The sequence below is a fragment of the Micromesistius poutassou genome (assembly GCF_964030765.1).
Source record: "Micromesistius poutassou genome assembly, chromosome: 22".
NCBI classification, from domain to species: Eukaryota; Metazoa; Chordata; class Actinopteri; order Gadiformes; family Gadidae; genus Micromesistius; species Micromesistius poutassou.
In genome coordinates this window covers 6,760,412-6,831,765 of record NC_140292.1, presented here as the reverse complement: position 1 = coordinate 6,831,765, position 71,354 = coordinate 6,760,412, and the positions used below count along the sequence as shown (strand labels likewise).

At 44.8% G+C, this 71,354-nt stretch overlaps 6 protein-coding genes and 1 pseudogene across 7 annotated transcripts; 1 reads left to right on the top strand and 6 right to left on the bottom strand.

Annotated features, from left to right (window-relative positions):
* Window positions 1-1,182: 1,182 nt before the first annotated feature.
* On the bottom strand, window positions 1,183-12,805 carry atp6v0a2a (ATPase H+ transporting V0 subunit a2a; the record flags this gene model as incomplete). Its single annotated transcript, XM_084486491.1, has 20 exons — window positions 1,183-1,285; window positions 1,692-1,863; window positions 5,081-5,198; window positions 5,330-5,455; window positions 5,541-5,660; window positions 6,148-6,358; window positions 6,785-6,903; window positions 7,004-7,094; window positions 7,182-7,339; window positions 7,420-7,559; window positions 7,969-8,119; window positions 8,212-8,424; window positions 8,741-8,834; window positions 9,082-9,164; window positions 9,465-9,591; window positions 9,724-9,824; window positions 10,363-10,500; window positions 11,830-11,927; window positions 12,310-12,388; window positions 12,695-12,805. The coding sequence occupies 20 exons, from the start codon at window positions 12,803-12,805 to the stop codon at window positions 1,183-1,185; spliced, it is 2,553 nt and encodes an 850-aa protein (XP_084342617.1).
* LOC311367465 (SCAN domain-containing protein 3-like) lies at window positions 2,770-3,492 on the bottom strand (annotated as a pseudogene). The gene has a single exon. The product of its transcript is annotated as an SCAN domain-containing protein 3-like (transcript).
* A 996-nt stretch (window positions 12,806-13,801) lies between the features above and the next one.
* Window positions 13,802-16,130, bottom strand: nfkbil1 (nuclear factor of kappa light polypeptide gene enhancer in B-cells inhibitor-like 1). Its single transcript, XM_084486511.1, has 4 exons — window positions 15,769-16,130; window positions 15,563-15,675; window positions 15,165-15,276; window positions 13,802-14,923 (listed from the first exon to the last, which is right to left on the bottom strand). Exons 1-4 carry the CDS (start codon window positions 16,040-16,042, stop codon window positions 14,319-14,321), a joined length of 1,104 nt encoding a protein of 367 aa, XP_084342637.1. The 5' UTR covers window positions 16,043-16,130; the 3' UTR covers window positions 13,802-14,318.
* Window positions 16,131-20,437: 4,307 nt separating this feature from the next.
* LOC311367316 (apelin receptor B-like) lies at window positions 20,438-22,711 on the bottom strand. The gene has a single exon (XM_084486140.1). The coding sequence runs from the start codon at window positions 22,493-22,495 to the stop codon at window positions 21,428-21,430; it is 1,068 nt and encodes a 355-aa protein (XP_084342266.1). The 5' UTR covers window positions 22,496-22,711; the 3' UTR covers window positions 20,438-21,427.
* A 12,069-nt stretch (window positions 22,712-34,780) lies between these two features.
* LOC311367286 (TBC1 domain family member 10A-like) lies at window positions 34,781-47,258 on the bottom strand. The gene is made up of 9 exons (XM_084486100.1): window positions 46,689-47,258; window positions 43,964-44,063; window positions 42,579-42,686; window positions 41,050-41,156; window positions 40,572-40,686; window positions 39,510-39,575; window positions 38,575-38,764; window positions 37,496-37,650; window positions 34,781-36,845 (listed from the first exon to the last, which is right to left on the bottom strand). The coding sequence occupies exons 1-9, from the start codon at window positions 46,865-46,867 to the stop codon at window positions 36,423-36,425; spliced, it is 1,443 nt and encodes a 480-aa protein (XP_084342226.1). The 5' UTR covers window positions 46,868-47,258; the 3' UTR covers window positions 34,781-36,422.
* A 540-nt stretch (window positions 47,259-47,798) lies between these two features.
* Window positions 47,799-56,750, bottom strand: LOC311367863 (protein phosphatase PTC7 homolog). The gene is made up of 6 exons (XM_084486710.1): window positions 56,294-56,750; window positions 54,779-54,958; window positions 52,058-52,256; window positions 51,164-51,287; window positions 50,653-50,782; window positions 47,799-50,488 (listed from the first exon to the last, which is right to left on the bottom strand). Exons 1-6 carry the CDS (start codon window positions 56,493-56,495, stop codon window positions 50,430-50,432), a joined length of 894 nt encoding a protein of 297 aa, XP_084342836.1. The 5' UTR covers window positions 56,496-56,750; the 3' UTR covers window positions 47,799-50,429.
* A 465-nt stretch (window positions 56,751-57,215) lies between these two features.
* On the top strand, window positions 57,216-60,868 carry LOC311367441 (uncharacterized protein). The gene is made up of 2 exons (XM_084486289.1): window positions 57,216-57,335; window positions 57,967-60,868. The coding sequence occupies exon 2, from the start codon at window positions 57,971-57,973 to the stop codon at window positions 59,474-59,476; it is 1,506 nt and encodes a 501-aa protein (XP_084342415.1). The 5' UTR covers window positions 57,216-57,335; window positions 57,967-57,970; the 3' UTR covers window positions 59,477-60,868.
* Window positions 60,869-71,354: the final 10,486 nt, after the last annotated feature.

Below are 71,354 nucleotides of genomic sequence, written 5' to 3'. Positions count from 1 at the left end.
GTCCACTGTTTAAATTAAAATTGTCAACACGCTTAGCTTTTCAACTATGGAGGAAACTTATTTTGGAGTAAATAAATGCTTGTTTAATGCAGGTTTCATGTACCTTGTTAAGGCAACTTATATTGTGCTGTGCATGCAGTATAATACAAATTGGTTTTGGTTGTATTCCATTTTCTAAATATATTTTCCAAAATGCCCCAACAACTGCTCAGAACAGAAATCATACAATCAAGAAAGATAAAATAACTTATTTTATAATTTTGCGCTAATGCTTTATTTGCTGGCATATATCTCAAAAGTAACACATTAAAATGGTTAAAATATGATTATTCTCATACAGGAAACACAACTTAAATAAATATACCAAATGAGTAGTGTGATAATCAAAAAATGGCCTTCGGGCCGTTTCCTCACAAGCATTACCAGGGGCTTTAAAATATGCTTAAAACCTATAAATAAGTTATCAGTAATAAGTAGCTAACAGTTAAAAGTATTTTCATTTGGCATCATCACAGTCAGTGAAGACTTTTTTTTGTACAATCATCTCTGCATTTAAAAAGTGCTCTATGACAATATGCTTTCACAAAACGTTACGTTGTAATACGTTGACATATTGACCAGTGTAGCTGATGGCTCCCTACAGCTGGTCAGTGTAGGGAACCCAGCAGGGATCTCTGTGAATAACACCAATCCGTTTGGCACTAAAAATGCTTGGTGTGATCTTCTGTGCATTTTGTTTTTTACATTCTTATTTTTTCACTTCACATTACAATGGATTATTATTCACCTTAAAAGACAATGTCATAAATTATACAAACAGCACGATGAGAATAGAGAATAGCAGGTTTTCAACTTGCAAAATAGCCTGAAAATGTGTTGCCTCTAGTTATGTCCCATTTCCAAAAACTAAAATAGAAAACCAATGTAACAGATTGAGACGCGTGAAGCCCCCTGTGCGGACCGGGGGTTCTGCTGAAGATAGTGGCGTTAACGTAAGCCAGGTAGTGCAGCCGGGATGTCAGGGAGGTGTCATGGTAATAAAAAGCTGCTACGACAGTGGGTTTCAGTCCATAGTAAATGTTGTCATTATCACAGTGGGAATTGTTCCAGCGTTCGGCGTGGTGCCGGGACACCGGTCGTCCCCGCCGCTCTCATAGAGGACATCGACCGTGTTTGGTTTGCCTACAGCAGGCCGTCTTGTTCAAAAATGGACGGCATGAGGGAGAAGTCAAACGGAATGAACTTGACACCCGTACCGTGGTAAAACTTGTTCTGGAACTCAACCCTGGGAAGGAAAAGGCATCGTAAGAACATTTCTGAAACATTTGGAAAACAATCATTTGATTTGATTGTCTATTTTGTGTATCTAGAGCAGAAACTGTATCCCCCAGGGATTAATAAAGTCTAGGTCCAGTGACAGTCCTTACCCTACCCACTGAATCTGGATATAAAACAACCCATGGATAAATAAAATCAAAAACCAGATCACAGACAACATATATATATATATATATAAAGAATGAGTGTAAATGCATGAGTGGAATGAGTGACTGATTGAGTGTGTGACTGAGTGAGAGTGTGTGACTGATTGAGTGTGTGACTGAGTGAGCAAGTGTGTGACTGATTGAGGGGGTGACTGAGTGAGCGGGTGAATGAGTGTGTGACTGAGTGAGCGGGCGAGTGAGACCCACCAGTGGAGGCGCAGGGCGTGCAGGAAGGCAGAGAGGCCCTCCATCACCAGGAGGATGGACACGGTGAGCGTGGCGAAGAGCCCAAACACCGGCACTAGTGCTATCACGCCCAGCTTGGAGGTGAACCTCAGGCCCAGGCGCATCACCATGCCCCACAGGACCTCCGACAGCTCTGAAACAGGGAGTCCAAATGGGTTCTCCAGAGTGACTTACAGTGGATTCTGATCATTAAGGAGCAGGGTGCCGACAGGTAGACTTCAGACACTTGGGATCAAACCCAGAACCTTTCAGCTGGGAGTCAAACTTATACTTATTTGATTGTCACACACTCTGTGAGTGTCTTCTCTGTCTTGTCCTGATGTTTCATGTGAGGACCACAATGTAAATAAGTCCTGGACTTTATTGTGTTTTAATCCTCAATTGTATTTTATGTCTTTTAATAAGGCACTTTGATACAATTTAAATAAATCGAATCAAAACACTCTAACCACTAGACCAGGGGTATTCAACTAAAATTCAAATAGGTCCAGTTAGAGAAAATGTCCTCAAGCAAAGGTCCGGAACATCATAATGTCTAACTTGCGTTATGATTCAGTGTGATATATATTGAAGTAGCCTAGTAGTTGTATCAACGTCTGCATGTAATCAACAACTGACTGTCAGATCAATATAGGAAGAACAATTCAAAAACATTTTGACAATATTTATTGTCACTTTTATACAATTATACAGATAATACTGAAGATATGTATTATTTAAGGAGGTTCAACTGACTCGACTGAAACTAATCTCTTCAAGGAAAAGAAGGGCTGCATTTAAAATCAAAATGGTGAAAATAAATATAATAATAATCTTAAAATAAAGATAAAATATATACTTACATACATTTTTGAAAAATAAAATTAAGTATAGCAGCAGCTTGAGTTTCCCCTTTTTCTTTGTGAATGTTTTAACAGTCTCAACCAATTTCAAAAACATATCTCAACACATCTTAACAATTGAACAGTTTTAGCTTCTCTTTCTTTTCCTCTTTTATCCAACCCCCCCACTTTCTGTTGTTCAGTGAGAGAACTGAGCTCTAGAGAAAAGCTGCCTCGCAGCTGTATGTGGAGCCAAACATGGTCAATGTGTACAGGGCTACTTTCCTCAGACCTGGGAAAGCTGTCTCGGAGACCATTTGGAGCCAGAAAGTGGCAGGGTCAATTATTCCAAACTGCTCTTTCAGCGCCACATCTGCTTGGAGATCAATCAGTTGCATCTGGAGAGGCCCAGCATTTTTCCATTTGAAGTGCTGTGTGACTTCCTTTGAGAACCCACTGACATCTGTGATTAGAAATGGGTTCTGAATGAACAAGGTGAGCTGCTGTCCAAAGGGGAAGCTGTCAAAACATTTGGAGAAGTTTACAATCAGCTTATCGACAAAGTCACCAAAATAAGACAATCTCTCCGTCCCTGAACCTGTTCCTGCACTGCTGGGAAGTGTGCACAGTCTCCCTGCAGGTCTTCCTTGAACACCTCAAGTTTCCTCTGAAAGGAGCGGACAGCTGTCATCAGTTCACAAATTGTACTGTCCTTGCCCTGTAGCTTCAAATTAAGTTCATTCGTGTGAAGTGATATCAACCAAAAAGGCCACATTATCCATCCTTTTCTCATCTTTTAAAAAGAGAGAAAACTCTGTTGCCTTCTGACTTCTCAGCTCTTCCAAGAAAGCTGCTACTTCCCTTCTGATGGACCAAAAGCGCTCTAACACCCTGCCTTTGCTAAGCCATCTCACGTTGTTGTGCAGCATCAGCGTTTGCATCAACTTCACTGAGGAATTCCCTGAGCATGCAATGCCGATAGGAAGAGGATGCCCTGAGAAGATTTATCATCTTCATCATTGTGTTCATCACTTCAGCATGCTCATCTGACAGGGTGGAGCACAGGACAGATTGATGTATTATACAGTGGTAAGAGATGAGCTCAGAATTGTCCTCTTTCATTCTTGCCACAGCTCATTTCTCTCTCCCTATCATGGCAGGGGCTCCATCTGTGGTTATTGAAACTACTTGTTTCGGCTCTATTCCTCGCTTTGCTAACATCTCCTTAATGGCCAGGTAGATGTCCTCTCCTCTTGTACTGGTCTTAAGGGGACACCTAACACATCTTCACAGAACTCTTTCTTTTCTTGGTTGAAGAACCTTACATAAATTAACAGCTGAGCATTGTCAGACACATCAGTGGACTCATCTACAGCTAAGCCTACACATGGTACCTTATGAATGGCTTCATCCAGCTGGGCTAGCACATCCTGGGTTAACATTTCACTTTTCTTTGTGGCTGATGATGCTGACATGGGTATTTGCTTTATTTTGTCACAAAGCTCTTCTTTCCGTTTCCCCTCAAGTAAGGTTTCAGCTACTGCACTCATGCACTCCTTGACAACCCCTCCATCAGTAAATGGCTTTTTGTGTTGACCCAAAATCCAAGTGACTCTGAGGGAACATTCATTAGCACGTTGTTGGGCAGTGAATGAATGGGTCAGGATCCGAGTGGATTGTTCATATTGGGCTCTGAGACTGCTTATTTTCTGTGACCGCAGTTCAGACTTGAGTGGGTATGTTTGGTGAAAAACTTTGTGCTTTGTCTCATAGTGGCGTTTCACGTTGGCACTTTTTATGAGTGCCACTGTCTCTGAGCATATGAGACAGACTGGTTTTGTGTTTCTAGTGGGAAGAATGAACATGAATGAGTCTGTCCATTCTGGGTTGAAAGCTCTGTTTTCGCTGTCCACTTTTCTCTTCTTAGAGAGCGCCATGTGTAGTTATTTTTCTGTCTCTTTTCTGTCTTGCTGTCTTTCTCACTCTTCTCCCGCTGTCTTTCTCACTCTTCTCCCGCTGTCTTTCTCACTCTTCTCCCGCTGTCTTATCTGCCTTCTCCCGCTGTATTACTCACTCTTATCTGACTTCTTTCTCTGTAATTCTCACAATTCTCTCGCATGATCACTCACTGTCTCACTGTCTGTGAGCCAGGCAGCCTGCGCCGGGAATGCACAGATTCGATTGGCTGAGTAGCATCACGTGGGATGGCTTAACTCGAATGCAATTGGTCAGTGGATTTCCTGATTCGCTAAACCAGTACCGTAAAGTCTAGAAACGCTGCACCGGTCAAAATAGAAGCGCCCCGTCAAAATTTAAAATACTTGAATAATTTATTGACTATAGGTCCGGGTCCGTATAGGACGGCGTCTGGGTGTGGACCCGGACCGCGGTCCGCCTGTTAGTGACCCCCGCACTAGACTGTCCACACACACAAAACCAAGAAGAAAAAAGAAGGCCAGACCGACTAAGAGATGAAACTGAACATAGTGGAGCTGTAACTGTGCAGCCCCCACTAGTCGCTGTACTTACGAGCATGGGCCAAGCTCAGAGCCCAGAGACGCAGGTATGAGGCAGTGTTGGAAATGCAGCCCAGGCAGTACTCTATGGTATGGATGGACTGGTGGAGAATCACGTCAGCAAAGTCAAACTAGAAGACAAAAGTAGAAACAAGAAGTCAGTGAAGACATTAGAAGCCCAACACCACAGACACAGACTCTTAACTCTCAAGACATCCGAGTCGTGTTGCCAGCTGGCCGGTAGAAGTCTGCTAGTGCTGACCTGTTTGGGCGCAGCGGCGGCGGCCTCTCTGCTAGTCAGCTCCTCTATTCCCTCCTCTTCGTCTTCGTCATACTGCGGCGTCGGGGCGCCGTCTTCCTCGCTTGCACGTCTCACCCTCTCATAACCCTGGGATGGGAGGGGGGGGGAGCCATGTCATCGGTGTTCACACGTGGGCTCAGCAAATCAGCGGTTGTACACAGCATAAGCTCACCCTGTGTCTCCTCAGGCCTTTCCCACCGCGGTACAGCCAGTAGAAGAAGAGCGGTTTCCCTAGCAACAGCACGGGAACCGACATCACGGCAACGCACACCAGGAAGACCTGTAGCCCTTTCTATAGGAGACACACAAACGCTCACTTTGAACTAAACGCACAGATTACGTCCCTTCCCTCCCCCTTCATATGATTCTCTACCATCGAAATGATAACGCGGTGTGCATTAATGTGATTGACAGGAAAGACAAATTCCTAAAAATCGTCTCATACAGAGTCCAAACATATTCTCACAGCACTTTCCCAAATTTCTGACGCTTGACTGTTGTTTTTCTTTATTTTAATATTATTGTGTTTCTTACGTATTTCTTAAAGGTCCCATGACATGCCATCTATCCATCACACATCTAGGTGGACACGCCCACCTGTGATGTCATAACAGACAGATTTTCAAAACTGCTTGTAACGGCTAATCACACTCACACCTGGTGGCATGTCACGGGACCTTTAAATTACAGCTCTTACAATCGTACCTGCAGCACCGTTGACAAACACACCACAGCACTACTCTGTCGTCGGGGGGACCCTTCGACCGATCGATGCCTACCTGTCCCGGGTAGAGGGGGCTGACGTCGGCGTCCTGCATGAGGAACATGTTGATGAAGTGGATGAGGATGCTGGGAGCCAGGCGAGAGTCCGGGGCCCCGAAGGCCAGCCACTTGTAGAGGATCATGAACACCAGGTAGCCAAAGAGACACAGCAGGAAGAGCAGCTCAGGGAGGAACACCAGGTACACATTGTAGCGCTGCCGGAAGTGTCTGCAGGACGGACACAAGAGATAGAGGAGGTCAGTGTCTATAGAACAGACCCCAGAGATAGAGGACATAAGCATCTACAGGACAGAGACCAGAGATAGAGGAGATGAGCGACTACAGGACGGACACAAGAGCTAGAGGAGACACCAGAGATAGAGGAGGTAAGTGTCTACAGGAGGGACACATGAGATAGAGGAGATACTGTAAGTGTCTTGGGACAGACACCAGAGATGGAGGACATAAGCATCTACAGGACAGAGACCAGAGATAGAGGGGATGAGCGACTACAGGACGGACACAAGAGCTAGAGGAGACACCAGAGATAGAGGAGGTTAGTGTCTACAGGAGGGACACACAAGATAGAGGAGATACTGTAAGTGTCTTGGGACAGACACCAGAGATGGAGGAGATAAGCGTCTTCACACTCACAAGTGGTTGAAAACACTGAGCACCACTCCAAAGGTCATGTGCACGACCCCGATTATGACGGACATCTTCATCTTGTAGGAGTTCAGGAAGGACAAACGATTCACCGCCATGTTCCAAATCTGGTCAAGTATTGTGAAGAAGAAACGTATACATATATCAAAGACAGTTGGTAACAGTGAGTGAACGTTACGTGACAGGACGGGAGCTGATGGGACTCACGGGGTCAATGCCAAACGGGTAGGGCCCGATAAACACGCCGCTGATGTTGGGATCCAGAGTGAGCAGACTGTTGGACTGAAGGCTTTCGTTCCTGCAACACGTCGGAAAAAAACATTCAGAGATGGCATCGACATTAACATTTGTGTCTGGGTGCTCCTCTCGTGTGTCAGTCACTCACGTCCACTGGTGGCTGGCGAACATGGCCTTAATGCTCCACCCCGAGCCGAAGATGTTGAGGGACTTGGAGAAGCAGTCGTTGTAGATGAGGCCGGTGTACACCGAGAACAACCCCATCAGGAGAATGATGTAGCGGCCCGCAAAGAACGTGTTCCAGATCTGTCGAGGGTGTTATGCATGATTAAATCTCACGATTGGGGAAACATTTTTTGTGAATGGGATCTCCGGTGGGTTCCTACTTCATTATCGGAGCGTTTCTTCTTCTGGTTCTTCTCTGTCAGCACCATCCACAGGGCGAAGAGGGTCATGACCAGCCCGTGGCCGAGGTCCCCGAACATCACCGCGAACAGGAAGGGGAAGGTGATGATGGTGTACGGAGCTGCCAAGCAGAGACATGGATTAGGGATACACGTTCTGCTCTGCTCGTCTGAAATCAAGGCAGATTGGTCAGAGTTGTGGGGCTGTTGACAAAGAGAATAATTTAAATCCCTTTCAGCTAGTTTGACTGTCAATCAAATGTGTCAAGTATGTGGCCCCTTGGACAGTGATCACTGAGAACAGAGATATGTAGGGCAGTCACACCATAATGTATATATAAATTATGTATACACAGTCAACATAATCTGTTGATAAATTATGTCATCTATCTGTAAATTATGTACACAGTAACACCATAATCCATCCACAATCACAGGCCAGTTATAGATAACTGATTCTTTATCAACAGCAGGTCGTTTAATAACATCAATACAGATAATAAATTCCTGCGCTCCTGTGTGTGTGTTTACCTGGGCTGGCCTCTCTGTAGTCCCCCACGCCGTAGGCCTCCACGATGCTCTGGAACCCACAGGTGAATTTATTGGTCCTGAGCATGGTGGGGGGCGTGTCATTGCTCGGGATGCGGTTGACGAACGACGGCACCGTGGCCTCACCTTTCCTCTGGAAACCCACAAAAAAAAATACACATCAATTTCACATGATCTGATAAAGTGGGGGTGTGAGTGAGCATCAGTGGATGCTTTCACGCTCACCGAGCCTTCCTCCAGCGCCCCCCGCAGGTTGGCCAGGTCACTGACGGGACACCACACCTCTGCGATCAGACACTTGTTGGTGACGTCGAAGCTGCACAGGTTGAGGATGTGGTAGATGGCCTTCATCTTCTTCACCTGCACCACCCAGGAGAAGGCCGACTCCGAGGACTTCTGCAGAACCTGCCTCAGGTAGTCCTCGGTGCGATGCAGCACCTGCACACAACCGTTTATTTAGGATCTATATTATTGACTAGACTTTACCCTGTTTATTATGATCCTATACTATGACAAAGTTATTAACCTTTTTTATTATGAATCTATACTATGAAATAGTATTTACTAGTATTTAACCTTTTTTATTATGAATCTATACTATGACATAGTATTTACTAGTATTCCACCTTTTTATTCAGAATCTATAAAATTACATAGTATTGACTAGTGTTGCCAGGCTCAGGGATACATAAAGAACACATATGGGATCGAAACCCAGAGCCCTTCACCCCCTTTTGGTTTGTGGAAGTCCTACATTGTTGAGATCTTGGATGCGTGTCCTAAGGCTGTCCATCACGTCCGCCCTCTCCTCATCATTCTCCGGGTGGGGGTACAGATGACAGTGGTAGCTGAGGGGGGAAGAAGACTACGTATTGAAAAAAAACTCCATCATGTGTATTGCATCATGTTGTTACACGTTATAAATACATTTTTCATGTACTACATAATTTTTTACATCTACAACATAATGTTTAACATCTACCACATCATGTCTTTATATATAATAAATACATGTTTCATGTGTACTACATCATGTTTGGCTTTGGCAATGCATCAAAGAAGAATCTGTTTATTTCTTTAAAAAGGTAGACTCACCAATCACAGATCTTCTGAACCTTCTGCCCAATCTGGTCGCCCCAGAAGGAGATAAGAAACACGACACTTTTGTTGATCTCACCCTAAAATAAAAATAGTGTAACGTTGTAAAATGAGGTGCTGTTGTAACTACTCCAGACCCACTTCTCTAATAGGAGGGTTTGACTCATGTGACCAATGTAGGCCAGGCACCCGCCGTGTTCCACTTTAGACGTGTCAGGAGGAGCGGCTGTAGACTGTACGGCAGGACAATACATCAGATTAAGCCTCTTAAACAAATGCAAGGAATCACATTATGGAGACGGTCGGCTTAATTATACTAAAACCCTGTGGGTAACAGATAAAGACATCAAATGAGCAGTGTTCTGCACCGTTGAACTCACAGTGTCCAGGTCAGCCAGACTCTCGTCCACCTCTGTGTAGCTCAGGATGGTGTAGCCTTTACACACTCTCCACAGCATTCGCTCAAACGCCTCCACCTTCCCTCTATGGATCAGACCCGACACAAACCTACAAGCCATGGAGAGGTTTACAATTTAGATACAATTTACAATTAAACGCCATTCATTAATACGACACACCAGCCATTAGGCTGAGAGCCTTTGTGTGAAAGATGTATATGTGGACGATGATAAAGATCACCCCAGCTTGGCCCCCAGTCTCTGCATGCCGGTGCAGCCGGTCCCTGCTGGGTCAGTCTCCAGCGTGGGGAACTCTTCATACTGCGGCCCCAGGGCCTCGTGCTGAAGGCAAAGGAATGACGCTTTTATTTTGAAATTAAAAACCAATTTGTACAAATACATTTTTTCACATTTCTTCTAATACATGTTGTAGATTGACTACTTTTTGTTAATGGAAAATGTTTGATAAAAAAAACGAGATTGGAAAGAAATACAAATTTATGTAAATCAGTAGGGTTATGCAAAGAGTGATCCGGGAGAATGCAAATTAGGTTTAAAGAAAAACAATTTGTAACTTGCAAGAAAGTATCCTTGCTAAGGGATATCGAAGGCTTCAGAATGGCAATCTTGTTATAATCCCCCATATATAATTCATTGCACATTTGAATAATATGATAGAATAATAATGTAGAAAGAAATAATTTATAGCTTGTTCTACCCATATGGTTTACATACACGTAAACCATTGGTGAACAAAAGTTTACAAATGAGCTTGAATGCTAAATTCTGGACAAGGACCAATGGCGAGAAATGAAGTATATAGAATAGTGTATCAACTAAGTGCATTCACAGGAGGAATGAGTCCCCCATTATCACTCACCCTGGAGCGGCTGTGGATGAAGGTGCGTGTGATCTTCAACATGTGTGTGTACTCCGTCAGCTCCAGGCGGTTCCTCTGCAGCTTCTCCTTGTTCCGCGCCACCTCACTCAGCTCCATCTCCAACCTCTGGAGCTGCTCCTACAGGGGACATCACACAGTGACATCACACAGTGACCACTAAAGACGACATCATAGTGATATCCACAGGTTACATCATACAGTGACCACTAGAGGTTACACCATACAGTGAGCACTAGAGGTTACACCATACAGTGACCACTAGAGGTTATACCATACAGTGACCACTAGAGGTTACACCATACAGTGAGCACTAGAGGTTACACCATACAGTGACCACTAGAGGTTACACCATACAGTGACCACTAGAGGTTACACCATACAGTGACCACTAGAGGTTACACTAACAGTGACCACTAGAGGTTACACCATACAGTGACCACTAGAGGTTACACTAACAGTGACCACTAGAGGTTACACCATACAGTGACCACTAGAGGTTACACCATACAGTGACCACTAGAGGTTACACTAACAGTGACCACTAGAGGTTACACCATACAGTGACCACTAGAGGTTACACTAACAGTGAGCACTAGAGGTTACACTAACAGTGACCACTAGAGGTTACACTAACAGTGACCACTAGAGGTTACACCATACAGTGAGCACTAGAGGTTACACTAACAGTGAGCACTAGAGGTTACACCATACAGTGAACACTAGAGGTTACACTAACAGTGAGCACTAGAGGTTACACCATACAGTGAACACTAGAGGTTACACCATACAGTGACCACTAGAGGTTACACCATACAGTGAACACTAGAGGTTACACTAACAGTGACCACTAGAGGTTACACCATACAGTGACCACTAGAGGTTACACCATACAGTGAACACTAGAGGTTACACTAACAGTGACCACTAGAGGTTACACCATACAGTGACCACTAGAGGTTACACCATACAGTGACCACTAGAGGTTACACTAACAGTGACCACTAGAGGTTACACCATACAGTGACCACTAGAGGTTACACCATACAGTGACCACTAGAGGTTACACTAACAGTGAGCACTAGAGGTTACACCATACAGTGAACACTAGAGGTTACACCATACAGTGACCACTAGAGGTTACACTAACAGTGAGCACTAGAGGTTACACCATACAGTGACCACTAGAGGTTGCACCATACAGTGACCACTAGAGGTTACACCATACAGTGAGCACTAGAGGTTACACTAACAGTGACCACTAGAGGTTACACCATACAGTGAACACTAGAGGTTACACTAACAGTGACCACTAGAGGTTACACCATACAGTGAACACTAGAGGTTACACTAACAGTGAGCACTAGAGGTTACACCATACAGTGACAACCACACAGGACTTGGTGCTGTAGCCTACTATGATCTCCAGGGGTTGTTCAAGTAGCCTACCATGATCTCCAGCACTTGCTTAGGTGGAGGGGCGGCTGGACTCGCTTCCTCTTCTGGAACAGCAATATTAGCTTTACGAATCTCCCTCAAAAGGTATCCTGTCCAATGGAAAGATAAGGTGATGTTTATTATTATAACAAATGGATTGACATATCTGATGAGGTACTATAGCATGCATGCGTATAGTCTACACGTATATTCATACCACACATGTATTTTTATAACTGGATTTTATAGGCAACAAATGAGCTGTTATGTTTGGACATTTGTTTTACTTTCCTCAAAAGGTATCCTGTCCAATGGAAAGATAAGGTGATGTTTATTATTATAACAAATGGATTGAAATATCTGATGAGGTAATATAGCCTACATGTATATTCATACCACACATGTATTTTTTATAACAACTGGATTTTATAGGCAACAAATGAGCTGTTATGTTTGGACATTTGTTTTACTTGATCCATCCTCTCATCTTACCCAGGATTCTCTCCATCTCCTCGCACCTTTTAATTTCACTGACGAAGCGGCGCTGGAAGGAGCTGACGCTGGGATTCAACTGAAAGAATAGTCGATATTATAAATAAAACATGAATAGATTATTCAGGTGGGGACAGCAAACCATAGCATTATTTGACACGTTAGCAGCATTTTTATTTAAATGTAGCATGCCCATTTATCTCCGATTGGAGGACGAACTTTTACTTCGTTCATTATTTCGCTGCATCCGCAAATTAACACGTGCGCCCTGTCACAGACAGTCAGGTGTTCGCTGCCGTTAAAGCTCATGATGCTATTGTAGGAACCACCCAGTTGAACGGGCTTTATTCGTTTTTGGTATTATTTCTACAGTTCAGGTACTTACATCACGAAACTCCACGAGTCCCATCTCGCCGAGTTCACTTATGCAGTCGTATTCAGAGCCAGACTGCAGAAACAATTGGGCCAAGCACATCTCCTCACTTCTGAACACCATCTTATCTGCAGACAACCAACCACCTCCACTCCCGGGCCTTAAAGTGGAGCTCTTCTGCTCCGAAGACGAACGCTTTGTTGTCACAAATACAAACAACTAGCTACATAATAACCTTACCGCGAATTCAAGTGTTTACACGTGAATCAATTAAATTGCCCGCGGATTAACTAACGTCCATTTAACAAATTAAACCAAAGCTGTCTCGCGCGCAGTCTAAACCTCGCTCCCATACAGCCCATATGGGTTTACCATCCGTTTAATGTCTGCTGAATATAGTGAAAACAAAGAGCGAATCCTCCCTGATGCACCTTCTCCATCGACCGAGTTCCGAGAAAGGCGTCATCATAAAGCCTACCTAGAGCACCTGTCTCCGGGACGGTAGGCCTACACCGCAGCCTGAATGAACCTCAGTAGTATAACAAACGAATGGCAAAAGCACAATACGCTATATAAGAAAGGTGTAACGCGGAACTACAAAAAGGAGTATCGCAGAACAATAAATGTGGATAATTTGAAGACAGGCTGCGGCCTTCACTCGCTCTCCGCCGGCGGCAGAATGGACACAGATTGCGTCTCCGGGTTGCCAGATTTTTCCATTGTCTCTAAGTGTAGACGTGTGAGACAAGTGTGACTCTTGTGAATAATAGCCTACAAGCGACATATTTTTTATAAGTATATAGTCAACAGCACAATCCATTTTAATAACCTAAGAGACATTTAAAGGTAGGCCTATATTGAAATAAATAGGAGTTGCCTTTTGTGTCCTGTGACATTAATCAATTTACACGTAACAAATCAATGCAAATCGGAATACATATCAAGAAAATTCTTTACAACGGTTATTATTCAACAGTAACCTTTATTGAAAAACGTAGGCCTACTGTTGCCATGCAATTTCGTTAGCGCTACACCCACATAAACAAACCACATCATGTAGTGTGCGGACGATATAAAGAGGGATATTAAAAAATCTGGCAACCTGCGCATCGCTTTTTCAGTCATTATCAACAACTGGACTAGCGGCGTTTTTTTAAGGCGATTCATTACTTACAATCCAGCTGTATCAAAAAAAACATGTTTGCAATAGTATCTAAACCATTTATTCTTATAGTATATGCATTCACAATTAGAAGACATTGGTATTTTATGGTAAAAATCAGTTATTACAAATACGACACGTTGTGCAGAATGCATTTCAATGCATTGAAACGGTCCGGCTGAAGGAAATATCTACACAAATGAACATTTAAAAACCAATTCATGTTAACTTTATGTTCAATTTTCATTTTTTTATTCATTTTATATCACAATACTTTAAATAACATGGAACAGAGGTAGTCTTTTTTAATTCAAGATTGAAAGAATCATGACAACCAGTCAAAAATAACTGCCACGTTCCAAATGCTCGATGACCATTTTGTCTTGTCTTTAGGGACACAGGTGAATCTTCGGTCTCCCTCCTCTATGTTACGATCTTATCTGACCTCCTTTCCTTTCCTTTCCTCGTTTCCCCCTAGTCCCTCAGAGTCTGCGCCAGTCTGTTGAGCTCCTGCGAGAGTGCCGTGACCGTGTCCAGGATCCTCTTCCTGTCCGTCTCCTGCAGCCGCGAGCCGCACCGCTGGGCAAACCTGTCCGGGTGCCACAGTGTCTGCTGTCGCTTCAGCAGCTTCCGGAAGGTGGGCAGGTCCGTGCGGTCGGCTCCGGTCAGCATCACCTCCAGCATGTCCGCCACCGTGCCGCGGGGGGCCGGCCAGGGGATGTCCCCGTAGCCCAACTTGGCGCTGGGGGTCGGGGCGGTGGCGCTGGCCCCGGCCCCGCTCTTGAAGGTCGCCTCGCATTTCTTGTCGTAGCGGCGCTTCTTGGCCAGGCGGGTCTCCTCCTCCTTGCGCTTGGCCCGGGCCAGGTACTCCTCGTGCTCCTTCTGCAGCTTCTCGTGCAGCTCCTTGTAGGCTTGCTCCTCTTCCTCCTTCTCCTTGGCGCTCTTCCCCCTCTTGCGGCTGGAGCCTGAAGCGGCCAGCCTCTGAGCCTCTGCGTTCTTTTTCTCGAAATACTCGTTCCTGATTTGGTCGGCCCAGTCTCCGAAGTCCTCCTCTTCGTCGTCGAGGGGCAGGTTGTCGGCTGCAAGGCAACGGCGGTTAATCAGTGATAAAATGGATTATTCCATTTTACTCAGTTATGAATGGATTATTCAGTATGTATTCAGTGATAGAGGTATCATTCCAGTCCATCCAGTCATAAATGTATGTATTATTCAAGGTTTAATCTGTTATACATGGATAATTCAGGGTTTATTCGTTTATAAATGGATCATTAATTGGAGTTATATCTAATAACAGTACAAAGTAAAAGTTAAAAGTACCCTCATATACGCCGAAGCTTTCAAAGAAGTCATTTTCACATTCTCCAAAGAGCTTCTCTCTCCACTCCTTCTCTGGGTCAGCCACAGGCTGTTGGCTCTTGCTGGGCCTTGGCTTATAAGAAACACTCATACATGTCAACATTTTTATCTGAACATCAAACATTTATCACGATTTATTCCAGAAAGCTTTTTATAAATGTGGAACATTTCTGTTTAGTTGTGCGTCCTAGTCCTAATGAAAACAAAGATATACAACACACTGTTGGGCCAACTATCCAGGTTTAGTGAATCTTTGGCGAATCATTTAATTTCGATCAAACAACATACTACAGCACATCTACAACAAGTTTTGACTTTGGTACCATTATGATACTATTAAAACGCTTGAGTAGACCAACCTGGTCATCTTTCATCCACTGCAACAAGTCTTCAGGTGTGACGCCAGCAGAGTTCGGTGTCTGCATCGCTTCAGGGCAGCTGTTCCGCAGAGGGATGACAAGGTCCTCATAAGCTGAGGAGACAAACACAAGACACAGGGTTAGAGAGAGGTCTGTCTGGTGCCCTGCAGACCTCAGGATCAAAGGATATCACCAGGGGCTTTCACCTGTTCGTCCATGTTTAAGCGCTCTGTTGGCCGCTATATGCAATACTGTGTCGCCTTTACGGTCCTTACGAAGGACTTCAGCCCCATGCTTCAGTAGGAGCCGCAGCACCGCGTCGTCCCCCCGCGAACAAGACACATGCAACGGTGTTCTTTCCTTTTTGCCTTGAGAGAAATTAACATCGACGTCTTTATGCTTCCGCAAATATGACTTCAACTTCAATAAACTACCCGCCTCGACGTATTTCAAAACTCGTTTTTGTGTATGGGATAACATTATGCGTTTGACGTTTTGTCTGACTAGCTATGATAACAGAAACAAATAAAAATGCATATGAATTCTTCAGGAACTACACAGTCGCACCACAAACAACATCACTCATTTGGTGCGTCCCCGTTATGCTTCCGCTTGGAAAGGATTGAGAGACAAAGGTTCCGCTGCAGCACCAAGCTGAACCCGCCAGCAGGTGTCAGTATTTTCTTGTTAGAAATAACATTGGACTAAAGCGTTCGTTGTTCGTTGGTCTCATTAGTGGTTGTAGGCCACTTAAGTTGTAATCTAATTGGAGCTACGCATGTATCATTAAGGAGTCCGTGTTCAACCTGGCAGTCGGACAGATAAGAATGTAAAATGTAAGGAAAAGGTTTTAGAAAACTTAATTTGCCAAATTATTAAACATTATTAACAAAAGTACTTTGTTCCAGTCACATTGAAGAAGAAGGTTGAGGTGAATCTGTGTGAGTTTTGCAGTACAGTGGTTGTCTTTACACGTTTACACGTTTGTTTCCAGAATTTCAATAAACACTCAGTATTCAGAAGGTCTTCCTCTGCTTAGATGATCTGCCTTGAGGGTCTTTTCAACATACCACCTGTCAGGAAGAAGCAATGTAAAGAGGTGATCTGTGTGTGCGTGTGTGTGTGTGTGTGTGTCTGAATGACTTATGTGTGTTGCCTGTCAAGCCAGAGAAAATGGGGGAGCTAGCAGAACACACTGTGGCTGCCCCATAGAACCCCTTCAGATTTCTTATTCATCACCAGTGTCACCAAACAATATGTTTCACATTGATTCTCTGTATGAAGTGCAATTAATGGTGAGTCCATGTCACTTTCCACTTTAGTTATTGCTTAAAAACAACAATTTATTCAGTGAACAGGATCACTTTCACTCACAAGCCTGTTTGTCCAGCCAGCTCTACCTGTGACGCATAATGAGAAGCAGCTGATACTCAGAGCTGGCCGGGCGCGAGTGGATGACAGGGGCGTCCATTTAGCCCTGGGAGGCGAGGGTGGATGGGTGGGGGGGACCCAGGCTGCCTCACAATGGAGAGGATAGAGGAGGGCATGAAGAGAGGCCTTGTGCCCTCAGAGACCCCCCAGCCCAGCCCCAACTGAAGAAGATCCGGAGACGGCCAATGGAGCCGCGGCCACTTCCACTGCCTCTTCCGGAAACAACGTGTTCCCACTAACGATGTGTGTCTCCCCTGATGAAACGTGACTCGTCTTCACTAACGATACGTGTCTTCACTAATGAAATGTGTCTCACCTAATGATACGTGTCTCACCTAATGATTGGGTCTCACCTGATGATCGGGTCTCGCCTAACGATACCTGTCTCACCTAACAATACCTGTCTTACCAAACGATTCTTGTCTCACCTAACGATACCTGTCTCACCAAACGATACGTCTCACCTAATGATATGTGTCTCACCTAACGATATGTCTCACCTAATGATACATGTCTCCACTAACGATAAGTGCCTCCACTAACATTAAGTTTGAAACCCAAATATCCCCAGTCCACCTGTAGGATCCTTGAGCAACACAGACTCCTACAAATAGTTGATCTGCTTGTAAAGTAATGTTGGGCTTGCAGCATCTCAGCACACTGCTGCGTCTCCCAAGATGACATATTGACCCCCCCCCCCCGCCCCAAGACACATGCTTCTGAAAGACAGGATTTCCCTGGACAGGAACCAACCCCTACCCCATCCAGGCCTTGGCTCTTCCTGCCTGGCCTGCTGACTCCTATCCTGTCCACCACCATCACTCTCATCATCATCATCATCATCATCATCAACCTTGGTTTGCGGGGGTGGGGGGACAGGCTTGCAGGAAGCCCAGAGGTCGTGCAAGACGGTGCAGGGTTCACCCCCTCCCCCGGCTCCACTGCGGTGCTGGTCCAGGCTCCAGGTCCGTCCCAGGCTCAGGCTCCCATTCTGGGGTCCAGGTCCGGTCAGGGCTCCAGGTCAAGTCCGGGTTCCAGGTCAGATCCTGGCTCTGGGTCAGATCAGGGCTCCTGGTCCGGTGGACTGCCCGGTGTTCATCCTCCTTGTTTCCATTGTTTGGACGTAGGAGGTGGAATACGCTCACACTTCCTCTGTCTGTTTGCTGGGTCATTGGGTTCTGATTTATGATGTCTTGAGATGAGCCTGGCTCGCCGTTTGTTAGTTTTTGTTTTTTTAAACAAAGCAAAATCAATTGTTTTTATTTCACTCACTGATTCATTGTGTTGTGCATCTGTGCGTGAGTGTTTTTCACTGCTAAACTACTCAGCCTCTTAGCCTGCATGTGCACATTGTTTACAAATTATATATCATTCATAAAATATACAATTGTGAAGGACATATGTTTACAAAGCATATATCCTACATAAAATATACCGTTATAGGACATTTATGTTGGTAACTTATCTTAATAAGATGTTTTTCTGGGTTTGAGGGTGTGGTACCATACCAGCCTCCATCATCCAAAATAATATTTCCCATTCTACAACCCGCCCAAATGAGGTTAGGGTTAGGGTTAGTTTAACCCGAGTTTCAAATTTGTTGGCTTCAAATGTGCCTTTCACAATGCACATCGGCAAACACAATGATTGATGTTGGTTGTGGAAAGCTCTTTCATTTATAGATGATCACAAACAAGTAGAAGAAAGAAGTTATGTGGTGCATTACATTGATTTATTTTCTGAGCAATATAACCAATTTTTTATAATATTATATGACAAAATCTTTTTTAGCTTAATTAAAGGTAATTAAAAATGCATTATTCATGCTAACCTTAAAATACTAAAGGTTAGTAGAAGAAATATAACAGCCGCTTCACATATTTCATATCATTGGGTTATAATTATATTGCATGCATTAATATAGCAATTTTCTAACTCAATATTTCTAACTAGATCGTAGTGCATAAATCAAATTCTGTTACACAAAGTTGGATGATGGGAGTATGTGGTAGATCTCCCATCATTGCACAAGTGACTTGTGTGTGACCTTTCTGCAAAGAAACTGCCACAGAATGTAAGGCCATTGTGGAGAAAGGCTTATCTGATTTAGTTTTGTGTCATTCTGTACTCATGGTCTGTATACACTGGTATTAGGCCTGCTATTAGTATACCTATAGTTACAAGAAGTAATGTTTAGTCAAAGTTACAGTGAAAGCTTTTAAGCACGATCACATTACCTCCGTAAAACTTGAAAAACCATGAATGTAATCTGTTCAGATAATCTTTCACGATATTCGCTTGTGACAGGTGGGGGATATTTAAGACGTTCCCAGAGGCTATTAAGTCCTGTCTCAAACTGTCTGTTGGAGCTTTCCTCTCACAAGTTTACATCGCTCACATTGTTGCATCCGATTTAAAATTAGATACAAATGTATTGCACATGTCAGACTTAATTCATAGATCCCCTTTTATAATAAAAACGTCTACACATGCGATTTTGGTGTGTGTGTTTACTTTGCTACACTTCAGAAGCTGAGAGTGGAGAAGGTGAAGTAGCCTGCAGCTGTGAAGCAGCTTGACACGCTGTGACAACACGTTTTAAACGGCATTATAATGATCACAGACCCTTTAGAGAGCCGTGATACCGGAGTTAAGCGAGCGGCTGTGCGGCCATAGAGAGCCCTACCTGTATGAATGATCACAACGGGTGTATTTCACACGTTGCTCATTAAACCTTGACAAAGTGATGTAGTGACTAATTAACTACGAGTGTATCAAACCGGTATTAACACCAGTTGATTCAGTGAAGGCCGACCCGATGGAAGGTAGGATTATCCTTCAGTCTGGCTGCTAGCGCCGATTATGTCCAGAAAAAAAAGCTAATTACAGCCTAGTTAGTTAATCATACGACTGTTACTATCAGGTAGCAACACTGTTCAATTGGGTTGTTTAATGGCTCAAATCAGATACTCTTTACCTGTACTTTACCTGATCACATAATTGGCAATTTACACGCTCTGGTGATAATATATGTAAAACCAATTGGTCTAATACTGGTTGTTGTACAAGACGAAACAACTTGTGTGGTGCTACGAGGTAAACACTTAAATGGGTTGATCCCCAGCGGATGATTAACCAATCTTACGGGTTTACTTTCTGCCAGAAGCAGTCTGACTCTGAATTGGCCGCTCGCTGGTGGGCTCGGCAATTACGACGAGGAGCAGTGAAACTGCGGAGAGACGGATATGGTACTCTTTCCATGTATTTCCTGTAGACAATTGCTTTGATTTTAGCCCTATGAAACACAATGGGAGCGAGAATGCCTGCCGTCCCTACTGAACAAACAGGAAGAACAGACATTTACGGAATGGGAGAAAATACATTAGCAGCAAGACTTACAAGAACACACAGAGAAGGAGGACAACCACAGATAATCCCTTTTGGTTAAAGCACCTTTTATTAAAAATCATAAACATGAGTACAATTCGTATTCACAATATGTACAGATTTGAAAGAGCCTCATTCTAAGTCATTAGATAGAGAAATATACAAATGCATTCTTACTTCATACACACACACACACACACACACACACACAAGTCTTTTGAAGCAGTCTTAATTGGGTCGTCTTCTACCCGTAGGAAAACATTTGTCATCGCGTCCCATCTGTCTGTCTGGGACCCCCTCCCCCCCGTCTCTCCTTCCAACACTATTATCACATTTGCGGTATTATCTGACTGTAACACCTTTAACTCGCACCCTGGTACTACTCACACATGCACACCTTCATCTGACTGGCTCTGTAAACTGGTCAAATGGGGAGCAGCAATCTATTTGATGTCAAGGCGTAAGTGCTTGCAGATGACATGACATGTGTGTGTGTTTGTCTGTGTGTGTGTGTGTGTGTGTGTGTTGTGTGTGTGGAAGTCTTTGAGAGGACAAAGACGTCCAGACGTTAAGTCCCAAGCTCTTAGCTCTTAAGCCCCCCACCAAACCGAGTCCCCCCTTCTCCATAACAAACAAAGTGTGTTTTCGTGACGTCTGCCCGGCATGTTGCAACCTTCATGAAGTGGCTCCCGTGCGTTGGCTCCAAACGTCGCAGTCACCGCAGGGGGGTGGAGGAGGGGGGGGGGGGGGGGGGGGTTGGGGAGCGTGTAACCCAACACCCCACCCCACCGGTCCACTGGGTCACCCCTGTGGGGGGGGGGACCAAGCGAGGACACGCTGGACGTGATCCCCAGGCCGTCGCTGAAATATCTCAGCGTGTGCAGACCAACACATCAAGTCTCTCCACTTATTTTCTCCCTCTCCCTCTCTTGTCTCTCTCTCTTTCTCTCTCTCTCTCTCTCCATGCATCACCATACCCATGATGCACCGGCGTACCCCGTGGGGGTACGGGTGGACGCCGCCGCTGCCGCCGCCGCCGTGGCGCGGTCACACCTTGGTGGCCAGAGACTGGGCCTCCGTCTTCTGGGAGGACAGCGAGCCGGCGGGGCTGGCGTGCAGGGCCTTCTTCAGGTGGAGCAGGCACAGGCACTGCGAGCGGAAGCGCAGGTCGAAGAAGGCGTAGAGGAAGGGGTTGAGGCAGCTGTTGACGTACGCCAGGCAGGTGGCGTACGGGTGCGCCAGCAGCAGGAAGCGCAGGAAGGCGCAGGTGCCCGGCGCCAGGTTGAGGTAGGAGAGGGCGTCGGCGCTCTTCACCACGTGGAACGGCGTCCAGCACACGGCGAACACCACCACCAGCGTGGTGATGATCTTCAGCAGGCGCCGCTTGCGCTGGTCCTCCTTGCGCAGCGTGTTGAAGTGGCGCGTGACGGTGCAGCCGATGAAGCAGTAGCACACCATCATGGCCAGGAAGGGCAGCAGGAAGCCCAGCGCCGACGAGGACATGCTGAGGCCCGCCACCCACACGTTCTCCTGCTCCTTGTTGGTGACCACCAGGCTGAAGTCCATGACGCAGGACGTGCGGTTGCTCGCCTCGTCGTGCTGCGTGGTGCGGAACACCAGGGTGGGCGCCGCCAGCAGGCAGGACAGCACCCAGATGGCGGTGAGCGACATCTGCATGTAGCCGCGCGTGCGCAGCTGCGTGCTGGACAGCGAGTGCACGATGGCCAGGTAGCGGTCCAGGCTCATGCAGGTGAGGCAGAAGACGCTGGCGTACATGTTGAGCAGCACCACGTAGCTGCTGATCTTGCACAGCACCTCGCCGAAGGGCCAGTGGTAGCCCAGCGCCGTGTACACGGCCCACAGGGGCAGGGTGACCACGAAGGTGAGGTCGGCCAGGGCCAGGTTGCCAATGTAGACGTCGGTGGCGCGCCACTTGCCCTGCGCCCGCCACACGGTGAAGATGACCACGCCGTTGCCCGACAGGCCCAGGATGAAGATGAGCATGTAGAGGACGGGGATGACGGAGTAGGAGGGCTCCCACTCAGAGTAGTCGCACATGGTGGCGTTCTCCGACTCGTCGTAGTCGTAGTAGTAGCTCTCCGTGGTCGCCTCCATCTCGCCGGCGGCTTTCTCTTGATCGCCTCGGAATATCCGGTTAAAAATAGGCTCGATACGTCTCTGGAGCTGTAGTGTAGAGTTGCACCTCTGCACGCCGCCCAGGGAGATAAAGATCAAAGCCCGGGGGGGATGCAGTACGGAGAGCAGAGTTTTGAAGGAGAGTTGGTGACTGGTTGAGTGAGTTAGGCTCCTGTGAAAAAAGCAGCGCTCAGAGGTCTGACGGGGAACTCACTGGCTTGCTTGCTATCTGTGACAGCTGCCTGCTCTTTATATACCCGCTCCCAGCCCTGCGGAACCTCCCAGGAACCCTCCTCTCCCCCCGCCCCCCACCCCCCTTCCCTCCTCCCCTCCCGTCCCCTCACCCCTCCTCCCTTCCTCCTCCTTTTGCTCAGGCCCATGTGCTGCTTACACAGTCATTATAGTACTTGTCTTACTTGTTTTGGTTTACTTATTTTACTGATCATACCCTATTATTATTGTTATTCTATAAGGCACTGCTGTGTGCATTAACTCCTTGTACACTTTTCATTCATTGCTCTATTGTTTTTATTATGATATTGAATAATTATATTGGTCATACACAAGATTTTCCTTTGGGGTTCATGAAGTGATATCTTATCTAATCGTATACCCACACACACACACAAACCCACAAAACTACTCTTCAGCATTCACTCAACATGTGTATTTTTATTAAAGATAAATACTGGTCATATATCCAGTCAGACACTGGATAGGATAGGTCAGGATAGGTCAAACACCTGAGCAGAACCAGGGGGACGATACAAATCCCTCTCACTCCACCGTATAACCAATTAATTTGATCGTTTTTGGTTTATTTACTTTTCTCCATGTGATTGTTTTTGGATCAAAAAGCACTTCATAAAACAAGAGTGCGTTCTAGTGGGCGCCAGGTCTGGGCATGTCACGGGCTGCCATTCAGGTCAATTTGATTGCTAATGTCTGCCCGTTGGGTGAGACCGTCGTCCCCCTGTCATCCAGACGACTGCATTTCCATGTCAATGTGTTGGGTTTCGCCACAGAGGCACACGCTCCAACATGCAGGCGAGGAACTGACAATGGAAACGTTGGTTTAGCCAACTTTTATGTTTATTGTGCTGCTTTTTATTTGCTATTATTAGATTACAAATAAGGAAGTATTATTTGGTATGTCTGAATGAAATATACTACTAATAATAATAATACAATATAAACACTAAATACCCCCACAATGAAATGCTGGGTAAATAAAAAAGTGAAATTACTAATTGGAAGAGAGTTCTAGTATAATGGATGTGTTGTTTCCCTACAGCAGGACTACACAAACAACAGAAGACAAGAAACCCTGTGATACTGAACTGCAGGGCAAATAGACAAGAAATTACACCAATTGTTAATTCAAGATGAGACAAGACAGGCCATTCACGAGCATAGACAGAGACGGAGAGTTTTAGTAAGGTCTGCTCTAAAGCACAGAGACATGGAGGGGAGACAAGGGAGAGAGACACCGAAAGAGTTTAAGCAAGGTCCTGAGTCTCTATCTCTAGCAAAGAGACACTGAGGGAAGACATGGGAATGTATGGAGTGATATTATGAGAAACGATTGTGTATATATTTAAAACATGAAAGATAAAATGCACTGTGGACATTATGCAATACTGAATATAATGAATCCAGGGCAAAGGTAACACTTTGGAGTAGTTACGTGAGTGCATGTAGTGATTATTATTAAATAACTTAAAACCTGAATCTTTCTTGGTTTGTGTTTGTGTCGTGCATGGGCTTCTGTATGTGTGGGTGTGTGCGTATGTGTGTTTGTGTGCTTGCATGATTGTGTGTGTGTGTGTGCGTAAGTGTGTATGCGTGTGTGTCCAGCTGGAAGGCCTCACTCCCCAGCCTGTCTCGTCTCTCAGCGGAGAGGCTGCCGTGGCGCCGGCCCTGACCCTCGGAGACACAACTACTGCTGCTGTAACACCCCCTCCTCCCCCCTCCGCCCCCCCATCCGCCCGTGATTGACCGAACAACAGATTCCGTATGGGTTTCATCCGTTCATCTGTCGGAGCCCTTTAATCCGTCCTGAGCTAACTAGCAGCGAGGACGTTGGGCCAAACAGGAAGTGGCAGAGGGGCTGAGTCAGAGTGAGAGGGCCGTCCCTGTCCCGTTCCAGAGTGTATTTATACTTCTTATCCCTGTATCTGTACCTCATATCCTAGTGGTTTTAATATGAAGTAGTGCTATTTATAGTTTAGCATAAACTAGTCATTAGTGTAGTATAGAGTATGGCTATTTAGTATTAAGTAGTAGCATGTGAAGTGTACCATTAACTAGTATTTCTAGTATAGAATAAAGTAGCAGTGTTTGTAGTACATAAAGAGGTAGTATTTAGTATAAAAGAGTGGTATTTGTAAGTGGTCGTATTTTTAGCATAGGATAAAGTAGTGGTATTTGTAGTGTATAAAGTGGTAGTATTTTTAGCATAATATAAAGTAGTGGTATTTGTAGTATATAAAGTGGTAGTGTTTGTAGTATAGTATAAATTAGTAGTAAAAGTCATGATGTTGTTTCAGCCACTTTAAAAGTTGCTTTGTGATTACTTAGTTAGAAAGAATATAGTTATAGAGACACACAAAGACACACACACTTCACTCCTTATGTCCTTTCCTCACTCAATGTCTCCCCCAACATTCATCACTTCACACAGCACTCCCCTCCACCTGTGTTTCGAATGGCTGCTTGTTGTTGTTGTTGTTGTTGTGTTGGTGGTTCTGTGTTGTTAATTCTCCTGTGTGGCCCAGGCAGCAGTAAACCACACACACACACACACCCACAGCATGGCGAGGAACACACACATGCACACACGCACGCACACACCCGGAGGCATGTCACTCCTGCACCCCATAACCTCATTCATAACATACTGGATACAAGTGGAGAGCCATTCCAAAAGGATGGGAGCAGGGGAGTATCGGTTTAGTCGGACCATCATGCGGAGACAGGGATGGATGGACAGTTGATAACCAGACAGACAGACAGGCAGTCCGACAGGGAACGCACATGTATCGGAATGTAAGATCGACAGACAGTTAGGGAAAGCCTGTCTGTCTGCAAGGCACTTTGAGCTTCCTCAGAGCGCCTCTGCTAACCTTGTAAATAAAGAGAGGGTGAGAGAGAGAGGGGGGGGGGGGGGGAGCGACAAAGTATTGTGGTTGGTGAGAGAGTGCAACAGTTGTTTGATGTGTGTGTTGAGCTGTCAAGAAAGAGACCACATGCACAGCTTCTGCAGCTGGCTCTGCAGGCTCTGTTTGTGAACCAAGTGCATGTTTGTGTGTGTGTGTGTGTGTGTGTGTGTGTGTGTGTGTGTGTGTGTGTGTGTGTGTGTGTGTGTGTGTGTGTGTGTGTGTGTGTGTGTGTGTGTGTGTGTGTGTGTGTGTGTGTGTGTGTGTGTGTGTGTGTGTGTGTGTGTGTGAGCATGTGGGTGTGTGTGCATGTGGGGGTGTGTGTGTGTGTGTGTGTGTGTGATACTAGCGGGCGATAAAGCAACACGCAGCCCCAGTATCGCTGGTCGCAGGCGTTCGATTCGTTTTATTAGGTCTCTCTCTCTGTTGTATCTCCACTCACGGGGAGGTAGGTGTCAACATGTTGTCGGGCGAGAAGGGGGGGGGGGGGGGGGGGGGTGCGGTTTGACGCCAGCTTGCCAAACACACCGAGGCCACCATGATGGACAACAGGCCCCCCCGCCCCCCCCGCTCTCTCTGTACCGTGGCCCGCTCTGCTTAGAGAGCCTGTTAAACACAATGTTCCAGATCGTTTCATTCTCCAGGATCATGTGACATAAGGAGTATCATGTCACAAGATGAGTATCATGTCACATGGTGAGGATCGCGTTCAATATATCAGAGTTGGAAAAGGTTAGATTAGCCTCATCGTCAATTGTAGGCCTGCTTTTGTGTTTCTGGATGGCTGAGATGACTCACTCACTGTTGCTTGAGAAAACCTACATTTGTGTTTTATAAAGCATTTTAAAGTAAATGTTTGGTTTGAGGTGTAGGTGTGATGTAGTCATGTGTGACGCAGCCCAGATATGCTGCTTAAAGCAAAGCACGCATGTATAAGTGATTTACACACACACACACACACACACACACACACACACACACACACACACACACACACACACACACACACACACACACACACAACATGGGTGCAGATCCCGGGTGGGACGGAGGTGATGTTTCGCCTCCAACCAATAAAAAATTCAAGTGATCCCCCCCAATTTACATTATTTCTAAATGTAAGTAATTTCACATTTGTATCGAATGAAAGCCGACTCCTCTTTTGAAATAATTCAAACACAAAGACAACACATATTAAAGGTTTTGTTTGTGTCTCCTGCTCAGTGGTCTGAACCGTGCATGTACGATTGGCCTGTTCCGTCTCCATGCATATTTTCAGAGAATAAATGTCACTGCATTTGTGGAAAGGTGGCTCTGTAAACTAGGTCAAAATGTATAGTGACAGCCCAAAGGTTATTCATGAATACTTGTTAAGCTACTCTTAACGGCTGTGTGTCTGTTGCAGCAGATAATTTGATATACGTTGGTGATATTATTAATGTCCCCGCCCTTGACGTCCACACACACGCGCAAAGGAACACACAGCAAAAATATGCACATCAACAATTGTGACTTCCCTTATGTGATTGGGTGATTTGTAAGGAACTTAAACAAGATTAGTGACGGAAAATGTCTTCCGGTCGAGCGGTTTGACACGAGGGGAGGGCTGGAGGAGGGCTGCGTGGTGAAGCCCCCCCCCACTTGTTTAAGTGATCTCTTATCAGCCTGACAGGAGACATGTGGAGTCCTTAAGACAAAGCACCCATGCAGAATGTAATGTTCCCTCCAAAGTGCCTTCCAGAGTCAAAGGGGACGTTCTACAGCAGCATTTTGGAACAGCATGTGTGAAAAGGAGTTAAGGACCTGGACATGGTTAGGAAGGAACAAACTGTTTGGCAAAAGACATAATTTTTTGGGGGTCATTCGTATGTTCCCAGGGTCCTATGTCCCTAGGGTCCTATGTTCCCAGGGTCCTATGTTCTCAGGGTCCTATTCCCCAGTTCTACATACTGTATGCTTTCTCCCAGGGTTCAATGTTCCTTTGTTCTCCATTTCTACACACGTGTTCTCCTGGGGTTCAATGTTCCTAGGGTAATATATTCCCCAGATTCATGTACAACATATAATCAGAACCTGACCAATGTGTTACCCAGCTCCGTTTTGCTCTATAAGAGATGAGTTATCATGGGAACTCGTAAAAAGGGGGTTTCTTTTCTTCTTTTGCTTTTAAGTTTACAGCCGTTTCAATTTGAAATAGCCTTACTGAATGATTAAAGTTCCCTTTTCTTGGTAATGGATAGAGGAACCGCCCCTAATAACCTCAGTGGATACATCCAAATTGTTTGATTAAACAACCTGCAGAAAAAAGGAAACAAGTGCAACTCTGCGCTGGATAAATATACACAAGCTTGAATCCGTGAGAGGTTGAAAAGGCGTGAGATTACACGCCAAAGAAGATGTCTGTCCACGAATACAACGGCGAAGCTTGAGGTCCGCAGAACCGCCATCCAAGCAGCTTCTCCAGAGCGGAGTGGAGGTATCACTGCTTGACTTATAGCAAAGTAACATACGACTTATAGTTGCGATCATAAAGGATCGCACCTGGATCAACTGGATATTGATACAAAGATACAACATCCAAATGCAGTCCTGTATATACATGCATATTATATTTAGTGCATTTAGCTGACACTTTTTGTCCAAAGCAACTTATTCATACACATTCATGGTGTCAACCACACACGGTGTCAACCACACACGGCAACACAGCTGGTCGGGAGCAGTTAGGGTTAGGTGTCTTGCTTCGTAACTCAGCTAGGAGGAGCTGGGGATCGAACAACTTGTTCACTTGTTCAGAGTTCACCTGAACCTGCATAGCCTCCTACCTTACTCCCCAACAGCCCTACTCCTCCCTTACTCTCCTAAAACACTGCTCTTAAGCACATATTGTATGTTGTACATCCTGGCACACAAAATTGTATTTAGCATTGTGTAGCGTCTCATCCTAGCTTTCTTTGTTGTATACAGGGAATGAACCTCACAATTGTAGGTGCTTGGCACTTGTTTCTATGAACATCTTTACTGTACTGACAGCGATATATTGTTGTTTCTCTTTCTTCTGACAAATGTCTCTGTATAAACTTATTGTAAGTCGCTTTGGATGAAAGCATCTGCTAAATGCCCTAAATGTAATGTAAATGTAAATGTACCCTTTCTCTCAGTATGGGCTCTCCAAAACCCAACCCTCAACCCTAACCCTAACCTATATGAAATATATTATCTAATACTAAATATCATTTGATGGTGTCATTTTCATTAAAATAACACATCTGTATAGAATTGAAAGGACTGGTTCCCGTATTATATTTATAACCATGATTCATTCTCCCATAATGCCGTGATTTGCACAGAAGCTGGCAGGGTTACGACAACGCATTGGCAAGCAGATGCAAGTCAGGGTCATCATGTTAAAAAAAAACGGCAGACATTATTTATGTGCTGCAACATCCAGGCATGTATACAAAGGCAGGGCTTTCTCCTCATTGTTTAAAATAACTCTCTCCGTCCGTCCCCTCATAGGAGGAACTGAGATAAGGTGTCGGGGCATGCCACCCTGCTGTCTTCAACAACAGGCAATCTGCAACAATGCTTTCCCGCCCAAAGTCTTCGCCTTCTCTCTCTCGCTCTCTCCCTTCCTCCCCTGGGTTTATGTCCTAGGTGATTCATGAGCACCAATCAAATAATTATAGTTACACAGTGAGTGTTTCAGAAGTGGACCTGCCTACATGAAGGGTTGGATTGGGTTGCGTCCTGAGCTTTGATCATTAGCGTGAAATGCAAGCCCTTGCGGAAAAATGTGATGGCGAGTCTTAACTTTAGTGTTTGGGTGAAACACAACTCTTCAATTTGACGTTTCATGTGTGGAGACGTGCATGCATGCGCACACACACACACACACACACACACACACACACTCACTCCTATACATGGACACACTCAAACAAGTACATACTATAACATGCGTGCACTCACAGGCATACAAACAAGCTCTTATGGTCTTTCATCACACACACCCACATGCACGCCCGCACTCACACACACTCTCACTCTCACACACACACACACACACACACACACACACACACACACACATACATACATACATACATACATACATACATACATACATACATACATACATACATACATACATACATACATACATACACACACACACACACACACACACACACACACACACACACACACACACACACACACACACACACACACACACACACACACACACACACACACACATTGCTCTTTACATGGAAACACCGAAGCAAGCTAATCTTCAGTTTGGTTTTTAATTTGTGGAGATGTGCACACACACACACACACACACACACACACACACACACAGACTCCTCTATACATGGACACACTCACGCAAGTACATATTATAACATGCGTGCACTCACAGGCATACAAACAAGCTCTTACGGTCATTCATCACACACACACACACACACACACACACTCACACTCTCACACACACACACACACACACACACTCACAGACACACACACCATGGCGTATCTAACGCCATACACACACACAGACATACAATGTAACACCCGTGACTTACCGGTTGGAATACAATAAGCCATTGTAACCTCAGAGCCAGGGTCGGACTTGCATCTGGTTTGGTCATTAGTCTCTCAGTTATAACCGGACTGTGAGGTCAGCTTCAAGACGATCCATCTATCTGTCCCTCTATGGCTGACATTTATTGAAGACAAAATGTACACATGCATGTACTTGAACATGTCTGGGTATAGGCCAATATGAATGTTTATGTATGGATATCCACAGGTCTGTTTAGAAAGGATATAGACCTACTGTATATGTATGTATAGGATTATTTATTTATTGCAAGTTCACATTATGTTTTAAATGTGGCCAATATCTGATTCAAGTGTGAAAAGGTCACAGTTCAAAGTGACCAGGTTATGGAAAAAAACGATCACAAAACGTCACACGCAGCACGCACGGAAGTAAACATGGAGGCCGCTAGAGTCAGCGTTTACCTTCAAAATTATAAAGTGATTCACACTTGAGGATGTGCTTTCAATTAATTCAACTTTTTTTTTTCTTTTAAATTCGGTTTGACTCGTTAAATAGCTTAAATGAAGCCTTAACGTTTCCGGTATGAATAAGGTGTAATGACTTGTGCAAAATGTGGATGAAAGTGAGCGGCAGGCGCTTCAAGAGAAAAAACGCAGACGCTATAATGTGTGACAGATCGCCTGAAAAGGAAAACATATCACTATTAATCTCTGTCAAACATTATTTCTATTAACTAATATTTCCACCTTTCCTCTCAGGGACATCGCAGCAGTCTATTGTGTTTATATTCACCGCACTGTCTTGAGGCGAATGTCGATGTCGATCCAGATTGACGTCAAAGTCGCATGAATTCCGATTCATTTAGGAGGAGCATATATGAAAGTGGCACTAGTCAGTATTAAAATTCCATGGGACTAGAAAAAAAAATCAGATCCGAGTCACATCAGAGCAAAGATATCTGAATCAGGCAACTTTTCACTTGAAAAAATGTATAGATATGAGTCTGTATAGCCATTTATGTATCGGAATGTATATTAACATCTGTATAGTTATATACCTATATGTATTGATGTGTATGTCTGTATAGATATAGTCTTCTATGTATCTAAGTGCATATGATCATATACGCCTATATGTTGTATTTAGCTCAATGTATGAGTTACCATCAGTATTTAAATAAATATCAATTAGGCCTAGGCCTATTCATGTTCACAACTATGAAATCATCCAGCAATATTATGCGCAAGTTTATTTTCATATTTACATTCACCTTTAGGGCATTCAGAACGCTTTTATCCAAAGCGACCATCCAATCATTCATACACACATTCACACACCGGACGGTGGAGTGAACCATACAAGGCTGGCTGTCATCATACAATATCGTATGATGGCACATTCATTATTTCATAACCGAAAAGGCATGTTAATGTTCAATTCCGTGCCCTGATCATGTAGGAGTCCTCTGTGTATTTATCTGTCTGTTATCACAGCCCTGCTGTGCTGCCTCAGGCCCTCCAGTATCAGCCCAGACTGGCTCCACACCTCACCGGGCAGACTCCAGATGGACTGCAGACCAGGAAGAACTGCACTCTTTATCTCATTCTCTCTCTCTTTTGCACTCACACACATGCTCTCTCGCTCCTTTCGCTCTATTTCAACCTTTCTCTTTTTCTGTCTCACCCTTTCTCTTGCAGTGTCTGCCTTTGTCTGCCATCGTCTCTCTCTCTCGCTCTTTCTCTCTCTCTGTTACACACACACACACACACACACACACACAGTCTTCCTCCTTGGCAGGGGAAGACCGCACTGGATGGACAGGAACTGGCGAGACAGCAGGGACGTGACACAACAATGGCAGGAAGTGACCTCAGAGCAATACAGATTTGGGCCCAACTAACCAACAGATAAACACAGAGCCAGCAAACCTTCCCGGCAAACAGATCAACAAGAAGCTGATGAAATCCCGACCTTGTGCACAGGAGCTCTTCCTTTGTAGTACTGACAGTATTGTTGTGTACAGTAGCTCTTTCCTTGTAGTACTGACAGTATTGTTCAGTACAGGAGCTCTACTCTTATAGTACTGACAGTATTGTTGTGTACGGGAGCTCTACCCTTGTACTGACAGTATTGTTCAGTACAGGAGCTCTGCTCTTGTAGTACTGACAGAACTGCTCAGTACAGGAGCTCTACTCTTGTAGTACTGACAGAATTGCTCAGTACAGGAGCTCTACTCTTGTAGTACTGACAGTATTCACTAAAGGATCTTGAGTGGACCTGAACTGACAGTGCCCCCAGGTCCTAAATAGTTTTCTGCATTAGTGTGTGTGTGTGTGTGTGTGTGTGTGTGTGTGTGTGTGTGTGTGTGTGTCTGTATGTGTGTGTGCATTAGTGCATGTGTGTTAATGTGAGAGAGCCAGAGCATTTAAAGATGCTTGTCCGGGGCGTTCAGCTGGGGGCGTTCAGCTGACGGCGTTGCATGCAACTCGGAAGTCGTGCACTACAGAGATCATTTGCATGGCCGCTAACTGGTCAGACGGCATGCCTCGCAGGGTTGTCATAGAAACACGCCACTGTTGTTACTGAAACGAGCCCGACTGCCCACAAGGGAATAACGTTTTTCAATACAGAGGACGGATCCCGTTTTATCTGATCTTTTACTTATTGTTATTCTGGTATCAGGGAAGATCCCAGGGTTCCCAACCTGGAGGGAGAGACGCAGCTGTTGTGAGAGACGTTCTGGGATGTGAGTCAATCACGGCTACCATCCAATTGGGGTCTGGTGGACTACACACACACACACACACACACACACACACACACACACACACGCACACACACACACGCACGCACGCACATACACACACGTACACACACACGTTCATTGACCTACTGGGACGATGCACTGATGTCCCAGACAGACACTCAGACTTCCTGAGCTAGGTGACAAGGTGTGAACGCTACTCTTTCTGTTGTCGTGGCTACTAGGGAGAGACCCACACTGGGAGGCGGAGGGTCTGGTGGTGGAGGGTGTGAGTTTGGAGGGGTCTCGAGGGTGGGGGCACTGGAGGGTCCGGGGTAGAGGGACTGGACCCTTGTTATTAAAACCTTTGTGCGGTTCTTACAGCTTACCTAGCCAGACTTTAATCTAGCCAGACGCTTCACACATATGGTCCATGAGCTCATCCATAAACCCATCTACGCCCCCCCCCCCTACACACACACACACACACACACACACACACATACCCCACCCATATATCAATGCCTGTCGCACATATTGAAACAAAAAGACGATTCAACATTTTCTTGGACCTGGTCTTTCCGCGTGTCCCTGTTGACTTGTGAAATGTAAACATGATGGTCCTATGGATGATCTGGCCGTAGAAGTGAATGTGTTGTGTGTGCCATATGTCTGGTTGGCTATGTCTAGGTTCAGTCTGATCTCCTGATACCAGATCAGACATAAAGCTTAGTGTTAGCTAGTGTAGAGTTATACACTAAAGAGTTAAATAAAGTGGATATCAATAGTGATGCACTATACTTAGTTATATAAAGTATATAAATCTGAGGTTATAGTTGTAAACTATAGTTATACACTGAATATCAACCACAGTGTTCAGTGTAGAGTTATAGGGTTTACTATACACTTGTTATATTACGTTTATATTAATCATGGTCACACTAGACAGAAGCATTGTTTCCCACAGTTGAAGATGAAATCATACAAGCATGATGTATGTCAGTAGGTCAGTGAGTCAGTCAGTCCGTCTGTCTGTCCCGTCTCATGTGACGCTCCTGGTTGTCTCGGTCTCTCTGTGGCAGACAGCCCCATGCTCCCCGTGGTCATAAATAAAAAAGTGTCTTCATCCTTGTGGCTGCTCGGATTATCCAAAGGGCCCCTGAAATGGCTCCGTTTACAAATGTATGGGAAATACGGGAAATACGGGACTGCATGAAATCAGAGAGAGGACTCCTCTTCCCGGTGATGGGTCTTTCAGAAACACAAGTGCATGAATAATTGTTCTTTTAAACTCACTGTTGAATTGTGTGTCCAACAGGTCCATTCAAAACGATACAATAATCTTCATTTCTAACTACCTACATTTTGAACACAAGTTATATTAAATTGGTGAATGACAAAATCAAAAATATTGGGAAGGTTTGACTTGAAGACTGTAGTTCTTTTGTTCCTGAAGAGGGGCCAGTAGTCACCCCCCCCCCCCCCCCCCCCCTTTCACCACGCTAAGGGACACACAGTCTCACATGGCCCCTCTGAGGGTTGGTGTGTGTTGGGTGGGAATTCGTCTCTATTTGAGATGCAAATTCCTGTGTGAGCTGAAAGAGCCGGGGAAACAGGTGTGTGTGTGTGTGTGTGTGTGTGTGTGTGTGTGTGTGTGTGTGTGTGTGTCTGCAGAGGCGTGTTGAATGATAACACATAGGGGAATTAAGCTGGTGGAGTTGTGGTGTTGAACTGATCCATATGGTTCTCCTGGTATCAAACACAAGGTGAGCCCACATCCTGGATTGGTTTCTGGATTTTGACAAATTTAATTCTTGAAAAATTGAGATTTTGGTACAAAAAAAAGTCTGTAGTTTCAGCATTGGCTAGCATTGGATGTACAAAGTAGGAGAGAATTACACATACAAAAAATGTGCAGATATAAATAATCTCGAAGTGAATGCTAAATTTCTCTTTGTAAAATCACCAAAACAGTGTCAGTTAAAGTCCTCCATCAGAACACCTGTGTGGCTGTGTTGCCGTACAAAGAGTCATTGGTTTCGATTCATATAGAACAAGCGGTTTACGTTTTTAAATATCTTAAGAAGCACAAGGGAGCCCTCTATGGGTCACCCTGGTGGGCTGCTACTGCTACTTCTACGAGGAAATAATAAACAGTATAACGCAACAAACCAAAAGACATTGCGCTCATGATTGTTAAATCCCATAATCCATTTTATCCAACAAAAGTTGACCTGCATTCAGCAAATTATATAAGAGACACAATCTAACATATGGCATAATACATCAACCTCTTTCCATCCATAAATGATTGGCAAAGAAATAAAATCCTATCTCAATGGATAACAAATGTGTACAGGTGGTCTGTGATCTTCACAGTGTGTTTAAATAATAAAACATGAAAAATGATGTCACATAAAAAGTTTGAATAACTGTGCTCCCAACATTTTTCAAATCTACGCACGTATATATTGTTTAAAACCAATTTCAGGACATTTTGTTGCACAGCAACATTTAGTGCAAATATACATTATAATTATAATACATAATAACAGAATCATTATTTATTACTATATTATAATATGATCATTATAAAATGATTGATTTGAAGTCTTCAAAACAAATATACATTATTGTTATTATAATAATACATAATGATAAGTCATTTTGTATTACTATAATATAAACATTACCGTATAAAGTGATTATTTGAAGACTTTACTAAAATGATCCTTCATGAGCCTTTCAGTCTTATACAATTCAAGATATCTCCAAATACATTAAAGAATGTGACAATATCCTGAGGATGGCACTTGACATGGTTGTACAGCAGGTAACAACAATAATATTCTAATTTTTTTCTGAATAATTTGGACTTTCCTTCAAAAATTGATCAAGTATTTCCGTCCTCCCACAACTATTTTATTTAGTTAGTGTTCTTCAATAGTGTGTATCCAAACTTTCATTAACAAAATCACGTCATCATCATCATCATGTACACTTTTAACCCAAATTAAAAATCTATATGAATAACAGAACAAAAATGAAGCAGCCAAAGCTTTGGTGGTAAAACTGATAGCATCTTAAAACATGATGCTGTGCGTTAGCATCGCTCCCATTGGTGGAAACCACTTCATTCAGCAAGACGCTACGTGTTAGCATCGCTCCCTTTGGTGGAAGGCTCATCATACAGCAAGACGCTACCAGTTAGCATCGCTCCCATTGGTGCAAGCTTCATCATACAGCAAGACGCAGCGCGTTAGCCTCCCTCTCATTGGTGGAAGCCTCATAATTCAGCACGACGCTACCAGTTAGCATGGCTCCCGTTGGCGGAAGCCTCGCGAGAAGCTACGAGTTAGCGTCCCTCTGATTGGTGGAAGCCTTGTCATACAGCGGGGCGCTACGAGTTAGCCTCCTTCCCATCGGTGGAGCCTACAGGTAGGAGTCGTGCTCCTCGCTGCTCAGGCTCTCCCTGGAGGCCTGCCGGGAGTCGTCCTTCAGGGGCCGCGAGGGGTCGTGGGGCGCCGACGGAGGGACGGGCTGCGCTCCTTTCTCCTCCTTGTTCTTCTTCTTCTTCTTGTTCTTCTTCCCCCCCTTCCCTCCGGCCGGCTCCTCCCCCGAGCTGCCGGAGGGCGGGGCGGCCGTCGGCGGCGGCGCGGGGGGGGTCTCCACCAGGATGGTGGGGTTCTGCTGGAGGTCCTGGCGCCGGGGGGGCTCGGCGGTGATGATGGCCCGGGCGCCGTGCATCCGGCCGGGGGAGCGGCAGCGCAGCTCCCCCCGGCTCTCCTCCCAGCGCCGCCGCTGGGACACGTGCTCCCGCTCGATGTCCCGCTCCGACACGGGGGACTCCACCACCTGGGCGGGGGGGGGGGGGGGGGGGGGGGGGGGAGGAAGGGAGGTGGGGATGGAGGGAGGGGTAGGGAGGAGGGGAGGGAGAGAGGGAGGGAGGGGATGAAGAGTTTCAGTAAACAATTCAAGTTGGTAAGATCAGAAGGTTTGAACGTCTCCAACTTGAACGATCTAAAGGGGAAGGGAGTGAACCCCAGCGGCCGCAGCCCAGCCGGTACTGACCGTACCTCACCTGTACCTCCACTGTGCCCGAAATGTGCTTCACCTGTACCTTCTCTATACTGGCTGTACCTGCCCTGTATTTACTGTACCTGCCCTGTACTTACTGTACATCACCTGTACTAACTGCACACCCTACAACTACACAGGGCTAGGGTGCAACCTGTACTTAAGTAAGATGCCAAGACCCAACCTGCTTATCGAGAGAATCACTGCAGGTCGCTTTGAATAAGAGTCTGCTAAATACATCTAAATGTCAAATAAAGATAAAGATAGGTGGACTACTATAATCCAAAAAAAAAACACAAAGAAATACCCATAATCAATTTGTTACACCTTCTACACATGAGAAGATCCCGTGGAGATAGTCAGACCATCACATGTGGTTAGTGAATAAGGTGTGTGTCCAGGGATGTGCTCCGGACACGTCTCCCTACCTCCCTGACCAGGAAGCCCTCCTCCATGTAGGCCGGCTGCAGGGCCTTCAGCAGCTCCATGGTCTCGTACAGACCCTGGCTCTTCTTCAGCTTCTCCTGGGACCCCAGCATGCACTTGAGCAGGACCAGGCCCACACGGAAGATGATCTTCACCCCTGGGAGCGGAGGGACACAAGAGGGCGTCGGGACAGCGGCGGTCGCGAGTTAATGTGGTTATGTTTCTCATGCTTAACGTGGAAAAAGAAAGAGGCGTATAGAGTTGAGTGGAGCAGAGTAGAGCAGCAGAGCTGAGTAGAGTAGTCTAGAATAGAGTAGTAAAGAGTAGTAGTAAAGAGTAGCAGTAAAGAGTAGTAGTAAAGAGTAGAGTAGATCAGCAGAGTAGAGCAGTATAGAGAAGCATAGAGTACGGTAGTATAGAACAGAGTGGAGCGCAGTAGTGTAGAGTAGAGCAGCAGAGTAGAGTAGTATAGAGAAGCATAGAGTAGAGTAGAGCAGCAGAGCTGAGTAGAATAGTATCAAGCAGAGTACTGTGTAGGGTATAGTAGCATAGAGCGCAGTAGTATAGAGTAGAGTAGTATAGAGCAGAGTAGAGCCCAGTAGTATAGAGCGCAGTAGTATGGAGTAGAGTAGAGCGCAGTAGTATAGAGTAGAGTAGAGTGCAGTAGAGTAGAGTAGTATAGAGCACAGTAGTATAGAAGTAGAGTAGAGCCCAGTAGTATAGAGTAGAGTAGTATAGAGTCGAGTAGTATAGAGTCGAGTAGAGCACAGTAGTATAGAGTAGAGTAGTATAGAGTAGTATAGAGTGCAGTAGTATAGAGTAGAGTAGTATAGAGTCGAGTAGTATAGAGTCGAGTAGAGCACAGTAGTATAGAGTAGAGTAGTATAGAGTAGTATAGAGTGCAGTAGTATAGAGTAGAGTAGTATAGAGTCGAGTAGAGCACAGTAGTATAGAGTAGAGTAGTATAGAGTGCAGTAGTATAGAGTAGAGTAGTATAGAGTGCAGTAGTATAGAGTAGATTAGAGCAGCAGAGCAGTATAGAGCGGTGTAGATGAGCATAGAGGTGAGCAGCAGCGCTCACCCTCACACAGGAACATGTCCCAGACGCGCAGCACCGAGGCCCAGGGCAGCGTCCGGGAGAAGGCGCACATGAACCACTCCGTCATGTAGAGGATGGGCTCCAGCTTATGCTTCTTCAGGTGGCGGTGGGCCACGGGGGACACCTTCTTCAGCAGGGAGAACAGGATCTCCCCGTCCAACTGGATGGCCTCCTGGGGGCGGGGGGGGGGCGGAGGACAAAGAGAAGAGGAACCGGTGTGAGAGGTAGAAGAAGACGATCAGAACTACAGTCCGTTGGGATTGTTTCATCCAGCTGTATGATTGTCTCTAGCTGTATCACTGGCTCACATAAAGGGAAATTTGTGCGTTTCATGATGATTACAATAGGCCAATACTGTGGACGATGTACATGTCATATAACAAGCTGTGACCTGGAAGACTTGTCTTCAAGTTTCAAGTACACAAGTATGCCTCTTCTCTATGTGAGAGGAGAGGAGCTGGTGCCCTCTGGTGGCTACAATGTGTATTTCTACCTCAAAAGGCAATCCTATTGCAATTTGTTTCCTGGATCACTCTTTAATTGGTTTCTTAGATTACTTCGGTCAAATTTCGTAACAATCTGAAAAGAAATACATTATAATATATAACCACTTTGTCATGTAGAATACATTGGCACGCGAACACCTCTGACTCTTAACATCAAACTCGTATCATAAAAACAGACATTGTTTTCCTCCGTTTAGACACCCATTTAACAACTTTATCTTTAGTATCTCCTGCTGAACCCGTGTGTAATGTCCTTGCGTAGCACTGTCAATGTGTAATCTAACTTTGAGTCGTCTGACTACCGCAGGGCATTCCTTGGGTATCTGTGACTTTGAACCCGGGCCGGTCTCCTCAGGGACAACAACATGATTTCTGTGGTGGAGTTGTTCCCCTTGTGGAGGGAGGCCTTACCAGTCCTTTGCTGTAGTACCCTGGCAGGTACTTCTCACAGATCTGCACCAGGCCCCAGAAGGCATCCTGTGGTAAAACAGGAAGCAGCTCTTTAAAACCCTAACCGGAACGTAACCGAGTGCGTTCTGCAGTTCAGTGGGTTCATGTTAGCCAGCAGCTGGTACATGCTGAGTACAGTGACATGTGACTAGCAGTTCATTAACCAAAAACACAACAGATATAGTATACCTATAGGGTATAGAAATATACAAAAGTATATCAATAGTATAAATATATATATATCTCTATAAAGATAAAGATCTACTTAGGCCTGGGCGATATGGCTGAAAGACATTTTACGATATAACTTGATCATATTGATCGATATCGACATCTAACTATTGATAATTTTAATGACCTAAAAAGCTAAAAACTCCTAATATGACCTTCTTCATTGATAAATACTCCAATGTTGATACAACAATGAAAAACACTCAAATATTGTAAATAAGTATGGAACCATGTTTGTGTAACAAACCCAGCTTCTAGATTTGGTGGTCCAGTCTCTTATCGATATATATTGAACATGTTTTATATTGATATTGATCAAAAGTCTATCACGATACGATAATTTATTGTTTTATTGCCCAGGCCTAGATATACTATCTAAAGCAGCGGCCCTCAAAATGTTTGGACACATCAATTTGAACACTGGAAAACCTCAAAAGTGCTCGTGGCCCCCAAGTAATATGGGCGCTAAACATTGCGCTCTCAGAGGAGGTTTATTTGAACAATCATATGCATTCTCAAACATACAATACAGTAAAACATCAAAAGAGGCAAGTTAAAAATAACCTTATATTCATGGTCCTTTCGCATAGCGTAAGTAATGGTATCTAGTAAGCGCTGTCTGCAGGGCGCACATAAAACGGAAAATAAACGTGATCTAGAACAATCTATAGATCTGCAGGCATTGTGTGTGTGTGTGTGTGTGTGTGTGTGTGTGTGTGTGTGTGTGTGTGTGTGTGTGTGTGTGTGTGTGTGTGTGTGTGTGTGTGTGTGTGTGTGTGTGTGTGTGTGTACCTCAGCTGGCATGTGCATGAGGAGCACGGCGGCGATGGGGGCCTGCGCCTGGCAGTAGCCCTCCTCCGGGCGGTGCAGGGTGTAGGCCTTCAGTACCCGGAACAGATCCTGCTGCCTGCACACGCACGCACGCACGCATGCACGCACGCACAAACACATTGGTTTTTGTTCCAGTTTTTAAAGAAACTCTCTGCAGTACTTTATACTTTATAATCCCGGGATGAATATTCATGATATCTTCGGGAGGAGTTTCCTTCAGGGGTACCGCAGGCTCCTGCTGTTTAGAATATGAATGATGTGGAATAGAAACACCAGCCTTGTGCTTCTCACACCACTGCCATCGTTCATAACGCTGTACACAACACGATCCACTTTATTTGTTCACCCAGAGAAGAGAGTGCTTCCCCAAAGCGGGTACTTCCGTCGATAGAAAGCCGTATTTGAGAACAACGTGCGTGGTAGGGTTGGTTCTCCTCACCCGTGACCGCCTCTCGCCACAAACATCTCGTGGAAGGGGAACTGTCGATGCAGGTCCCTCTCGATCACGTCCACCCATTTGGGATCGCCCGGCTGGCTGTCCAGATCCTGAGAACAAACACACACACAGAGATGTTGGGGGTAGAAAGTAGTGATGGGTCGTTTTACTCTTTAACATGAACGAACCGACCTGATTCCCCGTTTCAGTTCGCTCTCGTTCGTATCGTTCCTTCTCCGAGACTCGACTCCCAGCTCCACCCGCTAGTCGCTGACACTGACACTGACTCGCGAGTCGCTGTTTATTCACTGACTGTGTTAAGCGGTGAAGACTCGAGGACTGAGAAGTCACGAGAGCCAGCCGGGCAACAACATTCAGATTCCGAACATGAAGTGCTCCTCAACTGAAAGGAACTTAATTAATGTTGTGTTGATTGATGACCGTTTGCACCATTGCACGATCGTGATTCGTTTGAGAATGAGAACGAGAGAGGAGCTGAGTCTGACCGACTCAGCTGAGAACTGTGCATTCATGATTCGTTTGAATGAGAACGAGAGAGGAGCTGAGTCTGACCGACTCACCTGAGAACCATGATTCACCGCTACCGGAAACGCGACTGAACGAATGAACAAAAAAACGATTTGAACGATTCTTATTGGCGAACTGAAAGACGCAAACTGATTCAAGCAAATGAATCATGAAATCCATCACTAGTAGAAAGTATAAATGTGCCGTGTTTAGACTTGATGGAAAAGGAAATGAAGGTGGCACAGTGGTTAGCACTGCTGCCTCGTAGTGGTCCTGGGATCTCTCTGGGGGCTGCCCATAAGCAAGCACTTTACCTGGGTTAACACTCCTGCCCTGCCCATGAGCAAGGCACTACACCTGCTTGAACACTACTGCCCTACCCATGAGCAAGACTCATGGGTAGGGCAGGGACTTCCCAGGTGACACTATGGGGGCAATTCTACTGGCTCCTAGCATGTTTAAATGAAGAGATTGAATTTTCCCATGGGGATTAATAAAAATATATGTTTATTATTTATTATTATATATATTGTGGTTTTTTTTGTGGGTGCAGACAAACATGTGCACTGCATTCACACTCACACTAAATCCCCAGTTTAAATGGCGCTGTATTGCAGTTTTTTCTGTTACTACTTCAGTTTAATTATTGATTTTTTTTCTAAAGCTGTGCAATGTTCTTAGGAAATCATTTGACAGAAAGCATTCAGACCATGTCCCCCCCTCAGGAACTAACCGGCTGACCTAGTTTCAGTTTGATGTGTCTACCACACCCATCTCTCACTAAAAAGAGTCACTGCACCCTGTGTGAACTACAAAACACACAATGGTGGCTCGACGTGGAGATGGAGATAACTAACTATATGTATGTTACCAACTATCTCTCTACTAACAATATGTGAAATAGGAATAAATAAGCCATTTTCAGGGACCATGCAACCTTATACTAAATGTTTTACTGACCTGGAATGTGACCTCACCACAACCTGCCTAAGCACTTTACTGACCTGGAACTTTCCCCTGTTCTGCTCTCTCTTCACCTTCCCTCCACACAGGTAGAGCCACGCCCGGCCCCTCAGAGAGGGTGGGACTCCCTTCTGGCACCGCAGCTTCACCTGCCAATCAAACACAACACAGCTTCAACAGAGACACACTTTGAGGAAAGAGGAAGCAAACACTTACAATAGATTAGTGTCACATCAGCTGTAATTACAGGTTTTGAATATTGTACATATACAGTAACAACTATGCCCGTAGGCTGGAGAATATAATAATAACTATTGTTGTTGGAATGAGTTGAGGGTGAGACACAGGAGTGCTTACAACAGCTCTACATTCGACCTCGTTCCAACTCTACATTGCAGTGTGATCTCTGCGAGCGGCGGTTCTTGGTGTGCTTTACTCTACTTTCACCCTTTACTTTTATTTGAAAAACAAAAAGCAACATATGAACAAATCAATTACAAAAAAATTGCTTTGATTGTGCCTCGTTTTTATTTGTATCTCCATGGTAAACCTGCTTACAATTAGTGCGATATGTTCCAACATTGAAGGGGAAGTGTGAGGGTTAGTAAATGGAGGGGTATGGTTAGTAATGGAGCGTTTCCACCGGCAGGTGCGGGTTGGTACGGTGTGCAAAGGTGCGGCACGGTTCGCGTTTCCACTGCCAAAAGTGAGCGTGGTCCGGACTGAGCCGTGATGAGCCGTACTCGTCTCGCAGTACTCCTCCGTCCTCCTACTGAGACGTCTGAAAGGGTGCCAACAAGTTTGAGCTCCACACGCCGTTCGTTGATTGGTCGACAGAATCGTCACTACCGTGTGACAGGGCGATAATAACAAACAAACACAGTACCGGCGAGGTATTTCTGGACAACGGCGAAAGCTTCGTTTATTGAAGAAAATGTTGCGCAAAAGTTTGACATCCTTCTTGGACGTCCTACATTGTTGCTCTTTGTTCATTGTGTCACGTTCTTCTTTTTCCTTGGATTTGTTAGCAGGCTACACTGTGTCGGGCTGCTATGAGATCACAATGCTGACGTAGCTGCCGTGGCTATCGCCATCCGGCTTAAACCCTGCCCTACCATAAGGGTACTGTTGGCGCCGGAAACGCGAGCCGTAACTGAGCTGCTGCAAACTGCACCTTGACTATTCTACCAAGCCGCTTGGAAAACAAGGCATTAATGGAGGGATATGGTTAGTTAATTGAGGGATATGGTTAGTTAATGAAGGGATATGGTTAGTTAACGAAGGGTTAGGGTTGGCCCTAGTTAACATAGGGTTAGTAAATAAATAGTGAGGGTTAGTTAACAGAGGGTTAATAGAGAGTAAGGGATGGTGAATCGAGGGTTAGGGTTAGTTAATAGAGAATCAGGGTGAGGGTTAGTTAACTGACCTTCTTGTGCTTCTTGGCCATCCATTTGTCCCAGTGGTTGAGCATGTCCAGCCACTTGGCCTCCCGCTGCCTCAGAACCTCTGCAGGAACGTCCTCCGTTCTGGGGGTCAGAGGTCACCAGGGGTCAACATCCTAACACATCTGTCACATGCTGCGAAAGCGCAAATGATGTCTACACTGGGACAGAACTATTTTATTATGATCACTTTAATCATTAATCACAGTTGCTCCAATAGTGTATGCTCTTGCAGGTGGCTTTGTTAGAAGCATAGTGTGCTGAACGACTGAATGTAAATGTAATTTCACCTTCTTTAGAACGGATGCTTGTTCTCTGTGTTTTTCTGTTTGTGTACTTTGTGTTTATCTGTGCAAAAAACACAGAGCAAGCTGGATCCATTGGTTCTCTAAAGCAGAACTTTGGACTGTTTTATTGGTCAACGTCCACATAGTGAAGCCTCTTACTGTACCAGAGACAAGTCTCATATAGGAGACTATTACTGTACCAGACACTAACTCTCATATAGGTGACTATTACTGTTCTAGACACTAACTCTGATATAGGAGACTATTACTGTACTAGAGTAACTCTAAGCTTGAATTACACTGTGGTTTTGTTGTAGAGCAATACAACCATAAACCTGGTGTGGTCTCAGTGTACAGTGAAAACACAAAGCAGGCCTAGAGATATTTCTAAGAATCATGAGCAACTCCATAACAAAAAGGTATGCACAACAGATTACTGTGTGTGTGTGTGTGTGTGTGTGTGTGTGTGTGTGTGTGTGTGTGTGTGTGTGTGTGTGTGTGTGTGTGTGTGTGTGTGTGTGTGTGTGTGTGTGTGTGTGTGTGTGTGTGTGTGTGTGTGTGTGTGTGTGTGTGTGTGTGTGTGTGTGTGTGTGTGTGTGTGTGCGCGCGTGTGCAGAATGTACAATACCAATCCTTCACCCCACCCATAGAAAGCACACACATGTATCTCCTCTCAAAGCCGTTAGGGACACAAAGGGTTAGAGGACTAAAGGACGAAGCACAACAATGCATCTCATCTCATGGCAACAAGGCATGAGGACTCAAGGGAAGACGGAGGGGTGATTCGAGAAGAGCTGTGAGGTGTGGCGCGCTCCACACTCTTAATCACGTCCCGGTATTAATTACTAATTATTATTATTAGAGATCCTGTCGTAAACGTAGAGGACGGGGCCAAGATGGCTGACGTCTTCCCTCTTAACACAGGAAATCTAGTGTGGGACAAAGCAGTGGAAACAGCCGGTGAAGAGCAGGAGGGGAACAACAGGAAGCCACGAGGGGAACTTCCCCGGGTTCTGGCTCTTTATCATCGTGCAGGATGATCTGAACAATATCACGCAAGGGGGGTATAGGCCAAGTTCAAATAAGACCCGCTCCAACAAGAGACACAGAGAGAGACAGACACACGCGTGCACGCACATCATGCATGGTTCCAGAGGTGGATTATGTGTCATTATCATTGTGATACATTAGTTATGACTTAATCTCAAGTTGCTGAGCAGAGTAAGAAGATGTTGCAAAGAATATTTTGTCTTTGTCTTGCTTCATTTGGGCATTTGGGGTTTCTCAACTATTACGAATGATCGAAACGTCAATATTTACTTTTACTATAACATAATACAGCATAACATATTTTTCCCCTGACTCTGAAGATACTGAAATGCTCTATTGCTACTATGCAAGACCAATCAAGCCCACAGAAACCCTAATGCGTTCATACATCTCAGGAGAACACTGGAAAGGACGTGTTGACTGTTACTCTGGTCTGAGGCCGATTCAATTCTTCAGACAGAAAATGTCCTTCCTTAGTAACCCTAACTCTGCCAATACACTCCAACCTGATACACAGGTCAGGTGGCCTTACTAACCCTAACCCTATACACATCACTTAAATCCTTACTAACCCTAACCCTATACAAATCTGCTCCATTGTCCCACAGTAGATATCTGCAGATAATATCAGCCACACAAATCATCTTGTTTTTACAATAACATTTAAAGGACAGATAGTTTTGTGCCTACACAGTACACATGGCCCACTGTTATCTGGGATCCAGCAGTCCTACTGTATGGTCGGATTTGTGACGCTAGGCCTACAGTAATCTGGGTTCCATCCGTCCTACCGTGTAGTCAGATTTATGAGACTAGGCCTACAGTAATCTGGGATCCAGCAGTACTACTATGTATTCTGAATATTGAGACTGGGCCTAAATCTAAAGGGTTCAAATGATGTTGAAACCAAAGCAACAGAACCGTTTTGACAGAATAACATAGCATGACATTTTATTAAGTTACAACCTCATGGTATAGACATTCTAGAATACCACACTTTGGTTGGCATTAACCTCAAACAATTATTTATTTGTGGATAAGGGTGATGTCAGTTTAATCAAATCAAATTATGATAGGACATAGGCCAAACATTTGAATCTTGGACTGCTCTTGCTGGCTCATTACATCACTCATTAAGCAGCCCTGCCTATTCCATGCTTACCCTATATATATATATATATATATATATATATATATATATATATATATATATATATATATATATATATATATATTTACACAAGTAATCACGGAAGTCCATTATCATGGGGAGGAATATGACGGTTCCTGTAAATGACAGCAGGCTTACTCAGTTTAATTAAACCTAAAAAATAAATAAAGTTGAATTGTTTTATTTATAAATACCACTTACGATTGTCCAGAATATTGCTGTGCACCCCCCATGAAGCCATACTTGTCGGTCTGTAGCTCCTGGGGGTCAGCAGAGTCAGGTCCAGACTCTGCTGGTCCAGACTCTGCTGTCAGGTCCTTCTCGCTGCCCGGTGGGAAACTTCTGCTGGCCAGTCCATTGCTTTGCTCGATCCTCGCCATTAACAACCATTAAGATGAACATGGGCTAGAAGTGACGTGTGTTGACGATTAGTAGGATTGGGATGTCCTGTGTCACTGCTCATTAGAATAACGAGCTATGGTTAGTTAACTAGTCCCAACTCCTCCGGCTAACTAGCATTGCTACAGCTGTCTTGACGTCCTAACAACACTATAGCTAGCGCATAAGCTACCTTAATAGTAACATACAGTCGGCGGTGGTGGAGGTGAAAGACTATAATGTCCGCAGCCGCTTCGTGTTCAATGGCTAACCTGCTAGCATCACATCGCAGTCAGCTGACACACGCACCTTTCTCCTAAACCTCCTTGGTCAGAAACATGGCTGTCCGTATGTTACATTCATCTTTACGTGTATACTTATGGCTACTTGCTAAGCTAATAAATAAAGCATCCACAGCAGTCACACTGCTGCCGCCTGCTGGTGACAAACAAAAGTGTTACCTTATAATTGGCATCGCCACCGTCGCCACATCGCTACTTTGAATACCATCGGTATTCGGCATAATCTCAATTCATTGCAGAATAATCTATCTATAGGTAATTAATCAACTTAATAGCTAATGATCTTTGGCTATTAAGTCGATTTTTCCCAAATACAAATTTAAATCTCAGACACACCATGTAGTAATTTATTGATGTTATTGAGCATACGTGATAGGTCTACACATATATATATGTAATATATTTTTTTAAAGTTTAAATTACCAAATCACCATTGAAATATGTAGCTTAAACTTGTCATATGTACTACTAGTAAAATTATTACGATTGGTCACGTTTCTATAACATTCTATAAAATATGAATATGAAAGGTTGCGTAACAACCCAATATAAATTCTCATAATAAAGGATTTAAAATCATGCATTTCCATCAATAAAAAAAACAGGACATTATGGCTACCGAGAGACTGTAAACATGTTTAGTATAAATACTAGACTCTTTATTTAAATATTGTACATCTTTTAAAACATATTTACATACATTAGACCTGTATTGTTACACTGTATACACACACTTCTTTTGTACACACATACATCGCTTTCTGGAAGGAGGTCAAGCAAAAGCACCTTTTAAACTGTTCTATAGACAAGAGCGAGGTGGACAGATCTCAATTACATCAACCTGGGCCAAAAAAGGCATGTTTTTAGTATAGGTCTGCAGTTAAGGCTAAGCTCCCCCTTCTTGTTTAGTTACAACCCCCTTTCTGAAGACTGTCACTGCTCATGGCAAATCCATTTTCCCCACCACACACACAAACACAGTATTTCACCCATAATCCAATGTAAATGAACATTGTTAATCAAGAAGACAGTATCATAAGACAGGAATCATACAGTGAGTCAAGCTGTAACAGGTGATGCGTTAATGCAGTTAAGAAATCATGCAAAACTAAAGTAAAAAATAAGTGAAGGGGGGGGGGAAGAAAAAAACAAGTAAAGCATAGGATTATGGATACAAGAACCATTATCAGTCACAAGTAGACTATTATAAAAATATATGTGTTGTTCTCCCCATGTTGTTTCATGTTGGGCTGCTGCACATCTGGACAACACTGTTGCATCAGGGACACGACGGAGGGCTTAGCGATTGGCCTTTTGAAATTATTTCTAGTCTCACAACAACAACAGTGCCACTATTGGTCTCTCAACATCTGGTGAACACCCTTGGTAGCGAGATGTGTAGCACAGTTTTTCTAATTACATGCTGTATATGGCTTTCTTTCTTTGGTTTGTTTAAACCGGCTTTGTAGATTAGTCAGCATTAACATTGAACAGATGCTCTAACTGGGTCACTTCACGAGCAGGGGAGGCCGACTGGGACACACACAAGCTACAGCTACCAGCATTATTATCGTATTCACATGAAATTAATTGTATTGCTGAACTGTGTTCTTCAAATATTGAATGAAATTATGCAAATGAAGTCTGTCTTTGGTGTGGCCATGGTTTAAGAGTGACATCTGGAATAATACCCGGGTGACAGTTAAAACAAATGAGATGGACTCCCAATATCAGAACTGGGTTATTCATGTCTTTGATTCGTGTCATTTCTGGTACATACTTTTAAATACACTCACGCAAATCAAGAGAACCAAGTCTAAATGTCCGGTGCAGTGAGAAATTTAAGTTACAGAAAAAAGAAGCAGCGAGAATTACATTCATAACCAAAAGAAACAACCAAAACAATAGGAAACTGCTTCCTTATTTTGTTTGTGTTGAGATAGGATTTGTTTTGTCATCCATCAAACTGTGAGAACCTAATGGCTTCCAATATTCACTCTTACAACTAAATAACAGTTAAAAAAATAAAACTTTATTTTAATTCAGGCCTGACCTATAATTGCAGTCGTAGCATTTCCAGATGCTAGCTTTAGCATCGTTGGATAGCAAACATCAAATGTACATCCTATACCCACACATTCAAAGTTGCACTCTACCACATAATATGTCGTAGAGTATGTGGGTGAGTGTGGCCCATATTATGGGCCACACTCACTCACCCACACAAGTCTAACATCCCCTCTATGACAAAATCTAAATATCAATCATTCTAAGTAAATTGTTCATTTCTGCCCATGGAAGTGAGAGATTTCTGAAGCTTACTTCCATAGTCATCTGTTCATTTTACAGATGCAAATGTATGCATGTGTACGTCATTCACAACAGTATGTAATTTTTTACAACAAAACAAACATGGTAAGGCCAGTAGAGAAAACACAAGAAAAACAATATGTACAACTTAGTGACAAACCAGATAAGACCTTCTATAGCAGGTGCTATTCAATATAATAACAATATATTCAATAGCAGGAGCTATTGGGGAAATACTAGCTACCCATACAAACACTCACTCGCCCATATCCCTCGCTCTCCGAATCCTTAAGAAACATCTTCATCTTTCCATATCAAATGCCACGCATACACAATTACTTTATAACACAGAACTGACACAACAACAGACAGATCCATCAGGCCACCCTTTTCTTTTCCAAACGCTTGAGAACCTGCAGACCACCATGTCCCATGTGACGATGGGCTCTCACGTCAAACATATCCCTCAGCCACAGACACGTCTTCCAACACTCTCTACCGAACAACGTTCCCTCTTTGCCATCGACCTCTCTTTCGAAACCGAAATACACCCATGTATACCTGACAGCATTCGCACACACAGACCAAAGAGTATCGCAAGCAGCAGTGTCGCCTAATGACCAGCTCGCTGGGCGTCCCTGCAGCTGTGTTGGTGGTTACAGTACCGTTGTGTATAACTGAGGGCTCCGTTAACATTAAGCCCTTAAACCATCAGAGGATACAGAGAACTGTCCATGGGCTGTTCCGTCATGATCCACATGAACGGGTCTTAGCTGCCCTTTCCCCCCTCTTCACCGCTCAGGAGCCCGGTTAGCCTTCGACCCATCGCAGGGCAGTGTGTGTGTGTGTGCGTTTGTGTGTGTTGGGGGGGGTGGAAGGGGGTCGAGTTTGCCAGAGAAGTAGAAGGAAGGACACAAGTGGTCACACATGCCCACACGCACACACACAGCACTCAGTCTGTGTATTCTGCAACAATGGACAGCAGCACTGTGATGTCATCTGGCTTCCCACCTGCAGCACAACAGACGGGGGAGAGACGTCATACTTATGTAATGCTACTCACGAGTCTTAAAAGTGACTGGGGAGGGCATTTTGCCTCTGGGTAACCTGACAATAGGTCCACTGCTAAGTCCAATAGTGTAACCCAGGGCGAACAAGCAAATCGGATGCCTCACCTCGTACATTCAGTCCGTTGTCGCAGGCAAACTGTGCGAACGGGGACATGTAATTGGGGTCGTAGGCGAGGTCGTGCGCTTGCTTCGCGATGCTTTCTGCCGTCTGCAGGACGCTGTCATAGTTTGTGGTCTGAAAAACAAATAAAAACCGATGAGCACGTGATCCATAGTGTACATTAAGACATTACGATGGCTGGTCGATGGTGGTGGGAGCTGTGTGGATTACTCTGCGCTGGGTGGAGTCATTTGTTTAAGAAGTCCTGATGGGGCTCTTCAACTCAAATATCGATTGTAACTCAATAGTCTTCTTCATTACTATATGTACTCAACACGATAACATAGCTATGGCATCTGTCCTGGAGGACAACACACACGCTGCATGTGTTCAGCAGAAGGGACCCCCTTGTGAAAACCACCTTGCTCCAGATCCAGATAAAGAACCCGCAACTCCACAGGTGAAAACAATCAGACTACAGAAGTTACGTGACTTTCATCGCAACAGTGTGGATACCTTGAGCTTCTTGAGCTCCCGTAGGATCATGTAGTCGGGCATGTTGTCGAAGAGGCCGTCGGTGGCCGTCAGGATGATGTCGCCCAGCTGCACATCGAAGGAGGCGCTGTCAGCCGCGTCGGGGCTAGAGGAGGCAGACGGGGAGAGGGAGAGAGAGAGAGAAACAGAGGGAGAGAGGAAGACGGTAGGGTCAGCCAACCACTGAAACGGGAGTGATGCAGAGAGAAAGAGAGCAGCCACCATCTGTTCTTTTTCATATACATTTGCGGGGCTGGATTGACTCAGTTTGCATGGTGTGACAGCCCAGTGCGGCTGGGATTGGTGTCTCTGTAACAACAGGGCTAGCGGCTTGAATGTGTCTTTAACAGATAAAGCACTCGCTTGAGTCGAGGGGTTAAAAGCAGCGCACTCACAGTTCTAAAATAACTCAGCGTTTTGGGTCAACGGTCATAGGTCATGCTGGCAAGTCTGAATCTGAGAGGAGTGCTTGTCTCTCACACACCCTACTCAAGTCCATAGCAGCATTGGAAGGTGTAGTCTGTAGCAGCATAGGAAGCTAAATTCTGTGGCAGCATATAAAGCTCGAGTCGTACACTATTGACCTGCGTCTGCTCGATTGTTTCTTCTTTGACAGTTTGTCATCGCTTATGTAAACGTGTCCATGTCTGTAGCCATGTCTGTCGGCAGTTTATGCAGGTGTCAATAGAAAAGATGAATGCTGATGGTCTTGTGAAAACATGGAACACAGCATGTTGTGTCAACGCCACTCTGTACCTTTACCTCTTGGTAAAAATACAGTGACCCTTTATATCCAATTCCTCAAACTTGCATCAGATTTTGAGGCGGCACTTGTAAATTCTGGTCATTTCTGCCCCAAAGCATTGAGGAGCTCACCTGTCGCTGAGCACCACCCCCTCCACCCCAGGGGGTGCGATAGAGAGCTGGAAGGGGGTGTTGAAGTAGTGCTGCTGCTCGTCCGACCGGTGCACTACCTCGCCGCCCCGCACCACCAGGAAGCCTGAGTCGCCCAGGTTACACGTGTGGAGCTGGTGGCTCCGCCGGTCCAGCACCACGATGCAGGCCGTGCTGCTGCCTGAGGAGACCGGGGGGGGGGGGGGGGGGGTGGGGGGGGGGGCGAGGGCGGAGAGAAGGTTGGAGGTCAGAGGGGTCAAGTAACATTTGATTGATGTTGCACCTTCTGGAACAAGGGTAACAACATCAGTAAACATGATACACGGCCAAACACAAATGGTCAAAACGGTTATAACCCCTGCATACAAATAGCATTGAAGTATGGAAACCAAAAGTGAACTACTGACAGCCGGTCTAAAAAGCTTGGTTTTTAAGAGCTTCTTACAAAAAAAGCAACAGAGATTTTGCGAACCTTACACAGGTGAGAAGACTGTTTTAGACTCACAGGACGGAAAAGGCTCACTATATGGCATCCATCTTGGATAGCCATCGACAGGAAATATCAAATCAATACTAAAATGTTCAATGGTTCAATGTGGGTGCCTACTTCGGAGGCACCATTACACAGGACTAATACCATGGAGCTATAGCTTCTTAAAGCTGCTTGAATTATTAAAGCTCCACTCAGTCAAACACCAGCCCTAACCAACAGCATGTACATTATATTATATTGATGCTTCTTAACCCCAAAGATAATGGGTTCTGCTGAAGGGCTGCTGAATCAGACCCACATGCAGTTATTTAAATTGACATAAAACGTCTACGTTGTCATGTATACCAGTTATATTTAACACAACAATCTCTTATATTGGTATACATTATGTTTTGGCTACAAGATGGTGACCCGTCTAGATTATAGTATATGAAAAATAAGGAAATTGAGGAAAGAAATGAAGGCTATAATTGTAAGTCCCAGTCCCCAGTAGAGGTCAAACCCGTTCCTGGAAGGCCCGAACACTTCCAAATTACAAGCAGGTCACACAACATGCCTTGGTTCAAGATCAAGAAGAGAGGTCTAATATGTTCCAGAGCTACTGCCACTGGAAATGGGACGGGTTGTTCACTCGTCGAGTTACGACCGCTTCACATCCATTTTTAACTCAGAGTGTCAGTTATAGTTCTGCCTGCTGGGTGGTGGAGCGTGAGTGAGATGGTTCTGGCCTCACATTACCTCCCTGATGTCAGACTGCAGAGAATTGCATGAGATCGATTTCAAAAGGCGGCTCACTACCGTGAAAGGTCTTCGCTCACATTAACTAGTTCCCTGCCATTTATTCAACAGGCAGAGGCTTGGTTCTACGGCACCGTGTATTCAGATAGATGTCCTTAGCAGTAAGAAGTTGGGGGGCATCTTGCTCAAGGAAGCCTACGGCAGAGATTGGGGATTAAAACCTAGAACGTGTTCAGTGCAGCCACGACGAGACTATCCTCACCGACATCATTGCAATATCTGCCGAAAGGCTGATCTCGAGATGAATCTTAACAGTCATGCCTGTGCAACTTCCCTTTGAGCCATTACCATTTGCAAAACCAAACAACCGAGCTTATCACTTCAAAAGGAACAGAGAGACTGCCTTGTCCAGCATAGGCAGACAAGCAACGTTGCTTCAGAACAGTAGTGTCTGAACCAACACGAACAGACAAAGTTGCTTCAGAAAAAATAGTGTCGGCTAGAGTCGGCTATGAACAAACACTTGGAGTACTCTTGCATTTTGTAGTTCCCAAGTATTTCAAATCTTGAATCTGTTACAGTGCGACCATAACAAGTTTTGGAACCATTTATGTAACCCTGCAGGGCCTTCTCTGACTCATGCTGTAGTTATGGCCCACTCTTCTCATGTATTCACGCAGAGCCCAAAATGACTCACTCTGGAACTAACTTTATTATTGTCTTCCCGCTCGATGGGCGTGTGTGTGTCTGTGAGTGTGTGTATGTGAGAACTTAGTCTCAAGGCCTGGCTGATTGAGTGCATTTTCTGGGGCACTGGAATGTCTAAATATCCTTTTATAGTGAAACTAAAAGCCAAAGCATTTAACAAACCAACATGGCTCTTAATAGCTCAAATTTCCCTTCCATTATGACAAATTACAGCCTCCAGCAGGGAGTTACTAGCCAGACAAGAGCAGCCCCTTGTCTCGAGGAGACATGGAAGAGACCTGACAGTATGCATACAGCATGAGGAATATAACAAAGGACTCATGTCACTAACAATGCTTACAAGGGCCCTATTCTACCACCAGGCGTGAGGCTTTACAGCCATCACAAGCCATTTTAAAATTGACCGACAGTGACACCACACGTGGTCCATCACACCTTTCAGATGTGTGATGGATGGATAAGCCTACCAGTTGGTACAGTCCACAGTGTAGCCGGATCTATCTATTCTATCAGTTGGCACAGTCGACTGGGTAAGATGATCTATCCATACTACTAGCTGGTACAGGCCACAGTGTAGCCGTATATCTATCCTACCAGTTGGTACAGTCCTCTGTGAAGCCATACCTTTCTATCCTACCAGTTGATACAGTTCACAGTGTAGCCATATCTAGCTATACTACCAGTTGGTACAGTCGACTGAATAGCCCATAGTCCACTGAGCAGACCGTCAGGTAGAGCAGCTGCGAGGTGAAGGACCTGCTCACCTAACAGCGGGACTTTGTTCTGCAGGAGCTCGTAGTACCCGGAGGTGAGGATGCCCACGGGCTGGCTGGGCACGAAGCGCCCCTCCTTCACCAGCCGCTCGCACGTTCGCATCAGGGTGGCGGAGAACTGGGAGGGGTCCACGCCGTAGTCACGCCAACCGCCGACGCCATCCGCCACACCTTGAGACATATATAGAACATACAGGAGACATGTTTTGAGTGAGTGTTACTGTACCAAGTCTGTTTCAAATAGGATACAGACATGAGGAGAATATACCTTTAGGCAGCCTAACAAAGAAAGGTTTGTATTTATTTAAGGACGAGTGGAAATCTCGTGAACGAGGATTCAAAGTCCAAAATCGAAAAGATCAGGCTTATCCTGCTCCTATCTGAACATATCAACAAGGATTGTCTGTGCCGTGGGTAGGTGAACTGAGGTCAAATAAATATTTATTCTCAAGGCTGTTTGGCGGAGTGGCAGCACTAGGGGGCTAACGTGTGAACATTGAAGGTTGGGACCACCACACAACAAACATTGCGACAGGCCACGGGGAAACTACAATTCGTACTCAAATAAGTCAAACGCCTCTTTCTTGATGAATTGCGTAGATCGATGACGTAAAGACCACCGGGCACCGTGCCCAGACACGGGACAGAGCAGACACTGGGCATGCGGCTGCAATGCTACGGCACGGTATGTGGCACGTGAGCCCGGAGCGACCGCACGGACTAGGACGTCGGCCCGAATGTCGCCCAGTCTGCGGGGAGGATTTTTAAGTCAAAAGACAAATACACTACAGTACAAGTAGAAAAGGCAATGAACTCCAAGCGGTTGCCAACCGTTGTTGTGTTGTTGTTGTCTAGACCCTTCAGCGCCCGCAACAAAGCATTTGTCCTCAGCTACACTGCTACCCCCGTTAGCAACATGGCTGCCTCCACGGACAACCATTCTGACCTTTATAAGACATTGTAAATATAAGTCTTAGACACATATGTAGTGCAGATGCACAGGTCCAATCACATACAAGTAAGCATATTAAAAACTGGTCTCTGGAGAGAGTTTCTGGGTGAAAGGTCACCGCTTTACCCACAATTATCCATCACAATCACACATGCTTTTCCCCTCCCGGTGTTTCACATATTGTACACTATTAATTGACTGAGGCTTCAAACGATTATTTTGGTATACAGTTGTATGTCATGCGTCATTCGTTCTTCATGACAACAATCCCATTACATATTGTAGCCCAGCGGAGGACGAGAGGCTGGCCGTGTTTTCATCCGAGTGTGTGATCACGTGCTGGATCACTGAAGGTCATCCCAAACCCTGACCCAGACGGTCATCCCTAACCCCAAAACGTAATATATAATCCTAACCCTGAAGGTCATCCGTAATCCTAACCAGGAGGTCAGACGGACACTAACTGGCATGTCTGCACGGTCCACACGTGAGTGAGCACAACTAGTGAATGCAACAACAGAGGTACATTTGTTAACAACGGGGGGGATGCTTACCCAACACATCGGCCGCTTTGTGCCGCGCTATAAAGCAGGCGTCGTCCCCGTAGCACATCCCTTTCTTCAGGATCCCCTTACGGAAGTCCTTTCCGAACCCATAACTAGCTGTGACCAAACTGTAGTCTCGACCGTCGGTTTGAGAGAGTCCTCCGAGGACCGCCCTGGCCACCAGTCTCCCATACGATAATACAGACAACATGCCCCAAGGACCCACAACCCTTCTTTAAACCCCAAACAACCTTATAGCCTTCCCACGTCGCGCACTAGAGGATCTCGGCCTGGTTCCGTTCAATACAGCCCATTTCCACCGTATGAAACTAGTATTATACCGCGGTGAAGCAGTCGCGAAGATCCCACGGTCCGTACTATTGTCCGACGTCTATGTTTTATTAGATAACAACAGAGTTCCTCCGGTGTGCACTATCCTCCCCGACATGTTTCTCATCCACTCGGGTGTCACGACTTTCAGTGTGTACGTCAGAGACGGCTGCGTGCGCAGAGCGCGTGGGTGCGCTCGATAGTTCCTGCAGAGTGCACCGCGTGCGACGCCTAACCTCTTGAGTCTTGACTTGTGCGTTAGCTCGCTGTGACATAATCGGGGAACTTAAGTAATAAGTAATAAACGGTTGGGCAATATAGTCAGTGGAATTGAATCATAATATTGTGCATACGCACGATAAATAACCAACACGTACTCACAGAATACGATAACACTTATCGTAAAATGTATTATTTTCTATAATCTAATATTTGACGAATCACTGATCAAATGAATTGGCAATAAATGTATTCAGTGTCAGTTCATTAAATATTGTAATCGAGACAAGTAATTCATTACTCGATTAACAATCGTCTCTATTGTCGAGGCTGTCCCAACCGCAAGTCATCCTAGGGATCCACCCCTTTCACCCGGATAATCGAGCACGAGGAATCAAATGCACCTCACCAAATGCTGAAAGGCTTCAAGCCCGTTCCCAGCAGCGGACGACGTCGTATCACGGAAAATATCCTGGAATAACAGATTGGATTCAAGTTTTTGGTAAGACGGACGTCAATGCTCTTCTCATTTATTCTATCTATCCTATCTATCTGTTCTATGTATTATGGTTATGTAGATTATACTATGTATATGCCTACTATGTCGCTTTAAGGTTAAGCTGTTATTCTTGCCCGTTATAACGGTACGTAAGGGTGTTTTGTCTTCAGTATAACGTCATGATTTCGTTATTATTGAATAGATTGGTTCAGCCACCAGCAGAATAGTTATTTCACTCACTTGATATTAAGATGTTTGAAATCGCTTCACGACAAATTGTTGTCCAGTAGAACCAAATAGTTTATTTCTTACATCGTATCCCGTCTTTACAGTGAGTGTGTGTCTATATGTATATATACACACACACACACACACACACACACACACACACACACACACACACACACACACACACACACAGATATATGACCGATTTTTTTTTTCATATATTTATTTTGATTATTTACTTATAGGCCTAATATGTCAGAATCTCTGTTCTGATGAAAAACGAATACATTATGGTTATTGGATATATTTCCTTGTATTAATACTGCGATGTAGGCCTAAATCCCCAGGATGCCATGCACATTTGTTTTCAAGTATATTAAAGCGGCTTTGACGTTTTGATTTACAGAGGCATGATGAAGAGTGTGGCGCTTCTGTGTCTGCTAGCCATCGCCCTTCTGGTCTCTGAGCCCGCATGGGCTAAGAGGGGCAGCAGCAGCGGCGGATCAAGGACCTCATCCGCATCTCGAACAAAAACGCAGTCGGGAAACCAAAAACCTAGTCGATCGCCTCAAACTCCCAATAGAAACCAACCCAACCCATATCCGGCCGGTGGGAGCTACCCTCATCCCCCTGCTCAAAACCCCGCTAGCTACCCCAAACAGAACCCAGCACCTGGAAGTTACCCTGGGGGTGGCAGTTACCCTGGTGGAGGTAGTTACCCTAAACAGAACCCTGCTGGTGGATACCCCAACCAGAACCCTGGCAGGGCCAACCCAGGAGGCTATCCCAACCAGAACCCTGCTGGTGGATACCCCAACCAGAACCCTGCTGGTGGATACCCCAACCAGAACCCTGGCAGGGCCAACCCAGGAGGCTATCCCAACCAGAACCCAGCTGGTGGTTATCCTGCCGCTGGGGGTCAGCCTAACCAGTACCCAGGCAGGGCCAATCCAGGCTATCCCAACCAGAACCCGGCTGGTGGATACCCAGCCGCTGGGGGGTATCCTAACCAAAACCCGGGCCGAGGGTATCCACCCCAGTACCCTGCAGCAGGCGGATACCCAGGAGGTGGTGGATACCCAGCGGCCGGCGGGTACCCAGGAGGGTACCCGGTCCGAGGGGCTGGAGGACAAGGATGGGGTCAACCCGGTGGATACCCAGGCGGCGGGTACGGAGGAGCAGGAGGGTACCCGGGCGGAGGAGGAGGGTACGCAGGGGGAGGAGCAGGTGGTTACCCCAACTGGAACCCCAACAATAAGATCCTCAGTCCCCGGTACGGCGGAGGAGGGTACGGAGGAGGCGGGGGCTACGGCATGGGAGGGGGTTCCCCGTTCTCTCACTCTGTCCAGAACAACGGCTTCAACCCGTCGCAGCAGTCCAGGGGCTTCGCCAAGAAGGCCATGATGGCGGCCGGCGTGGGGGCCGTGGCCGGCATGGCGGTGGGCTACGGCCTGGGGCGTTTCCCCCGGCCGCACTTCAACTTCCGCAACCCAGAGGAGGAGAGGAACTACAACAGCTACATGTACCGCCGCTACGGCACTAACTCCACGGACGAGGTGGACTACGGTCGCGACTACGCCTACAAGCCGCCCCCCCGCGCCCAGTCCTACGACAGCTTCATGGCCAACTGCATGAAGCGCACGGACCTCCTGCAGGACAAGACCCCCAACAAGCCCGGCACGGAGTCCGACGAGGAGCTGGTGGGCATCGAGGCCATCGGGTACCCGGCGCTCATTGATCAGGTGAAGTCCCGGATCTGCGTGGAGAACTACATGGAGTACTCTGCGTCGTTCCTGAAGAAGGCCACGCCGGAGCAGCGCTCGGCGCCTGATGGCAGAGTCCCGCTGAACGGAAGAGGGCAGCAGCTGTACGCCTCACTCCTCATGGTGCTGTGTAGCATCTTCGTCCTGCACTGAGCAGCCTCTCCTGCCACCCTCTCCCCCTGCCCCCCCCCCCGTCTGTCTGTCTGTCACTCCTGTGTGTCGTTACTGTGGTCCCACATCGGTGCGTTGTCAATACTGTTACTCTGTCTTGCATGTGTTTCATATATACTGTTTATATGAACACTCGTCGATTTAACCCCTGTTAATCCATCGACTGGAAATCATTTTGATGGTACGTTTTCTTTTTTTTGGATAATCGGGTTAATCATTTCTTTAGATTTTCAAGTCAACTTCTCAAACATGCTGAGGGCACAAAGTAAGCAATCGGTTATGACATCAGGTACTGTAGCTTTAGATGAGAATCTGCCAGTAATTATGTCATTTTAAAGAATGATTTGTCAATTATTCAAAAGGAATCAACAATGATATGATTGTCATTTTCAATTAGAAAGGGACAGAAGCTGTGTGTGTGTATATGATTAAAGGTTTACTTGTAGTAAATTTAAATTTCATGAAGTTGCACTAAAATTTAACATAAATTATTGAAATGTTAAAGTAATTTCACTTGTATAATTGACGAGTATAATTGCACTTTTTAAAAGGAGCTTCTCTGCACTCCTCGTTTGTAGTACTGGATATTTTGCAGATTTCATGCTCCAAGTGTAATTGTTTCCTTTGGCTGTTCTAGTTCGTTCATAATATGATGGATCACATTGAATGTTATGTATATATGCATTTTGTAATCATTTGTCATGGATTGATATATAAATGGTAAATGTTCTGCTGTTTAAATATCCTTACTAACAGAAATGACTACTGCTTTTAAAGGCATGTTGTGCAGGATATGTTCCTACTTTATAGCTATTTTCAGTTAAAACACAGACCTAAATGTCTTATCTGTCTAGCATTGCACTGCTAAATCTTAGTCATTTGCTATGCTGTCAACAGCCATATGATACAATGTTATAAAACAAGTTAAGGATTAGTAGTCATTATTACTGACCAAAACATTATAGCCACAAACTGTTTTATTAACAATACAATATGTAAGAGTGTCTGATATGAGACATAAGTAATTTAACTAACGCATCCTCAGAATTTACTTGACTTCACCTAACATATAAACTAACTTTTTAAAACCATTCACAATATCTCCGTACAAAAGTAGTTTGTCGACCAGAACTGGAATTGTTTTCTAATGCCCTATTATGTTGTTGAACCTCTAGAAGTGCACTTATTATTCTTTATTAATGTGTTGCAATTAGTGCTGTTGTTTATCATTTGTCGAGCATGTAGACATGTTTATGAATTTCTGGTGGCTACTATCAAGGGTATTTTATCTTATATATGAATTTTAAGTTCACTGAGTTCACTGTTTTCCCTGCCTGCCTAATATATAAAATACTAATAAACAACAAAAAAATGTTACAATCTCTTTTGATTGTTTCTGATAACTTGTAACTTGTGGATTGTTTCTGATGACTTGTTTATGATAACTTTTATAATACATGTATATGTTGATAGTAGCATAAGCTGATAGTAAACACATTCACTAAACACGTTCACCCTTGGACTATTGTGCAACAGGCTTTTCATTCAAGTAAAATAGTAGGACCTGTTGTTTTGCAACCTATTTAGATCGCAGGTATAGGATGTCAGGGAAGTGTGTTTTTCAGGTTCAGTGTAGAATGACACAGAGAGATTAGGCCTACCATTTAAGTAAGAAAGGACAACAATGTGGTCAAATTCACTTTATTAGGAAATCCTGTGGATTATCCTTTCCACTTTGTAAACCAGGCGGCAGCAGTTTGTACCCCCAAAGGTCTGGTCGCGCCCCGGTTGTGGCGGGCTGCCTGCTACAGACCCCTGATCCAGGCTACAGACAGGTAAACCATCACCGACCCCACGGCCCAGAAGAGGCTGTCTGCCTGAACCGCGGAGGCAGAAGATTTCACCCTGTAGCTGTTCTTCACTCCTTGACCGTCACGCTTGTGGTCCTTCTTACTGCCGGAGCCGTGGTGTCCGATACCCAACTTCGGCCGGCCCCAGGACCCCAGGCCGAAGCCGCCCACTGCTCCGGCGGCCGCGGCTCCTGCCAGCTTCAGTCCTTGCTTGGGGGAGAAGAGGCTCTTCTTGGTGGGCTGCTGGGCGGGAGCGTTGCCCCGCCCCTCACTCCCCTCCTTCTTACTGCCCTTCCCTTTGCCTTTGAAGAAGCCGCCGAGGCCGCCGCTACGCTTGGACTGGACGAGGGGGCACAGCGTCGCCAGCAGCAACGTGCACAAGCACAGCGCCGTGAGCTTCTGTTGACCGTTCATGGCCAATGTCGTGCTGCCAATACAATCAGAAGAGACGGGCCACAACAGTCAATATCACTCCTGTTTCTATGAATAACAAGACGATGCGAGTAGTACTACAGCTTGAAATAATATTACTCTTATTACTATGCATCATAATCCTATACTTCTACTACTAATAATAATAATATTACTCCTCTTACTTTGAATAAGAATACTTTGCTATAGAATATAGAATATAGAATACTACTAATAAAAGTCAAGTCAAGGCCATTGTATTTGTTTAGCTCTTAATCACAGTTACAGTCACAAAATACTTTACAGGCCATATATTGATGATGCCACCCCCCTGTAGCCCCCAAAGGCCAAAATGAACAGAAAACAAGAATAATAGTAATCAAATATAACTCCTAATACTATGAATAATACTACTACTGCTACTTCTCAAAATCATACTACGGACAATGACGATAACTCAAGTACTTTTACACAGACACACCCACACCCATACACACACACACACACACACACACACACACTCAAAAGTGTGTCAGACACACATAAATATATACACACACACACACACACACACACACACACACACACTCAAAAGTGTGTCAGACACACATAAACATACACACACACACACACACACACAAACACACACACACACACACACACACACACACTCAAAAGTTTGTAAGACACACATAAAAAACACATACACACTCATGTACGACACGCAAACACACAGAAACACACACACACACACACACACACACACACACACACACATGTCACACACACATACACAAAAACGCACACACACACACTCACACCGAGTAGTTGGCTGCTGTGGGTAAACGGACATTAAGCCACCTGTCATCGCTCAATGCAAATCAAAAGCTTCGAGCCACATGGTCTCTAGAGAACAATACAGGATCCAGAACCGTCCCTACATTCTGTCCACACAGGGATTCAGGCATTGTGTGGCTGCACATGTACACAAGCGTTACACAACGCCGTGCCTCTATTAACCCCTATTCAAATAACATTTGATCTAAATAAATAGATAGAAAGAACATAGATAAATAAATACGTACATCACTATAGTACACACAGGCAATGTTTAACATCTACATTCATGTGGAGCAGGATTATAATTTAAATTGAATATATTATTTCCCCCTTCATGTCACCCTACGGAATAATGCAATGGTTGGAATAAATGGTAAACATGTAAATACATAAATAATATTATGTCAAATAATTCAAAACATATTTACCTTTCTGAATAATCACAGGGAGAGTATTCGGTCAAATCACACCCATGACAGGGCAGCACATAGTGGTTCCCACGACGACCATATCCCCTGTAGTGGGTTGACCGACAACATAGCTCCTCCCACCCCCAAACCAACGTGCCTTTGCTATTGGTTGAATATCAAAGGATGCAGGGGGGAATATTGTAGTAGGCATGATGAATTGTGCTGATATGCTACTCTGCCCCTGTTACTCATTCAATGCTACCGTTTCAGTGTAGGGGGAACTTTCAGTGCTTAAAAGTGCTGTCTCTGCTCATTAGCTCTTTGCTGTCCCACATCTGCCAAACAGTGATAGAGCAGAGAGCTCTATTATTAACCTTCGTATTCAATACTTTAACAATGACTATAACTCAGAACATCAAAACTCAATCCAAGGCCAAGGTTAAAGGTGAACATAGATGTTTATTTTGGAGCAAATAACAAGTATTTCACATTTATAAAGTGATTCAACCTATTTGTTTACAGTATATTACAGCACAAACTCATCCATCTGTTTTCCACCCTTTCTCTTCAAAGTGACCAACGACTCTAACTGTATTGAAAAGCAGGAATGCATTCCAGTCTGGTTTCTTCAAACAACCTCCTTGTTTTGTCCATGTTGCCCCATTTCAAGTGATAATAAAAAGATCTTAACTTGTCTTTGAGTAGAAAGTTTTCTTGTGCATAATCCTTTGCATTCAATTGCATTCCTAACTAGAATGTAACAGTGTTACTTACAGTGTTTTAAACGTGGCATACACTGAAACAAGCTTTGGAATAAAGAGGATGGCTTCTGTTACCATTGTGTCCCATGCAATATCCTTACTGGTGACAATGAGGTCTTTATAAAAGAGCACAGTAAGTACCCTGAGGATTTGATATGCTCCTAGATGACGTTCTCAAAGAGCTGCATGGACGCCATAATACTTTCATCCTGTTGGAAAAATAAGTTACTTCAGACCTTTAACCATGACTCTGGACAATAAAAACACAATATTTGTGGTGAAAAGAAACACAAAGTTTACCTTCTGACAAGTTTCTATGAACTCATCAATGGTCACCACTCCATCTCTGTTCCGGTCCATCTTCTAAATAATAATAATAATACAAATAATTAAAATTCATTACTCATAATCATAATCATAATCCCAATAACGATAATATCCTGAATATGAAAATTGATATATTAGTTAAGCCTCTTAAGCTGGTTTCACCCGACTATTACCCCTCTGTGATAGAGGCTTCTCAGCTGGTTTCACCCGACTATTACCCCCCTGTGATAGAGGCCTCTTAGCTGGTTTCACCTGATTATTACCCCCTGTGTTAGAAGCCTCTCAGCTGGTTTCACCTGACTATTACCCCTCTGTGATAGAGGCCTCTCAGTTGGTTTCACCCCACTAATATCACGGCCAAAAGCTGTATGTGCCTCCGGATGATATTATGAACCCATAAACAACAGCGTTGGGTTCTCCGGCGTCTCTAGTAGGTCATCAACAAGTAAAGACTTGCAATGGTTATTATTTCGCCCATGGTCGAGAATGAATTTGCGGAAAGAAACGTTGGCTTTCACAAGAGAACTCCCCCTCCTCCAATATTCTCAGGAACAACTCCCTCATATTCGCGCAAGTTAGAATACAGTTAGGGCTCAGTGAGAGAGGATGTGTTGGTATTTAGTGAACAAACACACACAAACACACACACACACACACACACACACACCTGGAAGAATCTCTCCACGTGATCGACCGGCGCATCATCTCGGACGCTGGGACATGTGTACCTGCCCATCATGTCATATATGGACGTCATTATGGCCAGCATTTCCTGAAGAACACACACACACACACAACAATGAGTGAGATAACACCCATCAGAGATGTGTGTCGCATTAATTCATTGACATTATTGAATGTATTACTGTATTATACTCATTATACTGTACTACTGTATAACTTAAACTACTGTACCTCTATATTAATGTAACCATCCTTGTGGATATCATACCAATTGATAAGCTCCATTGGAGTTGATCCTCTTTACCTCTTTAGTAACGTATCCGTCCTTATTTATGTCGTACAGGTTGAAGGCCCATCGAAGCTTCTCAGTCACAGAGCCCCGAAGCAACACCGATAATCCAATCACAAAGTCCTACAGAAAAAATTAGGGTTCAAAATGAAAGTCAAGATTTTTCAGATTTCTGATATCTCATTCTAGCTAAAACCATATATGTGATGCATAAACAATTAAGCACAATTGAGATGCATGATTTACTTAAATATCCTCATTATATATTCCTAATTTTGTTTTTATCTCTAGGTAAACTTACTTCAAACCGTATTGAACCATTTCTGTCCATGTCAAATGCATTGAACAGGAAATGTGCATAGGTGGTGGCATCTAGAAAGAAAAACACATGGTGGATTTATTAGTAAAATGTAAACAGGTTTAATTTGACAATAAACATACTAAAACAAACTATAACATTAACTCAGTGGTCACAAAAAGAGTTTGAATCATTACATATTTAACCTAAGAATCTGTGTCTGAACCTCGTATTGTCACTACTGGGGTCCCTCAGGGTTCTCTTCTGGGTCCCATGCTCTTCTCTCTGTACACCAAGTCACTGGGTTCTGTCATTCACTCAAATGGCTTTTCCTACCACAGCTATGCAGATAACACACAATTCATTCAGTCATCTCCAAGTTCTGAAACCAGGTGGCATTGAGTGTCTGGTGGACATCTCTCAGTGGATGCAGACACATCACATGAAGCTCAGTCTGGACTGAGTTGCACTTCCTTCCAGGGAAGGAATCTCCCATCAAGGACCCTTTCATCAATATTGGGAATTCTTTGGTGTATGCAACTCGGACTGCAAGGAGCCTGGGTGTGACACTGGATGACCAGCTGTCCTTTGCTCTTGACAACACTGCAACAACCCGCTCCTGCAGATTCATGCTCAACAACATCAGGAGGAAATGTCTGTTCCTGACGCAGACTTCCACAAAGGCTCTTTATCATTATCATCTTGTGTCTTGAATACTACCACAACTCCATTTCTGCCTGCCTGCATGCGTGATTGGACTTCTGCAGCTCATCAAGAATACGGCAGCCCAGGGTTGTCTTCAACCTACCCAAGTTCCCCCACACTACAGCACTCCTCCGTACCCTGCACTGGCTCAGGCCCATCCTACATCCAGGACACGGTCAGACCATACACGCCGGCTCACTGACCCAACGGCTCGATACCCCCTCACTAAGAGGGGGCCACAGATGCCGCCCACCAAAATTCAGATTGTTTGCTGTCCAGGCTCCAAAATGGTGGAACGAGATCCCAACTGACATCAGGACAGAAGAAACCCTGCACATCTTCTGCCACAGACTGAAAGCTCATCTGCTCTGACTGCATCTCAGCCCATTAAGGAAATAATTAATAACTTTCTCTACATCTACTACTTGTTTCTGTAATGAGGAAAGACCAGGAGGGGGAGTACAGGGACCTGATGGATGCTTTCACTGACTGGAGCAAGAAGAACGGTCTCCTATTAAACACCACTAAGACCAAGGAGATGGTGGTGGACTTTTGTAGATCGAAGCCCCCACCTAACCCAGTCAACATTCAAAGGAAGGACCTTGAGGAGGTGGAGACATGCAAATACTTAGGGGTGCACCTGGACAATAAACTGGACTGGTCACTAAACACTGACGCCTTCTACAGGAAAGGACAGAGCTTATTCTTTCTTAGGAGGCTCGGGTCCATTGATGTCTGCAGTGAAATGCTGCAGACATTCTACCACTCAGTCATGGCGAGGGTCCTTTTCTATGCTGCCGTCTGCTGGGGAGGTAACATGGCAGACAAGAACATCAGGCGGCTGGACAAACTGGTTAAGAAGGCTGGTTCAGTGCTCGGGAAGAGACTGGACTCTCTGAAGGGGGTGGTGGAGGGGCGCATATGGAGTAAGCTGCAGGCCATCATGGACAATGCCAGCCGTCCTCTCCACCACATCCTGTCAGAACAGAGGAGCAGCCGCAGCAGATGGCTCATCTCGCTGCGCTGTAGAACTGAGCGGTACAGAACATCCTTTGTCCCCACAGCCATCAGACTGTATACAGCACCTCAGGCGAGGGTAGAGGCCTATCGTGACTCTTTCTCTCTCTCTATCCCTCTCTCTCCCCCCAAACCCACCCCCACACACACTCGAAAATGTGCAATTGCATTATATTAATTTATTTATATCTACCTCAGGCTCTTTTTTATATGCAATTTTAATTATGTGCAATATTGCTCACTTTTAATTGACTTTATGGACTTATTTGGTTGACTTTTACTGTTTGTCCATTTTGTTGTTTGTCAATTGTTGTCTGTTGACTTCGTGAGCAACTGGATACCTGCATTTCCCCAAGGGAATGAATAAATTATCTACTTACTTACTGACTTACTTAATGATTTCTCCCTTTGCTTGATTTTTGCGCTTTCTGGTTAGTTTCTTCATGGTTGAGTGCACTTATTGAAAGTCGCTTGTGATAGACACGTCAGCTAAATAAATGTAATGTAATGTAGCATATTTTACCACTAATATACCTATCCCTGTATAGACTGACACAGAAACTATCAAATTTACTGATCCAATATTATATTAATTTGGGGCCATTAGAAATGTAATATCTGTCATCTCTTTCTTTTTAAATTCAAAAAGATCGAAATTACTAAGGACTGCCAGCATAAAGTGTGTCAGCATTTTTAAATAGAAAGGAGAAAGCTTTGAGGCAGACAGATTCACTCTCTATTAGAGAGTTATTTCTACTCACCTCCTTGAGGGAAGAACTGGGAGTAAATAATCTTAAAAGTCTCCTCATCCACCAGTCCGCTGGGACACTCCTGTTAAAAAAAAGACAGGATTCCCAACCCATTAAGGCTGGCAGCATGCTGGAAGCGTTTGCATTAGTATTCCACTCAACAAAACATTACTGTAGTACACAAAAACAAGAGCGGAGGAGGGGATTCTATGGGCTTTCTCAGGCGGACTGCCTGAGGAAGGAAAGTGACATGTGTTTCCTCATCAAGGTTGACTTGCCAGTCCAGTATAAAGTGAATGCAACTATCTGCATGTGTCCTGTCCTTGTCTGGGAGAGCAAGGCATAAACAATTCCATGGTTAGGGGTTCCATTCCTTGATCCTGGGGCCGCTCAACAGTGTATACACCCACGTTGTACACATGGCAGACATCACATGGTCTGCATAGGTGCATGGATGCATATTGAGCGTACCCACGGTGTGTACATGGGCGCACATGACACCAGGTCCAGGTGGCATTTGAAAATCAATTGTGTCAGGAATTTAAGAATTGGGTTCATGAATGGGCTCAACAAGGTTGTTTATAGCGAAAGGAAGAAAGATAGAAAGAAAGAACGAAAGAAAGATAGAACGAAAGAATGAAATGAAAAAAAGAAGGTAAGAAGAAAGCGATCAATCAGTCAATCAATCAACCGACCGATCACCCTGTCAGTCAGTGGATGTCTCATGCCTACATTCTTGAAGCCTCTGTAGAGCGACTGCAGCTCCTTCTTGGTGAAGGCGGTCTGGGCCTGCAGCTGCTCCAGCCCCTCTGGCTGGTGCCGCACCATGGACAGCTCCAGCTCCATGTCACAGCTCTCTGAGGCGGCAGGGGGCAGGCCGCACGGGCGGGAAGAAGATAAAAGAAAAGGAACAGGAGAGGTTTGCGTTGTAGGAAGACTAAGGAGTTTAGTGAAACTGAAAACTATTACAAGTATTCAATGGAACATTGAATGAAAACCGGGGTCGACAGATATGAAGACTCACCATCTTTACACACAACCGTCATTGTTTACGGTTCGGAAAAAGGTGGGGAGATTCATAGTGGAAGATGGAAAATAGGAAATAGTAAAGAGTGAAAAGGAAAGAGGCAGTTAGAAATCACACAGATCTGAAGTGATGACAACAAGTGTGAAAGAAAGACACCAAAAAGTGAATACATTCTTGAATCAAACAAAAGGAATGGAGTGAAGTTACTCACCGTCTTAGAGCAGAGCGATGAGGGTTTGACCAAGCGAGAGGGAAAAGCACATTTTCAGACAATTAGAAAGTGTATGTTAAATCATTAAAGAGCCGGACTTTTCCTTTTCTTCTTTCATCACACAGACAGTAGGTGCACTATGACTTGTCAACAATACAATTCTTCTTGTTTTAAAAATAACAATACAAACAAGCACGCAGAGTCGGAAAGTCTGCCTGTTAACCTCCCATTACAACTCGCCCACAGAACAAATCTTAAAAAAATAAATAAAAACCTTTATTGAAAGATCTTGGACAGACAGCAGCTGTCCACTTACCTTCCAGGGACAGGGGCTCCCAGATACCAAACTGTTTGAGCACGACTACAAAGAGACAGATCACCACGGCGATGCCCATGACCTCCATGCCATCCATCCCCATGGTGCTCTGGCATCACCCTAAAACCTGTTCACTAACTCCAGAGGGCTGTCCCGGTGGCCAACCGAACTGTTGCCGTGGGCACCGTGCGCTGTGGTGCAGATGGAGTGTCCGCGTACTGCTCCCACCGGTCCATTCTGCTCCCTCGCCCTCACCCCACCTCAGGGTTCATTGTACTGCCCGAGCTCCGGCCGAGTCAGGAACTCCTCCCCCTCTCCCTCTCAATGTGTGTGTGTCTCTCTCTTGCTCCCTCTCTCTCTCTCTCTCGCTCCATGTCTCCCTCTCTTTCTCTCTCTCTCTCTCCATGTCTCCCTCTCTTTCTCTCTCTCTCTCTCCATGTCTCTCCTCTCCTCTCTCTCTCTCTCTCTCGCTCTCACTCTCTCTCCATGTCTCTCTCTCTCTCTCTCTCATTTTCTCCATGTCTTTCTCCCTAGTCCTCTCTCCCTCTTTCTCCCATGTTATCCCTCTCTATGTTTTCCTCTAGGTTGGGTGGGCGGGATATGTGAATGAATGGCTACTAGTCCTAATAGACGGCTTGATTGACACCCTCAGCGCCTCTCAGGCCAGTATTTGCCCCGTCATTAAGAGGATGTAAAAAATCTTAAACCAGCCATTGATCTGCTGATGGCTTGAATATGTGCAGCACTTAAGAGTTGTGTTGTTGTTGTGGCGCTAGGTCCGTCTTACTGACCGTGTCTTAGACATAGAGCAGATCAGTGGGATCGCATCAGTCACACATCACATCAGTCGTTCAGACACCCAATCAGACGCATCGCGCTTTTCGGCCAATCAAGACGCAGGTTAAGATTAAGTCAGGTTGAGATGCAAAACACCAATTCTGTAGATCAAAAAAACATTGGTCCTGCAACGCTTCTTTGTGTTTTGATTGTTACACACGTTCTATTTATCAATTTATTTATTTGTTTCTACCGTTTGTTGAAAGATGCAGACAAGAAGCCGACAAAGGGAGCAGAGAGCCCCGGTGACAAGTGATGATTCAGCACGCCGTAATGGACTAGGTTGGAGCAGGAGAGTGGGGCTTGGGGTGGGGGTGAGATCAATGGAGAGAGAGGTGAAACACTGGTCTGATGGAGAGACATGTAGCTGGGCCACAAAAAGCATTTTGGTGGACAGGTAAGAACACAAGGTTCCTAATGTACCCCATTAATAATAATAATAATATAAGTTCTCAAAACGTGGTAAAAACATTAGGAATCCAACTCGCTCTCTCCCTCTCTCTCTCACACACACTCTCACTCTCTCTCTCCCTCTCTCGCCCTCCCCCTCTCTCTCTCTCTCTCTCTCGCTCTCTCGATAAAGATTGAACTATCTATTTATCCAGCTATATATCAATATCTATCTTTATATCTATCTAAATATTTATAAATAAATATATGCATATATATATAATAAGTACAGTATGTATCTCACGTCCTACTCAGGCCTATAAGTGGTGTGAGGTTGAAGCAATAACTTAATGTAACTTTACATTTTTAATGCACCTTAAGTGCTGATATGTCCATCCTAATAAATACAGACTGACATCAGTGGAGTACAGAGACGCCAACGGTGCAGATATCAGCCTTTAATGACTTACTGAGAGCAGGATAAGAGTATATGTTTATCAATAAACACACACACACACACACACACACACACACACACACACACACACACACACACACACACACACACACACACACACACACTCAACAAGCTTTCAATTTGAAACCATGAATGAACCCTTTTTGTTCTCTTCTCCAGTCTTGAAATCGTATCATCTTCAACCATGTCAATTTTATTTGATTTATTTTGTAATAGAGTACTTTGTTTATTTTGTATTTTGTATTCTTCTTCCACAACCG

Bases quoted from the DNA above. Each gene is read 5' to 3' on its own strand.
- nfkbil1 (XM_084486511.1), bottom strand. From the start codon at position 16,042: ATGTTATCCCATACACAAAAACGAGTTTTGAAATACGTCGAGGCGGGT. The intron at 15,676-15,768 runs GTGAAAGCCCCT...TTGTCTCCTCAG, and splicing joins GCTTAAACATGGACGAACAG to CTTATGAGGACCTTGTCATC. The intron at 14,924-15,164 runs GTACTTTTAACT...GTTGCCTTGCAG, and splicing joins AAGCTTCGGCGTATATGAGG to CCGACAACCTGCCCCTCGAC.
- LOC311367441 (XM_084486289.1), top strand. From the start codon at position 57,971: ATGATGAAGAGTGTGGCGCTTCTGTGTCTGCTAGCCATCGCCCTTCTG.
- LOC311367316 (XM_084486140.1), bottom strand. From the start codon at position 22,495: ATGGAGGCGACCACGGAGAGCTACTACTACGACTACGACGAGTCGGAG.
- LOC311367863 (XM_084486710.1), bottom strand. From the start codon at position 56,495: ATGTTGTCTGTATTATCGTATGGGAGACTGGTGGCCAGGGCGGTCCTC. The intron at 54,959-56,293 runs GTAAGCATCCCC...ATATGTCTCAAG, and splicing joins CAAAGCGGCCGATGTGTTGG to GTGTGGCGGATGGCGTCGGC. The intron at 51,288-52,057 runs GTGAGCTCCTCA...TGCCTCCTCTAG, and splicing joins GGGGTGGTGCTCAGCGACAG to CCCCGACGCGGCTGACAGCG.
- LOC311367286 (XM_084486100.1), bottom strand. From the start codon at position 46,867: ATGGCGAGGATCGAGCAAAGCAATGGACTGGCCAGCAGAAGTTTCCCA. The intron at 41,157-42,578 runs GTCAGTAAAGTG...GTTTGTTCTCAG, and splicing joins AGAACAGGGGAAAGTTCCAG to GATCTGGACAGCCAGCCGGG. The intron at 37,651-38,574 runs GTGAGCGCTGCT...CTCCGCTCCCAG, and splicing joins GGACATGTTCCTGTGTGAGG to GGGTGAAGATCATCTTCCGT.